We start from the raw sequence: 55,366 nt of genomic DNA on the forward strand, positions 1-55,366 counted from the left end.
ACGAAGTTCGTCAATGGTTTTCAATTTCGAATCTAAGGACATTGGTGACAAAGGTCACAAAAAGTTGAATTAAGAAATACTCGTCGTCAGGTCATCTGGCATCGTTGGCAATCGATCGTCTTTTTTCATACGTCAGGCATATTGATTATTGGGATGGATTATTTTGGTCTCGTTGAAATAACTGGAGACTATTAATTCATCACGGTGACGGAGTTAGTCAGTATCATTTTTAATAGATGGTTTACTTCACTTGAACGCGAATTTCGTCTAACCATTGCCATATTTCGTTGTATACGAGTTGTTTTTGGGGACTTTTTCATGGGCGGGCACACATTAAAATTTGCTTTTTGCCTTTTCCCTAATCATATCTCATCGTGAGAAAAATTCTGAAATTGATTGTTTTCCTCGTTGTCCGAATTACAATTAATCTCTTTTCAAAGGTACCCATTTAACTCTCCACCGCGATTGTTTTCATGTGTTCCCACGCAGGAGGAGATGCGAAATGGACCGCATTGTTAGAGTTCGGAGTGACAATTTGAAGTTCACATATATGAAATGTACCATGACGCGAGGGTTTTCGAAGGACGGGAAGATTTCTTTTTTGTTCTGCACAGTTTATTAGTCGTTTTTTGGTTTCTGTTTCGTTTATTCACATTTTCTTGAACTTTTTGAACAAAAAATCGAAAAAAACATTATTTACAATGGGTCGTGACGAGCTATGTCTACTATAAATGGCAGCTTTTTTTTTATATTTTAGTCGGAAATAGAATTAAAATATTTACAGAATTCTAACTTCTTCAGTACCGTCGCTGAAAACCGAAACCTCCGAAGCTGTTACTATCGGCTGCCGGGAGATAAGTGTTTGGAGGACCACAGATAGTCTTTGTGACGCCAGGCAGTGTCACAGTGGAGTAGATGGTCTGGGCGTCATGTTGAATTCCAGGGATGTTGTTTGTCACCGTTTGAGTGATGTATTGAACGTCACGGACGGTGGATGTGATGACGTTGTTGATCGTTTGGGCATGGCCTGGAACAGTCACAGTGGAATAAATCGTTTGATACTGTCCCGGTAAGGTCTGGGTGTTGGTGACTGTGATTGTTCTGTACACAGGAGTTGGGGTGGCGACTACGGCTGTAGAAACTACGGTTATTGGGGGCTGCGAGACGGTTGTGTAGATGGTATTGGCCGGTAAAGTCACAGGTGGGATGGTAACTGTATCATGTACAGTTTTTTCAACTGGTCTCGTGGTTATGTAGGTGGAGGTAGTGGTGATGTACTGAGGTGGCAGTTGAACCGTTGAATAGACAACCTGAGGTGGCAGGGTTACGGGTGGTGCGGTTATAGTAACAACATCGCGAAGAGTTTGCACAACGGGAACAGTTTGAACAATGGTTGAGACTCTGGTTACCGGAGGTAACGAGACCGTATTGTAGATTGTCTGGGGTGGAAGTACTTGTGGGGGAAGAGTTACTGTACTGATGTCACGAATCGTTGTATAGACGGGAGATGGTCGGACCACCGTTGAGTAAGACGTCGAAACAATCGGTGGCAGAGTAATAGTGTTGTAGTAAGTTTGAGGAGGTGCAACGGGTCCAGGAACAGTTCTGGTGTCTGTAACCGTTTGATAAACTGGTACAGGTTGCGCCACTGTCGATGTGATATATACTGATGAGTATTTGGTAACCGTTTGTTCAATCTGCGGATAATCGTTCTGTCTGGTTTCCGTGTGTACTTGATATTGCGTAGTGGTATGCGTCAGGTACACAGTTTGGGCATCATTATACGGACAGCTTGGTTTTGGGTAATGATAGCCATCGAATTGTTGCGCTCGAGCGATGGCAGCCAATGCCACAGTAATCAGCACCGCAAATTTCTGTAAGCAAATGCGAAATGATAAAGTCAATATTAGCCTAAATCGAACTCGAACTATAAGAGACAGTAAACAACGTTCCCAATATTGTTAGCTCTTTTAAGAGCCATTACTATTTACGCACGCCAAATTGTAGGTCATTTCAATTGATTGAGACTGCGGACACATGCTATGAGAGAAGCAGATTGTGTAAGATTTCCGAAAAAGCATCTTTCAAAACCCACTGTTCACACCTTTTTGCTACTACTGCTATCAATATGCTAATTTTGTGGATGCTACGGAACTAGTTTTGATGAATAAGCAAGAGTGTTTTTTTTGGCTTAGTTCAGTTGATGAACTTGATCATCTCGTTTTGGCATTTTCATTCAAACGCGATACGCGTTTCCCCGGACTGAGCCTCCGGAATTTTTCTAAAATCAAGGACAATTTATTAGGGGTCACATTTGTTTGACAGTTACAATTTTCATGTGTTTGACAGTTACAATTGGAAGCCTCGTATGCCGTTAGAAGCCAATAGGTATTTAATATTAGAAATCGATATTACGAAGGTGATTGATTCTCGGTTGTACAACGTCGTCGCACAACTTGTAGACAGTAAAGGTATACAATTCAGCAAAATCTATATATATACAGGGTCTTTCCGATTAAACGCTTATGTAACAAATTTTAATAACTTCTACAAAAGTGAACCGATTTTTATTTAAGATAAACAAAAATAAAGCTTATTTTAGTACATTTTCGATGTGACCACCCCTTTTTCGATAACGCGTTTTAAACGGTGAACAAAATTCTTCATGCACAACTCTAACATTACGACTTCGATGCTGTTGAAAATCCGAGTTATTTCTTCTTTAAGTTTTTCCAAATTTTGTGGCTAATCAACATAGCAACGGTCCTTAACGTACCCCCAGAGAAAGTAATCGACAAAGAGAAATGTTGGAATTCTTACCATAAGAGGACAATGTTTCATTAAGGATTCGGTTGCTCGAGTAAAACGATTTTGCTAAAAATACACGTTCTTGTAAATTGTACATCTTGACACTAAAAACCATCCGATCAGACTGAACGAGTAGCCGAATTCTATCGTTCCGAAGTGAGAAATGCAGTGTTACCATCGGCGGAGCGAAAACAAATTTTTATAAGGAGCTATTCGATTTTTTTTTGCGTTTGTGTTTAATCTGAAAGACCCTGTATAAAAATGAATTTATGTCTGTCTGTCTGTCGTTCTGATACTCATGGGCTCGGAAATGACTCAACTGATCGACATGAAAATTAGTATGAAGGGGCACCTTTTCTTATGATAGTTTCAGACCCCTCCCCCTCTGTAAAGGGGGTCTGCCATACAAATGAAACATAAAATTCTACATTACTCGAGAATTAATCAATCAAATGAAACCAAATTTGGCAAGTGGAGGTTTTAGAGTGCAATTAATGCGAAGGATGGCTGTCGTACAAATGAAACACAAATTTCTGCATAACTCAATAACTAATCAAGCAAACGGAGCCAGAAACGGAGGATTTGGCATATGGATGTTTTAGGAGGCAAGAAACGTTTCTGTGGTGGTTCAATACTCCTACCACCTCTCTAAGGGGGTGCTGCCATACAAATGAAACGCAAATTTTTGCATAACTTGAGAACTAATCAAGCAAATGGAAACAAATCTGGCATATGGAGGTTTTAAGGGGCAATAAATGTTTATATGGTGGTTTAATCCTCTCCCCCTTTCTATTGGGGGGAGGGGGGAGGTTTGGTTTCTCGAATAACTCGAAAACTAATCAAGACATTTAGAGGTTTTAGGGATCGATAAACGATTCTATGGTGGTTTGACGCTTATTCTCCCTTTCTAAGGGAGGCCATATAAATGAAACACAAATTTCTGCATAATTCGAGAACTAATCAAACAAATAAATCAAATCCTGCATATGGAGGTACCCCCTCTAAAGAGGCGTTATTAGTCCATTTGATTTTAGCGCTAACGAAATTGATCTTTGTTTGAAAGTCGAAATGGATTTTAATGCGATAAAACGCACTCCTATATCTTCTTCTACCTATATAAATAAAAATGCATCGCCGAATGTGTTAATGAGAACAAAATTCGTGAAAGGAATTGTCCGATTTAGGGCTGTCTTTATTCTATCATATTTTCTGTATTAAACATTCATGCCACGTAACAGAAAACATGTTATTTGCAAGTGGTTGGAAAATCTTGAACGAGAATTGTGTCTGAAAATAATCTGATATTATAATGACGAGTTTTGGTAAAAGTTCTAGGAATTTTATAGTAAAAGGTAATTTTAAAGGATAGATTAGAAGATCAATCAATGAACAGTTCCGCGATTGAGTTCATGAATGTGCGCTCAGTAAGAAAACGTGAATGTGATAACCAAAAAACATTTTTGGGCGGGCCGAAAATTGCCGGGTTTGCTAGTAAACTATAAAGCAAGGGCTGAAGCCAAAAGTAGAAGTATTGTTCTTTATCGCAACATATTGGACCCGTTTTTTTTGTATTTTCATTAGGGTGCCCATTTCCATTTTAAAGTGGTTCGAAAAATCTTTTTTTTTTATCTTTTTCCCAAAAATGACTTTTCTAAAAATTCATAATTTTTGAACCACTGAACCGATTTAAATAAGCGACATATCAAATTGAAACCAATTATTTAAAAAAAGGCTAGCTAAAGAAATGGGTTTTATTTTCGTAATGATTGATGTAGTCGTTTTTTATTGTCTTCATGGCTCTGGGCTGGAGGTATATTTTTTATATTTTTGTTTGAAAGCTTAGATTTTTATACATAACATGTCTCGATATCAGAGGTGCTATTTTTTTTCGTTTTTGAGATATGAATTTCAAAGTTAACCGAGGGTTCGCAAAAAACAATTTTTCCACAAACTCATAACTTTTGAACCGATTCAGATAATGGACATAAATGAAATAAGTAAAAAAAACATTTTATGTTAAACGGTTTCTTTGTGATAAAACATAATAATAATAGAGATAATGTACTAAAAGCTAGAAAATAATTAGGCAAGTAGCAGTTGGTAGTTATCATACCCCTTCCTTCATTAATCAAGGACATTGAGAAGACTAAAATAAAATCGCGGGACATATAATGAAACCATTAAATGTGGATAATAGAAATTCAACGTGCCCCACGATTTTATTTTAGTCTCATTAATGTCCTTGATTTAAGAAGGAAGGGGTATGATAATTACTAACTGCTACGTGCCTAATTATTTTCTAGCTTTTAGTACATTATCTCTATTACTATTATGTTAAATCACAAAGAACCCGTTTAACTTAAAAAGTTTTTTTTACTTATTTTATTTTCTAGTTTTTAGTACATTATACATATATATCTATATATAGCGCCGTTTTATGGTGGCAGCCATTTTGGATTTGCATTTTCTATAAATAAATGTGATCTACTAATTAAACCCTTTTATTCGATACCCATAATGATGGGGTACTGAGAAAATATATAATTCGCCATTTTGTAGAGGTCGTCATTTTGTATTTCTCACAAATAACTGTATTCTACTAGTCAAGCCCTCTTATTTGATACCAATATTGATGAGGTTTTCAGAAAATATGTAATCCGACATTTTGTAGCAGCCGCCATCTTGGATTTTCAATATCATGGAATACGCAGTTTTATAATGACTGCGGAGATAAAGCTGGGTTCCAAATTTCAGATCAATTGGTCAACAGGAAGGGGGTCAAATTTCTATTAATGTGGGACAGCGCTACAGACAAAGTGCATACAAACAGGTGAAGTTAAATAAAACCGTTTAATAAAAATTGAAATGAATATTACACTTGTGAAGAAATTGAATTCTAGTTGCATAGATCTAGTTTAATTGCATAGGAATATTGAACGAAGACTGAAAACAAGTTAAATTTGAACAAAAAAACGTAACTCAAAAGCGCAAAAAAATACATCTTTGATTGTTGGATATGTTATGTAAAAAACCTCTCCATCGATACTATTTTTTACGTGGACGTAGTTATTCTGTAATAACACAAAGATGGTCAATCGAGGGCCCTGAGTTTTGAACTCATAGTCGATCGCTTATAAAGCGAACGCGCAACCAATGTGACTACAAAGACTCTCGCCCTAGATCTTTAACCGAGAAAACTATGAAAAACTTACCTAATCAATAATAACTACCCAAATATATGTTTTCCTTAAAGCTATCGATCTTCGTATGTGATTGTCTCTATATCTATATACCCTCCTATTCTTCCTTTGCGAGTAATTGGTCCCCTTGCTATAAACAGTAGAATAAGTTGAAATGTAAATACACTATAGATATACGAATAGATTTAATACGTTGAGCCCCGAATTATTCATGTTCGCATCAACAGCGTTTGCACAATATCAGTGTCGGTCCTAGCTCCCAAAGATACTTATTGTATGAATAGAAAATAGAAAAAACAACAATGTAGTCAAATTTTGTAAAACATTCGCAAACAAACCGTATATATTTTTATTTTATTATTTTGTTACTGTCAGTCCCAGTCTGTCAGCGGTTTTCTACCAAAAAGCTCAACGTCGGTCCCTAGGGACCGACGCTGGACTCAACGTGTTAAGAATTGAGTTTGATTATCAAATGTTTTATAATCACCTTATGTCCCATCCTTGTCCTGAAGAAAAAATGTCTCGACTCGACTCAACCCCGAGTAATCGGTTTTCTACATTACTAACCATAGAATTACGAAATTGTTTATATATAGTTATAAAATATAGTTAAGATTTCGGCTCCTTAAAACTTATGTAACTGAGCCTGTAAAAATAAACTAATTAATAAAAAAAAAAATAATAACTAAAGGAGGAGAAGATTGCAGCTTGGAAGCAGAAGGCAGTGCATGGTGCCCACCCCCATCAACTGGACCGGCCACACGTCGACAAGGCCGCATCTAATCTGTGGCTAACGCGTGGTGAACTCTCTTCAGTAGTAGAAGCTGACATGATAGCCATCCAGGACAGGATAATGCCGACGAGAAACTGCAGGCGGTACGTCTGGCATCAAGACGTTGATGACATTTGCCGGATGTGTCATCAACTAGGTGAGAACATAGAGCACATCATGGGAGGCTGTCCCGTTTTGGCCAACGCAGCCTACACCGAGCGCCACAACAACGTGGCCCGTATTGTTCATCGACAACTGGCGCTCCAATGTGCTCTACTGGAAGACAACGTACCAAACTACCGGTACATGCCTGCACCTGTCCTGGAAAATTACCGTTTCAAGCTGTACTGGGATCGCACTGTTCTGACCGACCTCTCGATCCACCACAACCGCCCAGATATAATGGTTTACGACAAGAGCGACCGCAAAGTCACCATCATCGATGTCGCTATTCCACTGAACCAGAATCTGGAGGAGACCCACGGTCGCAAAATCTGCAAGTACCGACCATTGGCCGTGGAGCTCAAGGAACTGTGGGGGCTAAGGGAGGTCCCAAGAATTGTTCCAGTCGTTCTCTCTGGAACTGGAAGTGTCCCGAAGACACTTCTGGAAGCGCTAAAGGTGTTGAACATGGAGAAGGAATTGGCCGGCATCCAAAAGTCGGTCATCCTTAGCACCTGCGCGATTGTCCGACGATTCCTCGGTCAGGACTAAAACAGCACGGGCATGCAGATACGTGCATTCCGCAGAGCCTAGTCCCCCTTTGGCATTCAGAAGCCCGGGGGCAGGTGAAAATTCTGGCTAGGTTCGCCTAGTTAAGAAGTGAGATAAGTCTGCCAAATAAAAAATCCATTTCTTCGCAAATTTAATCTTCATATATCGATCATCTGAATCGGTCTAGTAGTTCAAAAGTTATGACTTTTTGCAAAGGAGTCTTTTTTGGAAAAGGAGGGAAAAATTGGTGGTTTTTTTAACCATTGGTTAACTTTGAAAATTCGTAAATCAAAAACGAAAAAAATCTCATCTGTTGGATATGATATGGATATGTTATGAAAAAAATCCTTAGCTTTCAAGAAAAAATATGAAAAAATATAGCGCCCTCTTGTCCAAAGCCTAAAAAAAAAATAAAAAATTACGAAAACAACATTCAAATTATTGGCAAGCGAAATATTTTCCCAAAAATTACTAACTGTCTTTAATTTGATAAGTTGATCATCTGAATCGGTAGAGTACTTCAAAAGCTATGAATTTTCAGAAATAAAAAACATTTTTGAGAAAAAGGTAAAAAAAGGATTTTTCGGACCACCCTAGAATGGAAATGGGCACCCAAATGAAAAAAAAAAATATTAAAAAATACGGATCTAATATATTGGGTTGGGGAAAAAGAAATGTCGTATATTGTCAATATATGGCAACACTTAAACATATCTTGTGTTGTACTTATCGCATCGGGTCATACTATACGGCTATTGAAAGACGACAATCTGTGCTACAAGTGTCGTTTTGACAGTGTTGTGATTGTCCTATTCAGTCTCAAGTTATAGCGCGTCAAAGATGGAATCCACTAAGCAAGAAATTCGTCATATTTTACGTTTTTACTACCTGTGAGGTAAAATTGCAACGAAGGCGGCCGGAAAAATTCGTGTAGTTTATTGACCCGATACTGTAACGATTCGCACAGCACAGCGTTGGTTTGATCGATTTCGTTCTGGTGTAGTGGCTGTCGAAGATACACCCCGTACTGGTAGGCCAATCGTCGTGGAAACCGATAAAATCGTTGAAATCATCCAAGTAGAACAGCAAGTGAGCACTCGCTCGATTGGCCAGGAACTGGGTATGGACCATAAAACCGTTTGGAACCATTTGCAGAAGATTGGATTCCAAGAAAAGCTGGATGTATGGGTGCCACACGAGTTGACGCAAAAAAAATCTTTTAGACCGAATCAACGCCTGCGAAGCGCGGTGAGCCGGCCCGAACCATCGCCAAGCCTGGATTGACAGCCAGGAAGGTTTTGCTGTGTGTTTGGTTGGATTGGCAGGGAATCATCCACTATGATCTGCTCAACTATGGCCAGACTCTCAACTCGGTTCTCTACTGGGAGTGGTAGTGGTAGTTTTGTTCTTTATCGCAGAGTATTAGACCCGTATTTTTCATGAAAGAAAAATATTATTTTCTCAGTGTATAATTATCCTACGTTCAAACATCGATTCTCTACAATTATTTCTAAGACACCATTTCGTTACGACGGATAGGTTTTGATAAGGAATCGATCAAAGTTTCTCTTACTCAAAAAAATGTTGCTCTTGATCAAATCGGCCATTTCCGAATATTTTTTATAACAATTTAAAGTATAATTTGTCATTTTTTTTAATATCAAACGAGTAATGTTTTTAAAATGAAATTATTCAAAACCAAGTACAATTCACTCATCTATATGTATTAGTCCCCTTGATGCATCGAGTGAAATATACAAAATTTTGAGGCTACAAGCCTCTAGTTTTAAATATAAATGTGCATAAATTTTTAATCTAAAATGTGCATGCAATGTACAAAACAAAACAAAATTTTAATTGAAAATAATCAAATTTCAAAATATACTCTTAACTGTGTTCATAACAAATCAAATCTATCTTATTGATAAGCTTTCACCTGATTCCCAGAACATCCCATGAGAACCATCCCTTCCGTATTTCATCGTGAATATTTCATGAAATAATGATCGCACAGAAAATCGATTGAATATTTGGAAAGTTCAATGCAAGGCCCCTTTATTGCTTTGTGAAAAGCATGTTTATTCAAATTTTCTACAACGATTTTGATAAAAAAAAAACATAAGTCGGTTTTCAATAGTTAACAAAATAGAACAAACTTACGGTCGGTTCAAGGCCGCTGCAGTGTTTAGTTTAATGTAGTTCTATGGTTGATGGCGATACTTCGGTTGAAAAAAAAAACACTAAAATTATTTTCGAAAAATTTTCGATCAGTGACTATTATCTTTGCTATCTCTCAATTATTAGCTGATGCTAGTAGCTACCATAATAATTTCCACTATCTTTATTTATGGCCCACTAATGATGTTTCTAAGCCGAGGTGTTGTCTTCGTGTAAGTACTGAAGACGACATGTGCATGCTTGCATCATATCTTGCATTATGATTTCGCACGTATTAGGTGACACGTAACGAACATGGCTAGCGCTTGTTCCTTTGCAAGTGTAAATTGATTACTATTTAACACTTTTCCAACCATCGGTTACCTATGTCCTCAGGGCTTCTTCAAGTGTCTACTTTATTGAAGATCGATATATGCATTTGGATATTTCAAGAGAATCTGTTTCTTCGATGCTTGTTAGAATTGATGGGTGAAATATTCTAATCAGGATAGCTAAAACTATTTGTTCTCAAGGCTAATTTTATTTCTGATTTTTTTTTGTAATTAGTGTGCGCAGCAGGAATATACAGGAAGTACGATTAATCAATAATATTCGCTTGAATGTGATCGAAGGCGGATCATGTGTTTTTTTTATAACTCCACATACTTACGACTGTTTTGGTTTTGAGGACCATTACAAAAATGGCAATGTGAAACGAGCTCAATTCGTTGGATAGTGCTTTGGTAATGTGCATCTCATCGAAATGCGGAAGAGTTCTTCAATGTCAAGTGCACTCGTGAGTAGTATACATACAGTATATACATACTTTGAAACACTGAATAAATTTGAATACCTGGTTGTACAAGAAAATCATTAGAATTGTAGGATCATTGCGTTTATCGATCTGTCGTCGTCAGTCGAAAACGCGATGAAAATTTTGAAAAATTTCGAAGCACGGAAAGAATATATGTTTTAAAAGTTTCCAAGCGATGAAAAATATGTCAGAATACTACGATTATCAGAATCACAGATGCTATTTGTTAGCCGTTCAAAACTGTGCGAACTGGTTTATCTAAACCGGATCGATGGAGAACTGCTTGCTGGTTTGATATATTAGGGTCATCTGTATTTCTCTAATCGCATTAGTCCGTGCACATGCTCATCAGTGTGGGAATCAATCAGCAGAAAACTTCCTACGGAATATCCGTGCTGATTGAAATGTAACTGTCCGGGGAGATATATTCAGAGCTTAGCTACACGTTCCTATGTAATTATTATATTTCACCTCTAGAAGAGGTTCTGGTTATGGAAGTGTTCGCCTCATATTCATTTATCATTGGATCTTTGAAGCATAACCCTGAGATTTTCTTGACACTTCGAATCAACAAAACTGCTTATACTTAGCTAGAGGAACTTTTTATTATTTCAATTGAAAAGTGAACAGCGGAAAAGTGAAGCGGTCAAGGTAGTTCTGTTTTGACTGATAGTAATTAAATATTCTGTCATCCTGAAAATTCGAAGTCGTTTTGGGAAAAAATCAGGAAATGGATCAATTTAGACAGTATTGCATCTTTCAAGAATGAACATGATCATTAAACACGGTTTTGGGCGTATCGAGAACATGCTTGAATATTCTGCCAAGTCAAAGACATTGGTACTAAAAGACTCCAATCATGATCCTTGGTCTGATTTTTACGAGTTTTTTTTTTCTATTTCTATTAGATATGCTTTCAAAATATATTTTCATTCGCCGCTAAATTGCACCAGTTAAATAAACTTACGTCAAACTATTCTTATAGTTTTTTATACGAATAGCACAGTGTATAAATTATGTTCCGGGACTCAAATTATATCAAAATATTATCTGTAATGAGTTTGTTCCATCGGGCCAAACGATTTGTTTTGATGTATTTGATGGACAGAATCTGGGAAATACCAACTAGAATACAACAATTTAGACACTTGTATACTAAGTCACTGATCGTGCGTCAATTCTTGTTTATAAGTCCCGTCAGTATCCTGATTTATCCGTCGTATCCATCAGATTTCTTTTCTCAAATATTAAGGAAAAATTAAAAGGATACTTTTGACGACATTAGGACTATTTGAACGGCTCCAACCAAACAGTTGAACACCGTTTCTCAAAATAAGTTAGAGCACGCATTCGAATCGCTATTAAATCAATGAAAAAAATGTATTGAAGCTGTAGGTAACTACATTGAATGATAACATTAAAAAAAACTGTAAAAAGCTTGTTCGAAAATTCGTTTTTAATATCAGTCTTGAAACTAAATTATCACTCTGTTACAGATATGAGCGGAACAGACTATAGAACTAGAAAACAAAATTGATTCACACTGAGTTTCTTCTCTATATTCATATGCAATATACTTGCATTCATATCAGAAATGAAAAATCCTAAAATTCAATGTTTTACTAGAGCGTTTAGGATCACTTTACGATGAAAAAAGCACTCGATAAAACATTTTTATGATATTCCTCTCAGTTACACATCCACCGAAAAGGGGGAACACCTGTTTCCTGGGCATTTCCTCGCATCACTCACCATCGCGTTACACTTTTAGCGCTTCCGCCGCGGTCTTCAATTTCACTTTCAAGGTTCACTCTGTGGGTCCAGCCAAGGCCAACAAAAAAAAAATGTTGCGCAATCGTCACTTATCACTTTCAGTTCGTCAATTCGCGCAGCGGCGAGCAGTGAGTTCGATTCGAACCCGATACGAAGAGATCACCTTCCTCCACTCAGCAGCCAGCCAATTTGCATCCGTGGTTGGGATGCTGATTTATGTGATGCTGCGATGATGCGTATGCTGCTTAACCACACGAATGGCCCCCTACTAAAGCTCACACCGGTTCTGCCCAAAAGTCGCTCGGATACTGAACTTGAGTTATGACAGTGGTCTTATTTATATAAAATCGGTCAAGAAGCTTCTCCTGCGACGGCGGTAGCAGCAGCAGTAGCGGAGGAAGCAGAGGCTCCGGTGGTCATCTCCATTGTTGATTCAGCGCTTAGATTAATAAATTCACCGTGGAGTGCCGCACGGCGGAGGTTAATTAGCAGAACGGTAAGACTGATCGAAATGGTTGATATGAGCCTTTTGTTTGGAGACAAATTGAACGCGTGATATAGCATAGAACTGTCCACATGCTCTCTCATAGTTCATTAATTATTGATTTCGAGCGAATTTCAACATATTCCGGATATTAATTACGAGAAGTTGATTATTTTGCAAATCGTCGCTAATAATCCCCATTATTCCGCTCGGCGAATGACGTTAGATAGCAAAGTTTCTCGCTTAATTGTGGAAGCCACCTTACTTTTCAGCTCCTGTTCGATATCCGAGTCGATATCAAATGAGGACACGACTTCAAATCTCACTTAAGTGAAAAACTATAGCCATGCCATTCGCCTGCGGAAACACTGGGACTTGAGCCATCTCACGTCGTTCGCCGCGCGAAATAAAGGGTTATTTTATACTAAGCTAAAAAAGGTTGCGGTTGAAACTAGGATGCACAGAACAGTCGCTGGCTGGAAGTCTCGCAATTCTATTTTGATATCAGTCGAAATTAGTAATGATAGCAACCCCGATTATTTAGAATAGGGTTGTTGGTATAATCTAGAGAAATTGCACTAAAGCACTTTTCTCTCTTCGATTTTGTTGAAACTTGGTACACATGATGGAAGCTACCCAAAATCACAAATTTGTATGAATTATAAATATTTGTTAACCCCTCTAAGACCTACATTTTTTATTTGTCTAAAAAACCCATTCAACTTTTATCTCGAATTTCCGACTTTCAACATAAAATACTCCTAGCAGTAAGCTGCCAGCATAAAACTAATGTATATGTGTGATAGATGAAAATATTCCAAAGACGTTCTAGTGGGGGTGAACATTGAAAATAATGTCTGAATAACTTGAAAAGAAAATCCGTGAAGCCCGTCTAAAGGAATGGCTGCATTTAGAAGGAGATTGATAAAGAGCTTTTTTTTATTTTAAATCACATCAGGATTCATAATTTGTGGCTAAAAATGATTGTTAACATACAAAAATTGGAAGTTTCCAAAGTTCATAAAAATTCGATGTTCCACAAAGTTCATCAAAAATAGTTTTACCGTTTTGTACCCATTTTTTGAATTTTCTACATGAAAAAATATATTTTTAAATATTGCAAATTAAAGTTTTGTTTTGTAAATTAAAAAAATATAGAAGGTTGTGTCCAAGACACGACCACATTGTTGACGTAGAACTACGCTGTAGTTCAATTCAATTCTATTTTATATTATTTTATAATACTACGAAAATTTTAAAATAACCATTTACCAGTTTGGTTGCATTCTTGTGGTCTAAATAAACGAAATAATCTCTATCTGTTAATCTCAACAACCTAGAAAAGAGTAGCACTGCTTCATTATAATCAAGATTAGCGCAAATGCAATCCTAGTTGAAAGCAGTTTTGCGACTGGCACGCGAGCCCAAATAAATTAATAACTTAATATAATTTAATGAATAATTTGGTATTCCCTAAATAATTTGTTGGTGCACAACCTCAACACCTGCTTCACCATAGCGTCAGCTGGAAAAAAGGCTGAATAATTGCCTCAGCAGAGATTCATTACCAATACCCTAGGGTAAATATTTCCTTCCGCTATCTCACCCATCCCCCCCATGTTTATATTTATCATTACGACTGCATAATTTGCAACACCAAACAATCGTAAATCATAGCATAAAAAATTAGGCGATTGTTGCATCGTTACAGGGCCAATGCACATGGAAGCAGATATAATTGGGGTTTCAGCGTAGCGAAGATGCATCATTTTTACGTACGGGTTATGAAGCACGCACGTATGCATACAAATATCCATATATCGATGGCTTGAAGCAACTAAATATACACACACTTATCTCCGTTTTGCGCTCTTCTCAACAGAAGCCTTTTCTGTTAATATTGCCAGTCTAGATTGGCTTAGCTGTCATCCTTTGTGGAGAGAGTTTTCCTACCGTCATGCGAAACCAAATCACTGACAAAATTCCAGAACATTTATTTTCTTGGTGAGCTGATGATAGCCTAGCTTGATGATTCCTTACACAATTGTGTAGCTCAGAACCTTAATGCAATGGCGTCAGTTTGATGCAATGATTGTAATGCCAGAGACATCGAAAGATACTGAAAGTTTGCCTTCCTTCCTTGCTTGAGACTCCAAACATCTTCAGTTCATTCGTCTCTAATCTTCGAAGAGGCCCTTGGAAAACTTTACTTTATCCATAATATTACTCCTCCACCGCATTGCCTTGAGAAAGGAATTCGAGCCCTCGCCGTCCAGCTCGCCCAGCAACGATTATGTTCAGTCGGTTTCCTCCCAAAGCATGAAAGTTTGCCTCAGCGAGATCCACTGTTTTTACTCTAGACAAATATTCCCCTTTGTTCTTCTTCTTTTCCTTTGTTCACGGAGACGTTACATCTTATGATTTCCCCTTCGTTGCTCGTCGATAAGTTGCTCGTTATTAAATGGACAGAACAAATGTATGAGGAAATGGAAATGCTTCCAATTTTCATAAATTTAAACCATATACCGACTATGGGATTGTAATGTATAGCATATCTTAGTGAATTTCCGATTCGCTTGGTATGTAAATCGTCAAAATCTGTTCGCGGCAAAAATAGTTATTAAGTTTAACTTTATTTCATTAAAACGTGACCTGTTTTCTGATTTGGCACCCTTAATGAAAGACGCAGTTCTACGTCAAAAGTACTATTTTTTTCTCGGTGTATTTTTTCACGTTTGGACATCAATATTCTATAACTTTTTCTAAGACACTATTTCGGTAAGGACTCATAGTTTTTGAGATATAAATCATAAAAATTTCTCTTACTAAAATCGATACGCCCTTTTCAAACGTTACACTTGAGTCAAAAAATTCCCAAATGCTGTGGAAAACCCATATTTCCTCCAACCCAAACGGAACACATACTTTCATTCGAATCAAAAATCCTCATGTTTTGTCATTTGTCGATTTAATTTGGAATTGCTCTATAGCATTTCAGCGATCGTACGGAAAGTTCTACCAAGACACTTAACAACAATTTATCGCATGAGTTACAGCTTTATAATTTGTAATTTGTAATTTGTAATTTGTAATTTGTAATTTGTAATTTGTAATTTGTAATTTGTAATTTGTAATTTGTAATTTGTAATTTGTAATTTGTAATTTGTAATTTGTAATTTGTAATTTGTAATTTGTAATTTGTAATTTGTAATTTGTAATTTGTAATTTGTAATTTGTAATTTGTAATTTGTAATTTGTAATTTGTAATTTGTAATTTGTAATTTGTAATTTGTAATTTGTAATTTGTAATTTGTAATTTGTAATTTGTAATTTGTAATTTGTAATTTGTAATTTGTAATTTGTAATTTGTAATTTGTAATTTGTAATTTGTAATTTGTAATTTGTAATTTGTAATTTGTAATTTGTAATTTGTAATTTGTAATTTGTAATTTGTAATTTGTAATTTGTAATTTGTAATTTGTAATTTGTAATTTGTAATTTGTAATTTGTAATTTGTAATTTGTAATTTGTAATTTGTAATTTGTAATTTGTAATTTGTAATTTGTAATTTGTAATTTGTAATTTGTAATTTGTAATTTGTAATTTGTAATTTGTAATTTGTAATTTGTAATTTGTAATTTGTAATTTGTAATTTGTAATTTGTAATTTGTAATTTGTAATTTGTAATTTGTAATTTGTAATTTGTAATTTGTAATTTGTAATTTGTAATTTGTAATTTGTAATTTGTAATTTGTAATTTGTAATTTGTAATTTGTAATTTGTAATTTGTAATTTGTAATTTGTAATTTGTAATTTGTAATTTGTAATTTGTAATTTGTAATTTGTAATTTGTAATTTGTAATTTGTAATTTGTAATTTGTAATTTGTAATTTGTAATTTGTAATTTGTAATTTGTAATTTGTAATTTGTAATTTGTAATTTGTAATTTGTAATTTGTAATTTGTAATTTGTAATTTGTAATTTGTAATTTGTAATTTGTAATTTGTAATTTGTAATTTGTAATTTGTAATTTTAAGTGTGATTTTAGTTGTTTAGTTTTATTGTTTTAATTTAAGTTGTAAATTTAGCCTAAGTAAAATAAACAAACGGGACTCAGGATAAGTAGTAATTGTTAAGTTTTATAGTACAACCATGGTGATTAGTTGTGTCCATTTGGAGACAATAAGTTCTTTATTCTTTATTCTTTATTATTATTGATTCATCTGACAGAAATAGTCTTAATGAATAATCTATCACGTTTTAAAATACATGCAGTCTTCTAATACTATTAACAAATTGTGACGTGGACATTCCAAATTCAAACACTGATTCAACGGACGAAAACATGCGGATCATTGCACAAACAGGTTGGTTGTATCCATACAAAGTACGATGAAATCCCGGCTGCATTAGGGATCGGTATCTCAGCATCCTACCCGAGGCTCGAAAGTCCAAAAGCGATAGGAGATACGAGCAGTCGACATCGCCATTGAGTAGTTTAACTACAAACGTCGCTTGTTGAATCTTTCGTCTCCGATCAAGTGTTTCAAGTCCAAGCAAGCGACACCTGTCAGCATATGCTGGTAGGTTCAATGGGTCACGCCACGGTAAATTTCTGAGCGCAAGCCGTACAAACCTCTTTTGCACTCGTTCAATCCTTAGGTTCCACGTGACATCATTAGGAGCCCAAACAGCAGATGCATTCTCCAGGATCGGGCGAACAAGAGAGCAATACAATGCTTTTAGGCAATGCGGGTCCTTGAAATCTTTGGCAATCTTGAATAGAAAACCAAGTTGTCGGTTTGCCCTAGATATGGTCCAGGTATAATGAGAATGGAAGGAAAGTTTAGGATCCAGCACTACGCCAAGATCTACCACTTCATCTACTCTCTCAAGAACATTTTCAACGATGTGATAGTCAAAAATGATTGGGTCCTTGGATCGATGAAAGGTCATTACATGGCATTTACCGATGCTAATAACAAGTTTGTTCTTGCGGCACCAGTGAACAAACTCATCGAGTAGCCTTTGAAGACGTAGACAATCCCCGATGCAACGTACCACGACATAGATCTTCAAATCATCAGCATACATAAGTTTGTTCTTGAAGCCTAACGAAGATGCAGCGTCATTGAAATATAACACGAACAATAAAGGTCCCAAATTGCTTCCTTGTGGGACACCAGATACGCTCACAAACGATGATGATACGCTAGAGCCATGCTTGACACGAAGCTTCCTATCAGTAAGGTACGACGACAACCACGACACCAATCTGTTCGATGCGCCCATCCGTGATAGTTTACACAGTAGCACTTTGTGGTCGATCTTATCAAAGGCTGCCTTTAGGTCTGTGTAGATCACGTCTACCTGTGCCTTTTGTTCTAAAGCTTCGAAACAAGTACTGGTGAAATCCAACAGATTGGTACTTACGGATCTACCGGGAATGAAACCGTGCTGATCGGACGAAATGTGGGACTTAGTAGCATGTAGAATTTGATCACTGACGATAATCTCAAAAATTTTCGATGCAGCGGGGAGGCTGGTTATTCCACGATAGTTCTTCACATTACGTCGATCCCCACTTTTGTGTACAGGTAACATATATGATTCTTTCCAGCACATGGGAAACACTCCTCTTTCAAACGAGTGTCTGAAAATGAAGGCAAGCGGCTCTGCAACTGCAATTATGCAGCGACAGAAGACAGATGCAGGGATACCATCCGGTCCAGGAGAAAATGAATTCTTCAATTTCTTGGAGGCGTGGATGATCATTGCAGGTAATATTTCAAACGTATCCAAATCTACTGCATCCGCAACGATGTTAGACGCAGCCAGTTCAGCATCGGAATCGCTAGATGGCTCGGGTTGAAAGACGGAAGCAAAATGTCTCGCGAAGAAGTTGCACGCTTCGGCTTCATCACTGGATTCCTTGTCTTCATACACTAAATTGGACGAAACTATTGGGTTTTTGCGTTTGCTATTGACAAAGCTCCAGAAGGATTTTGGATCACGACGTAGACCAAACTGCACCCTTAATACATGTGATTTGTAGAGTGCAGCATTTAGATGCCTGTAGTCATCGCTTGCATGTTTGAAATTGACTTTTGTAAAGTTGGATCGATGAGTTCGCATACGTCGCTGCCATTGATTGCGTACACGCTTCGCCCTCCGGAGGAGAGGCGTACTCCAAGGAGGTGAAATTGGGCACCGTTTCAAAGGAACGTTCGCAATCAGCCATTGGCGAATGATGTCGCAAAATTTGAAAATCAATTTTGCGGTAATTTATTTTCCTTTCTTCTACATTTCCCACTGGAAGCGAAGTCACTGATTTAGCTGGTGCGTTGAGTCCAAAACGATGGTTTCTCTTTTGGCTCTGCTCTAATTCTTCACTGGTGTAAACCAATTACAGTAAACCCCGTTTTTGTGCGATTTTTTTGTGCGGTGTATGAAAAGAAGCATATTTGACGAAGTTATCGTCCATTTAGTTTTTTTCGATGGTTTTTATGCATTTCAGTGCGAAAAAGCATATTTGCGTCACAATTATCCACTTCTGAAATCATTCCCCTCCTCTCATCAAATGCTCTAAGTTTTTCTAAGTTATTGCATGACATGATTTCTAACAGCAACACGTTTCGACATGCAACTAAAAGCACAAAACAGACAAAGTGTCCCATCGCAAAGTTTTTTTTTCAAAATGTGTACCGAAAACGATTTTTTAAAGCTGCTGGTGAAGTTTTGCACGATTTTTTTATGCGACTTTTCCCGACGGTCCCTATCCCCCGCACAAAAACAGGTTTGTCTGTAGTTTTCCAGTGCAATCTTCCGTGAGCGAAGCTCACTGAATCCACAGAAACATTTCCAGTGGACACAATAGTCACAATCAGGGTTGCCAACTTTGATTTTAAAAAATCAGGGGAAGTGAAAATAAAAATCAGGATAAATCAGGATCGCTCATATTGGGTTGTCCGAAAAGTAAATGCCGATTTTTGGAAAAACAAAAAAATCATTTTCAATCAAAGCATTATGATTTAATTTTATATCCATAGTTCTGTTTCACAATCTTTCACCATCTTTCACACAGCTTAAATATTCTATCCTTCCAGAACATGTTTGCTTCCGCATCGAAAACTGCTGCGAGCCTGCCATTTGAGAAACATGTTCCTTGGTAGTAACTCATAATACAGAATCCATTCCAATTATCATCAGAAACGGAGTATATCTTCCTTCGGGCGAAGACCGGATATGTAAAAAAATTTATAAGCATGGTATAAATCCTCGCATAAGCGGAAATGCATAAGTAAAAAATATACACTTTTTGATCGTTTATTTTTTTTTTCGAAAAACCTACAGCATCACTACAGATTGCAGAGAATTGCAGAGAAATCAATATTCAAATTTTCACTGAATTCATCATCCATGCTTTGGAATGAATCTTTACTCAACAAATGATGAAAGCATATCAGCGGTGGAAGACTTCTTCAATTTTTCCTAATTTTTATTATATTTAGTACGGTTATAAACATATTTACCATAATCTCTTCATTAAAGTTGATTCTACTTTGAATCAGACGAACAAAGTATATATAAAATCTTTTTATATTGACTGTGTATTAAAATTTTTTCTCTTGAGTAATTTTACACTCTGAAAAGTATTCCTACATCAATAAATATTCACTTTTGAACCACAGAGAGCTCTAATCAATTTTTATTTTGCATGCATTCGCTCTCAACTTCAGTATGGTATAATAGTTTGGGGTCATGCATGCAAAACAACACTTAACACTCCTATACTCGCGCATTGGTCTGTCAGACCGAGAAATCAATAATTCGTTCATTTCTCAGAAAATATCAACACTACGACTTTGCGATTCTCTCTAGCTTCGTTATTCGTCGTTCGTCATCGTTTAGCGTATCGCATGTGTTGGTACAAAGGGGACGTGTGTCACTTTTTTAACACTCTCGGTCTGACACACCGACGCGAGTATAGGAGTAACTTTTTTGGACAAGTGCCTTTTTTCATGTTTTAGAATGTTGTTGAATGAAATGTATAAATTAATGTTAGTGACGAGGAATATTTATTGAATATAATGCATAAGATCATTACCGGACTATTCTTATTTGATTTCAGTCCCTTTTTTAACTGGATTGAACGGATCCATATATTAACTATTCGTCGATATATTCGTCGTTAGATTCACACGTTCAAAAACATAATATTAATGTTTGACTTTCGCATAGTTATTCGCTAAATATAATGGTCATACATTACACACTTGTGAGAGAATTTCACTTGTGGAAGAATTGTAAACAGTAAACTATAAACTAATGGGTATGTTAATTTTCAACAGCTACAGTTTCGGGGATATTTTTTTTATAATGGACAATATCGACCAGAAAACAAGAAAAAAAGGAAGTTCCTAGAAATTCTTTTATATCATTTTTTATATCATATTTTTATGTCCCATCTGAAAAAATGCATTAATTCTTAGTTTACTAAGAAAACAGAGACACAGAAAATTAGAAATATGCAAACTTTATGTTCCAGAACCTTTATCATCTGGTAATTAACTAGAAGGTCGTTATACACTCTTCTCTTCGATAAAAGACCACAAAAACACGCAAAATCTGCATGAAATGTAAAAAATATGTTTGTTTCGAGCATGCAGTTATGCTAGGTTCTTGTTCTTACTCCAATAAAACAAAAATCGATTAATACGTTTTTATGTTATTTTATAGCTCTTTATACTTCCATGAATTGGATTCAGTTGCTTACTTTTAATTAATAACAGCGAAAAACTCGAATTTCGTTATTTGTGTTGGAGTATCAAAAGTTACTCTATTTTGAGGAGGCTGAATTAGATGACTATTAAAACATAATAAAGACGAAGAAAACGTATTTTCTGGAGTTTTTTCATTCAATCATACCTTCTTATTCAAATAAATGCCAATAAAGCCTGAAAAATACACAATGGCAACATTTCAGAGAAGTTCAATTTTCGGTCTGTGACACCGTGCGCGAGTATACGTGTTATGATTTTGCACGCGAGTACAGGAGGGTTAAGAAGCTTCAATTATTCCAGAATAGATGCTTGAAAATAATATATAGGCTACCGACTCTACATCCTACTTTGGAATTATATTATTGCAATTATTAATTGTATACTGCCACTTGTAAACTTGTACATAGTGTTATTAATGACAATTAATCTCACCACTACCTAGAAATCCCTACAGCAAACCACCGACACAGCTCACGACAAGCCCAGAATTTAGTACGAAGTCGAGCAACGACAAGTAAAGGCCAGCATCGCATTCTATTCTATGGACCGTCTTGTTTCAATGTATTACCGTCTGAAGTCCGACATATCACACGCTCTGATCTCTTCAAAAAGAAATTAAAGAAACATCTAAAATCGACAATAAACGCTTTCATAATTTGAACAACGAACAAGCGTAACAATTCCTGTAATAACTCTTCATGTTCACAACATCTTTCTCTAAGTACGAGTGCCAGTTCTATTCATTGTTAATGTTTTCCTAATTATTAATATTATGTTGTGTTGTAATAATATTGGGATCCCTTAAAAGAATTTTGTTTTTCACTGGGATCCAAACATCTTCCCTTTTATGTTTTCCCGTTCACGCTTTAACGTCCCTTTCCTTGTGTGTGTTTTGTCTTTGCAATTTAATAAATGGTGTCCAACTCCAGGAAGCTGATAACATAGTTTCTTCGAGATGGGGGTGAGCGGAGGGAAAAAAAGAAAAAAAACTCTGGGGATACATCTACACACACACATCACCCTCAATGCAACAATGTTGTTCCTCAAACTTAATCTCGTTGTAATTTCATAAATTCCTCAGACAATCTGGTTTCATGAAATTTTCTAGCACTGTTTTGGAAAGCCACGGAACAATTGAGGATAGAGATAACAAATGTTAAGTACAGCTTTGCGTCTAGAGAATTTAACCTAATGTAATATATATACAAGTGTGAACCGGAGAACTCCCATGACAGAAAACTTTGGCATGGAAACCAGTATATTGATGTAAGGAGTACAAAAATCAGGAAAAATCAGGATCATTTCAGAAAAATCAGGATATATTGAGTGTTCGTCAGGATATCAGGGAGTGTGCTAAAAAGTCTGGGAATTCCTGAAAAATCAGGAAGGTTGGCATCTCTGGTCACAATAGTCACAGTCACAGTTTTCAGCAAGTGTTTCAATACAGTAGATCAAAGCCATCATACCAATGACGGTCGTCATTGGACACTGCCGTTCGGTTATCAACTGCAAGCTGGCACGTCTGGTTCATATGTAGGGGCTCCAGCCAAAAGTCCTGGGTCAGTGGTCTTTCGACGGTCGTCCATCGGGTTCCATCGGGAAATTCTTCGCCTATTAAAGGGAGTAGACATTCGTCGTGTATCTAAGGGATCTTAGTAAGGTAAACCTTACTTGAATTTATCTGTCATATTATATCATATGCACACATATTCCGTTCTATATTAGGTTGGGGGAAAAGTAATTGTTTTTGGGTGAAATTCAAAATCTTTTTTAATATGCTTCGGATTGCCCGATTTGGTTCAAATATGCACCGTTTTGTTGGTATCAATCATTCAACTTTCACGTGCTCGAGCATTGTTTCTGGGTCAAAAGTGGTTTCGAAATTAGCATGTTTTAACAAAAACCTATGAGTGAGAAAGGTCTTTGAAAGGGAATCATCGTCGATGCACTACGCGGACACAGCAGGGCATTGAACATGAATGTAAATAATTTGACAAAATCTCTAACTGTATTTTGTGACGCTACCATGTTGAGATTTGGAGCTGAAGAACAAACGGTGCCCATCTTATTGGTGGGACGGAACAATCAGTAGCATCTGTGCTAGTATCTATACAAAGTACGTTGTAAAGACTTCAAGCCAAAATAAATAAATAAAACGTGTAAAAATGTTACTTTCTGTTGTTAGGTACTAGTGAGTCCCACGCTGTTATATGTGTTTAGACAGCACAAAAACACAACAGAAAAGGCAAGTTTTGAAAACTTTCTATCTCTTGCTGAAAACTGTTCATCATCTTATAATAAATATGTATGTTAGAATATACGGAATATATATGTTACAAAACAGGATAATGTCAATAAAAAAACAAAAGCTACAAATTTTACGTGCAGTGCCTGAATGAAACTAATACTTTTCCCTCGAAGTCAAAACATAACGAAGAAAATCTCATCAAACCTCAGCGTAAGGTCCGTTACCCACGATGGTGACTCGTGTGTGACTTTATTATGCTGTGCGAATGTTTGTTGATGACGCCCACCCCATCGAGCGCTATGAGCTGTCAACGCCGGGGACCTACAGGTTTTTTCTCATGGTTTCAAAGGCTTCAGCCGAACCACTCTTTCGGCTCATCACTGTCCACCACCAATGCCACTGATAAGTCGCACAGAGATGCTCGTGATGTTTGGCTGATCCTTTCTTAATGTGCTGTGGAATCGTCACCCGGCATCCACACTCTACCTGCAAAATATAATAATTCTCAATCGATCGTGACGCGCGGCGTAGACGAAATTTTGGAATAGTTGTTGCGCTCGTGGTGCTAATTTACAGCCCTTGAGACGGATGGCCGTTCGGTGCTAAGTCCGGTCAGTCTGTAGTTTTGGCCGGTTCACAGTTCCGTGGCTGATAATTGGAAGCCGTCTTGCTGCTATGATTGTTATCAGGTATGCTTTAATTGATGGCTATGTTTTGTCCTTGTTCGTTCTGATGAAAGTTCTGATTATATATTGAATAATCACATTATAAGCCATTGCGATGGCATTAAGTTCAGATTAACGCATAATGTCGGTAAGAGGAACGCCCGTGATAGCACTCGTGTCACTCGTCACCTACATTGTGCTTTGAAGTTCAAACCTGCCAACGTTTCGAACCCACATTCGGATGTCATAATGTTTTATTTTGATTGGTGGAATAAATTTTATGGTTTACAACATGTATGACGTGATTGAAGTTGTGATACGGATGTGTGTTTTGTAAAGCTAAAAATATGGTTCTAAAAATTAATACGAAGCTGCCTGGTAGAGATGGCAAGGACAGATTTAGTTTTCGTCAGACGAGTGAGAATTATCGCCTAATGAACAATTTGCGTAGATCAATTTATAGCAATAATGCAAAATACCGGCGAATGGCAAAAAAAATGGCTCGATATAATTGAATAATCGATCGCGATGGGAGTCGAGACAAAGGTATATTGAGTTTATTTTAAGCTCATAGTGCTATTAATAGATTGCCAATTCGCTTACCAAATATCTATAAAAAGATGGTAAATACTGGTAAAGTATTTGTCCATTATAGCTAATGCATTTTCGCAATCTTGATAGTTACCAGTTCAAATATCAATAAAGATAAAAAAAATCTGTCTGAGAGCTTAGTCTCAGAGTAAATAATCCAAAAAATAAAATAAAACTAAGGAATTTGAATCTAGAATCGATTGAAGTAATCTTTATAAATCACCATCATTGTCGAGGAAAATTTGGCTACGACGTCTCCGAGCGTTGATTTAAGCCGCTGGTGGAAGAATTGATCATTCGAGTGTAGCTAGTCAGGCAGGTTGAGAACAGTTTGCGAAGAAAATGAGCTAAGAAATATGTTTTGTAGAATCCGTGTTACAACACGTTGCTTATTGTTAGACCTAAGAATAAAACAAATATACGGGTACCGCATTTAAATCGCATTCCGGAAATATTGGACTAGAACACAATTTTGTTGTTTTGCAAGGTTTTACACAAAAATATTTTTTCACTGGTGTAACCGATGTCTATCACTTTAGAACGCTGCTCTACTCATTGATTCGAAGCACATATGCTTCACTCGTTTCCATGTAGGGGTAGTGGGGGGGAAAGTGGTCACGTTGGGTAATGTGGTCACCTGCTTGTTTTCTAGTATAACTATTGACTATTGACACCGTATTGATAGTCATCTTATGTTTCAATTTCATGACTTTTAAGTCACCGTGTACTTCAGTGGAGCTTTCGCATGTCGAAATATAAATAAAAACAAAAATCTCTCTCTCTCTCTGTAGCCATTCGGCCGTAGTTTTGTGCGTTTCGAATTTAAGGAATTTCTAGTGAAATTTAGTTTATTTGACCTAATATTTTCGACAGATCAACAGCGACTGCTCACATATTCTAAGAACGGTGAACACATGTTTTGTTCAATTTCAGCGATTATTTCGCATATTTCGCATTTCGTTGTTTGGGGGGCAAAGTGGAGGTGGAGGAGGATTAGTTATGTTCAGTTTCCAAAAGCTGATATACCTTATACCCTTCTGCTCCTAAAGAGGTCCCTTTTGTGGTTTTGACCCAGGAAAAATATGCCACCCCAACCAAAACCAAGCCTCATTATGAAAAACATTATGTGTTCCTAATATATTTTTGTACGAGTGAGAAAATTTAAATTACGACTCTAGGTGAATAGGCCTAGCTCATTTCATACATGTACCTACTATTTTAATAATGATTTAAACAAAATTGGCCAAGAAAACACGCATAAATCTATCCCTTCTGGCGTGATATGTGCGAGTGACCACTTTGCCCCCCACAGGTGATCGCTTTACCTCCGCACTATAAAAATGATCGATTTTGACGTAGGACTACGTCTTTCAATTCTGTATCGGGGTGTAAATACACAAGTTTAGAAAACGAAAGAGTGACGCATGACTGCAAGGTTTTGAACGTTAATAACTCTTTACCGGCTGAATGGAGTGGTATAATAATCACTTCATCCGAAGATAAAATGTCAACGAATTATATGATTGTCACTTATTGGTCCAAAAAATCGTTTCAATAGCTTAAAAATTGCTTTGAAAGCGAGCTATTGAAATCATAACAATCTAGCTCATTGATGATGATTGGTGATCGCAATGTGTTTCCGAACACGGATACAAAATATAGGCACCTTGAGACCCCGCCATAGCGAATACATGCAAGCTGTAATAATAAAATTAGGGATATTGAGGTTTTAGGGTGCAATAAATGTTTCTATGGTGGTTAGACTTTCCACCCCCCTTGCTAAGGAAGGGGGGATGGGCTGCCATACAAATGAAACACAAATTTCTGTATACTCGAGAATTACTCAAGAAAATGAAACCAAATTTGGCATGTGAAGGTTTTAGGGTGCAATTAATGTTTTTACTGTGGTTAGATACACCAGGTGTTTTTTTTCCACATCGAATCAGACTGTGTTTTTTTTCATCGGTTGCGCTTGCGAGTAGAGCGAAGCTCAAAGTGGTGCGCGACCGAGACGCAGAGGATACAATTCAGACAGATTCATCACACACGCCACACAGCAGCGGCAAATATAAGTTTATTTTTCTTTTATCCTCCTATCATTCCTTCTACCATCTGTGCTCGATTTACACCATTGTTCATCTGTGTGTTTACCAAATCGGCAAACGTTGGCATTAGGGGTGTCTATTTTTTCTTGGTTACATTACCGTTGAAATTTTATTGGAACTTTTTTTCATTTTAGAATTTTATATAAATAGAATAAATTAATATAAATATTATCCGCAGCATAACCTTATAATATATTTTATTACTTATTCATTTTGATAATCATTATATTCTGTTCATATCGAACAGTTGGCCGATTTTTCTGATATGGCTGAGGGCGGAAAGGACCCCCCGTTGACACAATTGAATATTTCTGATACCGAACCTCCTCCTGAAGAGCAGGAGGATGAAGCAGAAATTGAGGTAGAAAATTCTGTTTACGAAGTTGATAGTTCCGAAGATGAGGAAATCGACGAGAAACAGGATTTTCGTCCTAAAGAATACCCTGAAGGCTCCAAAGGCCAATTCATTGTGTACTTTAGACGAGAATCCAAACCTCTCTATGTCATTCGCATCTCGAAGGAACTAACTCAACATTTTTCTGACGTTACCGAAATTACACGGATGGGGCCAGACAAACTACGAGTTGTCGTCTCAAGCAGGACCCAAGCGAACAAAATAACGCACTGCGACCTCTTTGCGATTGAGTATCGTGTATACGTACCCTGTTGCAACGTCGAAATAGACGGCGTAATAACCGAAAAGGGTTTGACCCGAAAAGAGATAATCGATGGTGTCGGTCGCTTCAAGAACTCCACACTAAAAACTGTGAAGATTCTTGCATGCGATCGACTGAAATCTGTGTCTCATAAAAATCACAAAAGAATTCTCAATCGAACAAACTCTTTTCGTGTGACTTTTGAGGGTTCCGCCCTTCCAAATTACGTTGCAATAGGAGCACTTCGTTTACCTGTTCGGTTGTTTGTACCCCGGGTAATGAAATGCAACAAATGTATGCAACTCGGTCACACGGCCGCCTATTGTTGCAATAAATAACGTTGCACAGATTGTGGAGAGAGCCATGATGAGAATCCTTGCGCGAAAGAGCACAAGTGTCTTCATTGCGGCGGGACTCCTCATGATTTTACTCAATGCCCGGTGTACATACAACGAGGGGAAAAACTCAAGCGTTCCTTAAAGGAACGTTCCAAGCGGACTTTTGCAGAAATGTTTAAGAGTTCCGTGCCAACGACACAGGACAATCCCTACTCCATTCTGCAGAACGACGAGCCTGTTGCTGACGCTCCCAATGCCGGATGTTCCGGTACATCGCAGGGTTCCATCAGGAAAAGAAAAATTACTTCTTTTCCATCACTCCCCAGAAAGAATACCGAAACTTCCCGAGTTGGAATGAAGCCTCGAACTGAACGTGCTGAGAATAGGCCGAAGCAAGTACCTCCCGGTTTACGTGGTCATGCTACCAACCAGGGGTCCTCAGCACTTCCCGGAACAACAACGAACACGTCTGTTCCATTTTCGCGGTCGAAGCAAAAGCCACTACCTGGCCTGCTTGCGCTTTCAGACCTTGTGGATAACATTTTAAATGCTTTAAATATAAATGATCCTCTTAAAAGCATAGTATTATGTTTGCTTCCGGTTGTGAGAACATTTTTGAAAGAAAAATGTGGCTTTTTAGCAGCGTTCATTTCCCTCGATGCCTAATTCAGCGCAAGAGGTCAAGGATTTGACCACTGTCATACAGTGGAATTGCAGAAGCATCATCCCTAAACTAGACCAATTTAAATTTTTAGTTCACAGTTCTAACTGTGATGTATTTTCTCTCTGTGAAACATGGCTTTGTTCAGCCGACGAGCTGAATTTTCACGATTTCAACATTATTCGCCTCGATCGTAACGACTCGTTTGGTGGCGTACTATTGGGGATCAAAAAACGTCACTCCTTCTATAGAGTCGCTATCCCATCGATTTCAGGCATTGAAGTTGTAGCTTGCCAGATACAAATCAATGGCAAAGAACTCTGCATTGCTTCGATATATATTCCTCCCAGGACTACGGTAGGGCGCCATCAGTTCTTTGATATTATCGAGGCATTGCCGGAGCCGCGGTTAATCTTAGGTGACTTCAACTCCCATGGAACAGCATGGGGGTCACTCTACGATGACAACCGTGCCACGTTGATTTATGATCTGTGCGACAACTTCAACATGACAGTTTTAAATACTGGGGAAGCAACTAGGATAGCCAACCCTCCTGCACGGGCAAGCATGCTAGACATATCTCTCTGCTCTTCTTCATTATCCCTGGATTGCACATGGAAGGTAATCCCAGATCCCCACGGTAGTGATCACCTACCAATAATTTTATCGATCGCCAATGAATCAAAATCTAGTGAGTCAGTCGATATTGCGTATGACCTCACGAAGAATATTGACTGGAGAAAATTTGCGAAATTAATATCTGAAGCAATCATTTCGATGCATGAACTTCTTCCTTGAAGAGTATAACTTTATATCAAGTTTGAATTACGATAGCGCACTTCAAGCTCAAAAGAAACGTGTACCGGCTACCACTTTCCGACGTCGTCCTCGATCACTTTGGTGGGACAGGGAGTGTTCAAAGGTCTACCTTGAAAAATCATCCGCTTTAAAAAAATTCAGGAAAACTGGATTAGTGGAATGGTTTCGAAAGTACCAAGCTCTAGAAGCCAAACTAAAAGGTTTGATTAAAGCAAAAAAGCGTGGATATTGGCGGAAATTCGTCAATGGTTTGTCAAGGGAGACCGCTATGAGTACTCTTTGGAATACGGCTAGGAGAATGCGTGGCTGGAACCATACCAATGAAAGTGAGGAATACTCTGACCGTTGGATTTTCAAATTTGCAAGGAAGGTTTGTCCCGATTTTGTTCCTGCACAAAGCGTCGTAAGCGATATTCCGCTCCAATGCGATTATGAGAATTTTTCGATGGTAGAATTCTCAATTGCCCTTCTCTCATGTAACAATTCAGCTCCGGGGTCGGACAAGATTAAATTCAACTTATTGAAGAAGCTTCCCGACTTGGCAAAACAGCGTTTGCTGAACTTGTTCAACAAGTTTCTGGAGCTGAATATTGTCCCGCATGACTGGAGACAAGTGAGAGTGATAGCCATACGGAAACCCAACAAGCCGGCTTGCAATCACAACTCGTATATGCCGATTGCAATGTTATCCTGTATTCGTAAATTGTTAGAGAAAATGATTCTATTTCGTTTGGACAAGTGGGTCGAAACGAACAATTTGCTGTCAAATACGCAGTTTGGCTTCCGCCGAGGTAAAGGGACAAATGATTGTCTCGCGCTGCTATCTTCTGAAATCCAAATCGCATTTGCTCGCAAAGAACAATTGGCTTCCGTTTTCCTCGATATCAAAGGGGCATTTGATTCAGTTTCCATGGAAATTCTCTCAGAGAAGCTTCATAATCGTGGACTTTCACCAATTCTGAATAATTTCCTGTACAATTTACTGTCAGAAAAGCACATGAATTTCTCTCATGGCAACTCAAAATCTTCTCGTTGCAGTTTTATGGGCCTACCGCAAGGCTCCCGCCTAAGCCCCCTCTTGTACAGTTTTTAGGTCAATGATATGGATGATTGTCTAACTAGAGACTGCATGCTGAGACAACTTGCAGACGATGGAGTTATTTCCATCACGGGTACTAATCCCGTCGCTCTGCAAAAGTCGTTGCAAGATACCATGAACAATCTGTTCACGTGGGCCCTCAAGCTGGGTATCGAATTCTCTACGGAGAAAACTGAAATGGTCGTTTTTTCTAGGAAGCACGAACCCGCCCAATTCCAGCTTTACCTATCCGGCAAAACGATCCAACACCATATGTTTTTCAAATACCTGGGTGTATATTTTGATTCTAAATGTACCTGGGGGAGACACATTGCGTATTTGAAACAGAAATGCCAGCAAAGAATCAATTTTCTCCAAACAATAACCGGAACATGGTGGGGTGCCCATCCAGGAGACCTCATTCAGTTGTACAAAACAACGATATTGTCAGTGTTAGAATATGGCAGTTTTTGCTTCCGATCAGCTGCCAGGATTCATATTCTCAAGCTGGAGAGAATACAATATCGTTGCTTGCGTATAGCCATGGGGTGTTTGCATTCGACACATACGATGAGTCTCGAAGTTTTGGCAGGAGGACCCCCGCTTACTCTTCGGTTCACAGAACTATCCTACAGATTTCTCATCCGTTGCAAGATCATGAATCCATTGGTGATTGATAAATTCGAAAATCTATTCCAACTGACTCCTCAGTCAAGTTTTATGTCTTTATACCATGAGTACCGTAACCCACGACGTGCACCCTTCACCAGGCATCTCCAACCAAGTTTGCTTCCCATACTTCTGCAATTCCTCTGTCATTTTTGATCTGTCCATGCGACAAAAAATCCATGGAATACCAGATCACCTACGCTCCAATGTTATTCCGTCGATATTTTCGGAAAAATATGGGAAAGTTGGATCTGATAAAATGTTCTTTACTGACGGTTCATACATAAACGGGTCCATTGGCTTCGGCATCTTCAATGAAAATTCCAGTGCCTCTTTCAAACTCAAAGATCCTTGTTCCGTGTATGTCGCTGAAATGGGTGCGATATACTATGCTCTAGGGATCATTGAAACACTGCCCATCGACCATTATTTAATTTTTTCAGACAGTCTCAGCTCAATAGAGGCAATCCGCTCAATGAAAGTTGATAAACGCTCATCTTATTTCCTAACAAGAATAAGACATCTATTGAGTGTTTTGGTCGAAAAATTATTCAAGATTACCTTAGCATGGGTTCCCTCTCATTGCTCGATTCCGGGGAATGAGAAAGCGGACTCGCTAGCTAAGGTGGGCGCTTCAGAAGGCACACTTTTTGAAAGGCAAATTGCCTATAATGAATTTTTTCACATTCCTCGTCAGGACACACTCGTTAGTTGGCAGCAGTTAGTCCCTAAGGTTTCGACGAGTGCTTGGTTTAAGGGATTGAATGTAGGTCGTGATTTCATTCGCGTGATATCTCGGCTCATGTCCAATCACTACAACCTAAACGTGCATCTCTATCGCATTGGGCTCGCAGCAAACAATCTTTGTGATTGTGGCGATGGCTACCACGACATCGAGCATGTTGTCTGGTCGTGTATCCGGTTCCATGCTGCTCGCTCTCGCTCTCGCTCTAGTTGCCATACAAATGAAACACAATTTTCTGCATTACACGAAAATTAATCAAGTAAATGAAACCAAACTTGGCATGTGAAGGTTTTAGGGTGAAACCAAATTAGGCACATGGAAGTTTTGGGGTGCAATACATGTTTTTACGGTGATTAGATACTCCACCCCCCCTCTCAAGGACACAAACGAATCACAGATTTCTGCATTACTCGAGAATTAATCAAGTAAATGAAACCAAACTTGGCATGTGAAGGTTTCAGGGTGTAATAATGTTTCTATGGTGGTTAGACTCTCCACTCGAGAACTAATCGAGCAAATGATGCCAAATTAGGCATATGGAGGTTTTAGAGTGCAATAAATGTTTTTACGGTGGTTAGATACTCCTTCCTATCTCTTAGAGGGGGCTGCCATACACTCGTGGAAGAAATTGTCCGATTTAGGGCTGTCTTCATTCTATCATATTTTCTGTATTCCATGCAGCGGAGAAACATGTTATTTGCAAGTGGTTGAAAAATCTTGAACGAGAATTGTGTCTGAAAATAATCTGATATTATAATGATGAGTTTTGTTAGAAATACTAAGAATTTTATAGTAAAAGGTAAATTCAACGGGGTCGATTAGACGATCAATCAATGAACAGTTCTGCGATTGGACCCATGAACTTGCTCATAGTAAGAAAACGGGAATGTTTGAAGGTATAGATAACAAAACACAAATTTTGGGCGGGGCGAAGTTTGCCGGGTCAGCTAGTGTTACTATATTGATCGTAAAAAAGATCTCTCAGTTTACATTTTACTCAGATAGCAAATATATTTCGATATGATCACTTTATAGTTGTTACATTCGTTAAAATTAGCAACCCCGAGTCGCTTTTTTTAATGATTTTGTTTCGCCATAACAACGGCATCTTCTTCTTAGATAGCACTTAAGTTCCTAGAGGTCACTCAGATTTGCAACCCAGTATTACTTACGTCTTTTTAGTTGGTATTAGCAGACCTGGCAGAATTCGTGCCGTTCAAAATTGGTTCTTAGGACCTCCTCCCGAAATGGTTTTTTTCATCGTACATTTCCGAACATATTGAATTGACACACTTTTTGAATTCAATTACTTTCAATATTTACTTTGTAAATGAAAAGTTTGAGCGAATCACACATTAGATCGATTTGTGGTTTATCACGTTCTTCGTTGTTAGTAGAGGAAATGGGGGGAATTTGGACCCCCTAAGCAAATCACCTGTTTCCTAACTAATAAGGTCTAAATAAAAAATGTCACATTGTACACTGAGCTATACTTGTTTTCTCTTAATCATTAATGTTAAATCATTATGTCATGCTTCAAACTACCAAATATATAATAAAATAAGAGAGATGATTTTTTGACATTAAAATTTAATGCGGGGTGATTTGGTCCAGTGTGTGTTTCATCGATAAAAGATACTTATGTTTATGTAAAGGGATACAAGATATCATTACAATCAGTAAAAATGTTCTGGGATCGATACCATGTGTCTTGGTCAGATTCCTGAGCAGAGAAATTGCACTGAGACAATTTCGAATTCTGCGTGGATCTTTTCACTGTTGTTCGAGCTTTTTCTAATACTTTCGATGCTTGGTCAAAGAAAACCCATCCTTGATGGCCTGCGTTGCTTTTTCAAGCTTTCAAGGGGGTGTATACTGATTCCACGTGGACAGAAAAAATAAATATTTTTTAAATTCAATCGCCTATACATCCAAAATTAAATAAAATTCTGTTACATCAATCGGATTGCCTATTTTTTATATATTTTTTCTCATATCATTGAACTTCTTCAGTGAAATTATTTAAATTATTATTTAAACTATTTCCTATGATCGAACATATATAGTTACGGGCAGGGTTGCTAACTATAATTTTAAAAATCAGGGAGAATGAAAATAAAAAAACAGGATAAATCAGGATAGCTCATATTGGGTTTTCCGAAAAGTTAATGTCGATTTTTGGGAAAACAAAAACATCATTTTCAATAAAAAATCATAATTTAATTCCATATCCATAGTTCTGTTTCACAATCTCTTGCTATCTTTCACACAGCTTAAATATTGTATCCTCCCAGAACATGTTTGCTTCCTCGTCGAAGACTGCTGCGAGTCATACATACGAGAAACAGGTTGCTTGGTAGTAGCTCATAAGACAGAATCAATTCCAAATCTCACTAGAAACAGAGTATATCTTCCTTCGGGCGAAGACCGGATATGTAAAAGAATTTATAAGCATGGTATAAATCCTGCATAAGCGGAAATGCTAGTGTTGCACCTGACTTTTTGATCGCTTATATTTTTTCCGAAAATCCTACAGCATCACTACAGTCATTTGCAGAGAAATCAATATTCAAATTTTCACTGAATTCATCATCCATGCTTTGGAATGAATCTTTACTCGACAAATGAGGAAAGCATATCAGCAGTGGAAGACTTGTTGAATTTTTCCTAATTTTTATGATATCTAGTACTGTTATAGATATGTTTAGATATGTAGAGAATTTAAATTAATGTATGATATATCCAAGTGCGAACCGTAGAACTATCATGACAGAAAACTTTGGCATGGAAACCATTATATTTATTACAAATAATGTAAGGAATACAAAAATCAGGAAAAATCAGGATCATTTCAGAAAAATCAGGATAATTTGAGTGTTCGTCAGGATATCAGGGAGCGTGCTAAAAAGTCTGGGAAATCCTGAAAAATCAGGAAGATTGGCATCTCTGGTTACGGGGTATGCATATACGCTCATAGGCCAGAACTATAAAATTTAAACGATTCCGTAATGGTAGAGATTTCATGATATGCGTAATGGTTTTTATCAAATACAATTTTCTATACATTTTGTTATATCTCGAGAACAGTTAGTCTTTGGATAATAATGTCTGTACAGTTTTTCATACAGAATTGCGAGTAAAATCAATTATTCAAAGTATTTTAATTTCGTCAATTGCTTGGAATTAATATTGGGTTGGGGAAAAAGAAATGTCGTATATTGTCAATATATGGCACTTAAACATATATTGTGTTGCACTTATCGCAGCGGGTCATACTATATGGCTATTGGAAGACGACAATCTGTGCTACATGGGTCGTTTTGGCAGTGTTGTGATTGTCTTATTCAGTCTCAAGTTATAGCGCGTCAAAGATGGAATCCACCAAGCAAGAAATTCACCATATTTTACGTTTTTACTACCTGCAAGGTAAAACTGCAACGAAGGCGGCCGAAAAAATTCGTGTAGTTTATGGACCCGATACTGTAACGATTCGCACAGCACAGAGTTGGTTTGATCGATTTCGTTCTGGTGTAGTGGCTGTCGAAGATACACCCCGTACTGGTAGGCCGTGAAAACCGATAAAATCGTTGAAATCTTCCACGTAGACCGGCATGTGAGCACTCGCTCGATTGGCCAGGAACTGGGTATAGACCATAAAACCGTTTGGGACCATTTGCAGAAGATTGGATTTCAAAAAAACTGAATGTATGGGTGCCACACTAGTTCACACAAGAAAATCTTTCAGACCGAATCAACACCTGCGATGCACTGCTGAAACGGAACGAACTCGACCCATTTTTGAAGAAGATGGTGACTGGTGATGAATCATCGGTGGATAACGTACGGCAACCTAAAGCGAAAAAAGTGGTGGTCGAAGCTCGGTGAGCCGGCCCAAACCATCGCCAAGCCCGGATTGACGGCCAGGAAGGTTTTGCTGTGTGTTTGGTGGGATTGGAAGGGACTCATCTACTATGAGCTGCTCAACTATGGCCAGACCCTCAACTCGGTTCTCTACTGTGAGCAGCTTGACCATTTGAAGCAGGCGATTGACCAGAAGCGGCCAGAAATGATCAATAGGAATGGTGTTGTTTTCCACCAGGACAACGCTCGGCCTCACACATCTTTGATGACCCGCCAGAAGCTACGGGAGCTCGGATGAGATGTCCTATTGCACCCACCGTATAGTCCGGACCTGGCTTTATAAAGGGGTGATAATGAAGTTGCCTTCTAAATGGCAACAAGTTTGCGAACAAAACGGCGCATATTTGACTTAAATTGGATAATTTTAAGTATGTTTAATAAAGCGTCAAACTTCGATCAGAAATACGACATTTCTTTCTCCCCAACCCTATATTTACATTTGTAAGAGATTGTCCATACACCACTAGTCCTCTAGGTAGCTAATTCGGAATATTTCAGGAAATTATTGAGGATCATATTTTATGAAAAACATTCTTCTACGCATATGGTCAATTCACAGCTAGGACAGAGTTGTTGAGATTTTTTTAGGTCCAATTCTATGCCTTGAACTGATTCTAATTTAGAAAGTACGCTACTTAAAATGATCATGCTGTTCATTTGAATGATACGTAGTTTTGAAACACTTAAATTCAAAAAGATCACCGCCACAAAATGGTCGATCTTGTATTTATTGTAATACCCTCATTATCGGTATCAAATGAAATGATTCGAGTAAAAAAATACAGTACATCATGAGAACAAATCAGACGAAAAGTATTGTTTTTAAATGTTGAATGGTTTTGTTGTAAAGTTAAAATTAAGGTAGTAGCCCGGTGTGACGACCGAAATTTCGACGATTTTTAATAATTTTTTTTAACAAGAGAATAAAATGCGATCGTTTTCAAATTTTTACATGTTTTTATTAGTGTTTTAAAATATAAATAAACAATTTTTAATTTATTTTACATAAATTTGTTTTCAATATTTTACGTCAGAGTGGAGTCCTCGATGAGAAGATGAGCTGGTTTGGGTGAAGCAAACAGCCTTCCGAAGTCATCTGAAATAAAAAATTCAAAAAGATTATTATTCTGCAGACTTTGTTTTAATGAACTAACCTATAATATACACAAAAAAAAGTAATACAAAATGGCGGACTCGTGATAAAAGTTCTCAAAATTATTTTTTTTCTTGATAAATTGTTCAAATAAAATAGTTTATTATTAAAAAATTAAATGTTTTAAAGGTTTCGTATTTAGATATGTGTGTCTAGAATAACGGGTAAAATTTTTAGCCAAACCGGTTGAATAGTTTTGAATCAGTGCTTCCCCGAAATTTCGGAAACATGGTTTTGAGAAAAACGCGTTTAAAGTTTTATCACATGCTTTCATACACACTACGGCACCCTCTCTAATATTAGCTATAACTTTAAAAATATTTAAAATTTCGGACTGAAATTTTCGGAGTATATTTTTTCAAGATCCGAAAAATGTAAAAAATATCGATTTTTTGAACCCGTCACACCGGGCTACTACCTTAAACATAATAACAAAACAGATAATGTACTAAGAGCTTTTAAAAATAAGCAAGTAGCAGGTAGCAGTTAACATACCCCTTCTTTTATTAACCTAGGGCATTGATGAGACTAAAATAGAATCGTGGGGCATGTTGAATTACCATTATCCACAGTTAGTGATTTCATCATATACCTCACGAATTTATTTTAGTCTCATCAATGCCCTAGATTGAATGGTGTGTGATAACTGCTAACTACTTCATGCCTTATTGTTTTTTAGCTTTTATTACATTATCTGTATTGTTATTATGTTGATTCACAAAGAAACTGTTTAGCTTAAAAAGTTTATTTTGCTTATGTCAATACAGAACTGGAGTCATTAGTCAGATAATGTGAAAGCCATGACCAAAACAAAAGAGAAAATTCTTACCACTTATTGACGAATTCCAGGTAGGCCTTTAGAACTCGATCTGTGAATAACGAATCTCTGTTGTAGCATGTCCGAAAAAGAACCAGAAACTATTAAGAACTAGAGCAGAGGGTCCAATGCCCCTGAGAAGGATGGTTGTAATAGCTGTTATCCATAGTAATTATACAAAGAAATAAATGGATAAACTCCTAATCACATCGCTGATCACAGTGAATCCTGATCTTTCTTACCCATTTCCACTAACAATTTTTCCTTCCATGATAATCGCAAGGGAGCCACGCTATAGAGGCGACCCTTCTGGCTGCGTATATTTTCCTAACATTCCTCAAGCTCTCAATTTCGTTCAAGCCTCAAGCTTAATTCCGTGAGGGGCTTCAGAATTACTATCATCCGATCGCGCATAATCTAAAGGGTGTGTCACATCAAATTGCATCACGGAAAAAACGCTGTAGAAATTCGCCCAGTAGACCGATCCTTTTGAAAATTTTAGACAGTAAAATAAAAACTATTAAACAACTTTTGGCATTTTCTTTTTATTCATACTTCGAGCCCAAGCCCGTATGCTCGCACCTTCCTATTTACCCCGTCCATAAGGTTCTGTACAACGTCAGGTTGTAGTTTTTTTTGAACAGAAATCCATTTTCTCTTGAAGTCCGCCTCCGATTTGACAACTTTTGGGTTCTTCCGGAGGGCCTGCTTCATAATCGCCCAATATTTCTCTATTGGGCGAAGCTCCGGCGCGTTGGGCGGGTTCATTTCCTTTGGCACGAAGGTGACCCCGTTGGCTTAGTACCACTCCAACACGTCCTTTGAATAGTGGCACGAAGCGAGATCCGGCCAGAAGATGGTCGGGCCCTCGTGCTGCTTCAATAGTGGTAGTAAGCGCTTCTGTAGGCACTCCTTAAGGTAAATCTGCCCGTTTACCGTGCCGGTCATCACGAAGGGGGCGCTCCGCTTTCCGCAAGAGAAGATCGCTTGCTACACCATGTACTTTTTGGCAAACTTGGATAGTTTTTGCTTGCGAATCTCCTCCGGAACGCTGAATTTGTCCTCTGGGGAGAAGAACAACAGGCCCGGCAGCTGACGAAAGTCCGCTTTGACGTAGGTTTCGTCGTCCATTACCAGGCAATGCGGCTTCGTCAGCATTTCGGTGTACAGCTTCCGGGCTCGCGTCTTCCCCACCATGTTTTGCCTTTCGTCGCGGTTAGGAGCCTTCTGAACCTTGTATGTACGCAGGCCCTCCCGCTGCTTGGTCCGCTGGACGAATGAATTTGACAAATTTAGTTTATTGGCGACATCCCGGACCGAACTTCTCGGATCACGTCTAAACTGCTTAACTACGCGCTTGTGATTTTTTTCACTGACGGAGCATCCATTTTTGCCGTTCTTCACCTTCCGGTCGACGGTTAGGTTCTCGAAGTATCGTTTTAGTACTCTGCTGACCGTGGATTGGACGATTCCCAGCATCTTACCGATGTCCCGATGTGACAACTCCGGATTCTCGAAATGAGTGCGCAGGATTAATTCACGACGCTCTTTTTCGTTCGACGACATTTTTTACGAAAAATTGACAGTGAAGCATGGCCAACGTGATCTATACACTCTTATCTGATTATAAGCGAAAGCTGAAGATATAATTCCTAAAAATTAAATTTCTACAGCGTTTTTTCCGTGATGCAATTTGATGTGACACACCCTTTAGGTTCTACTGTATATCTTGGCGGAGGAGGTGAATGTAGCTGAAATCCTGTTAGTAGCAACTTTTTTTACTAAAAGTATTTGAGAACAATATTTTTTTCCGGGTGTTTATAATTTTTGTTGCTCGCACTGTGAATTGTGAATTGATTCGATGGCAAACAAACCCCATATTAGCGGTAGAAGATGTTGGACGCGATGAAAGTGAAAACGAAAAAATATATTTGGCGAAAAAGCTTGGAGCAATGTTTTAGCGCAAGAATATCTTTGATTGAATATCTCATTAGCATGGCTCCGATGTTTCCGGGCATTTATCATTTCTGTTTAATCGCGCAGTCACGCATTTTGGAAACGCCCGTAACAAGTGCACCCGGCGTGAAATAGTTTTGTTCTATGCCAAATTTGATTGTGCAATATTCGCGAGTCAGCATTGACAGCATCCCGAAGGTGGTAAAATGTGTTGAATGTCGAAAGTTGAACAAATAAACGGCTTCCTCATAACGTCATCGATTCTATGTCTGTATTTTTATTGCTTCTGACGGGCGAATCTATTCTGAATTTGCACTTATTGGTTATTGGCTTATTGGCTCGATAATTATAAAGCAAACATGCTTCCGCAGGATAAACCGAAGCTAAAAACCGGGATAAAAATCCCCGATCAGATCACACATCGAAGGTCAGCCTGAAACCTTTCCCCATGTGGCTAAAAATACATTTTTGGTTTTATTTCGAATTCACGAGACTCCGATGGATGCAAGAAAAGATCTACCCTTCCGGAAATCAGAGCGATGCAGTGATAATCAGCTTAGCGTTCATTAGGCAAGCATTTCCGTGAAATAAAAGTTACAAACAGTATCGGTACCATAAATGAATTATCGTTAACGTTGACATTGGTGAAAGTTCCAAAACTGGATCGATCATACCTTGCAGTTAATCTAAATAACTATTTTGAAGTGCTATTTATATATATTCCCACGTTTTCAGTCAAATTGACAGATTGGCTTTCAATGAGGCTTTTTTGCCAAGATAATAATGTAGATGAACACTTATTCTTTCACTGCAGCGCATTGCCCAAAGGTGACATGGATAGGAAACAAGAAAATTATAGAGTAATAAAAATGTTTACTGATTCCTTGAGTAGAACTAATTCCATGGAAAGCACATTGTATAACGAAGAACAATGAATGTTATTTCTCAATTTAGTTCCATTTTGGCAATGTTATGGCGTATACGTATCCGTTTGTAGCTGTGGTGCATAGCGTGATAGACAGACGAAATGAAAATTGTGACTTACAGAACCTGCGTTTGAAGTTGCTCCTCATTAAGAAGTTCACATCGTTCAGTGGTCATACAATGTGAACAGTATGAATCTTGGGAATAAAGTTTCCAAACGACAATCAGACTGAGATTATTTGTATACAGCGAAAGTACACTCTGTAAAAGTGGTACTTTCAAGATCAATCCAAACCAAAATTTATATCGATTAAATGCTAATCGAATACAAATAAATTTCATAAACATCAGCCTTCAAAAATCCATATTTTCGAAGATGCGTTGTGGTCAATGGCATCCTAACATAATTCGACATCTCAAATATTCCATGCGCAGTGCGTGAAACAACCACTTTACAAGCCTAACATACTCACGCTTCACGCTACTGCCATGCAACCGTTTTGCTCATCATCCTACGCTCGGTGATAAGTGCTACTAACTCTGAACCGAGAAAAATTCCTCGCAAAACAAATGTGTCGGACCGCAAACCATAGCAAATAGGCTCAACTATTACTCAACGAGTCATATTTGTGCAGACTACTCCACCATCTATTACATCGTTCAGAAATGCAAAATGGAACCGACTGAAGCAATGCCGCTGGACAGCCAGTGCTAGGGATATTTTTTTCCACCGAGTTCCGCAATTCTTCGTACGACAAATATTTGGGAATCATTTTTCGCTGACTAGCGGCGTAACGACCCGAGCTTTATGCGTATATGACCTTGTCGTGGTAGTTGACCAGAGGGATATCCAATCGTGTTCATAAAATTTGAACAATAGTCAGAGAAAAAAAAAGAATCCCCAAATTTGTAAGTCGATGTTCGGCAACGCATTTCGCCGTACAATTATGATTACTCTGCAAACACACAGATCAAACACATTCGATGGAAGCCATGCTCGATTCGAGAGCCCATCGGTGGGATATTGTTTCGGCTCCTTGGCACCGAAATGTTGAATTGCGGCCACATTCAAATGTCAACTAGAATAGCAGCCATGGTAGTAAGTCATTTTTTGTCGTCGTTCAATTATCGTGCGCCATTATCTGCGCAGAAGTGCGGAAGCTCGAGGAAGGTCAGGAAGCTGATTTGAATCTATCGATCGGTTAGGGGATGGTCAGTTGAAATCAGCGTGACGTCTGTCCGCCAAAAATCATCGACGAAGGTACATCGTGTGTACATCACAATTAACACCTTTGAATGAGCGGAATAGCTGCTGTTATTTTATTAATAGTAACACATTTGATTTTTCGTTGATATCGGGGTGAAAAAAATACAATGAGAACAAAACAGCAATAATGAACGTATTCTATATCAACTTCTCAAAATCGTTACAATGCAAACATTACTTCTTTCTTCAAGAAGGAAGCAAATTTTAATGAAAATCGGTGCCAAGTACTTGAGTTGGAAGGTGTTTTCGCAACGTTCAAAACGGGTTTCATAACATCAATTGAACATTTTCGAACAGCGAACTAAAAGTCCCCGAAATATAATAGCTATAATATAATGGTCTGTTCAAAAAAGTATCGCGACTTTTGAATTTCCACGAGTTACGTATATTTGATTTTAATTTTTTTTTGTGACGCTATGTTGGAACTCATGTCTCTCACTTATGCAGACTAGTTCAAGCTTTTCGAATGTTCAGTTTATTTCTGAAAGTCACTTCGTTTGCACGTATTTTGGCTCGTCTTCGATTTTCGCGTATTCCAATTCAGCACCTGCAGTTGGAATGATTGAGCTTTGGTTTCACGCCATTAACCCACGACGGCACCAGTTATGACCCTCTGGAGCGAATTTGGATCGTCGTGGACAGAGTCAAACAGCTCATTAGCAATGTTCACGCGATGCTGTTCTTGGTCGAAATAGAGTAATTTTGGGATGAATTTCGCGGCGACCCGTCTCATGCCCTAATCATTGATAAAAATCGAATGGCACGAGCCAATCGATATGTCTAGGTCCTCAGCAACTTCTCTAACGGTGATTCGACGATTGGTCAATATCATTTTCTTTACATCATCAATTTTTTCGTCTGTTGTGCTCGGGCGTCCGGCACGCTCTTCGTCGTTCACATCTTCTCGGCTTTCTGAGAACATTTTGTACCACCGATAAACGTTGCTTCGGTCCAAGGTAGCTTACTTACTGTGTACATCTAGCTGGTCTTCAGACAAAATCTTTATATATAACAGAAGGATTCTCTCACGTACGTGTAAAATACCGTCACGGGAGAATGGCTGACCAGATTTGCGTCATCCGTATGGAAAACAGTTGAGATGATTAGAAAAATTCGAAAAAATTGACTATGCATATCTTCTCTATATATATAAAAAAAATGTTGAGCTCAAAGTTGCTCAAAGTTGTACACAATATACAATCCACTTCAAGGAGTGTTGTTACGACATAAAAAATTGGAAAATTTGAAGAAAAATGATTTTATATCTGACCAAAGTGCGTTTCTGAAATTGAGCTTCTAATGAAAATCGACTATTCAGTAATGAATATGTGTTCCATGTGATGAAAACATCTTTTTTCCACATGTTTGACAAAATCGTGAACTGAAATTGTGTTTCGAAGTGATTTAAAATTTATCGATTTCCCTCATCTATCTCTATCTCTATATATATATAAAAATGTTCTGTTCGTTTGTATACGCGTCAAAAACTCGAAAAGTAAGGAACCGATTGAGCTCAAAGTTGTACACAATATACAATCCACTTCAAGGAGTGTTGTTACGGCATAAAAAATTGGAAAATTGGAAGAAAAATGGTTTTATATATGACCAGAGTGCGTTTCTGAAATTGAGCTTCTAATGAAAATCGACTGTTCAGTAATGAATATGTGTCCTATGTGATAGAAACATCTTTTGACGTGGAACTACGTCTAACCGGAGTATATGGGGGGTAAAATGAAAACCTAAACACAGAGCATGCCGGAAAAAAATGAAAAATTCCGAATGCTTATAACTCGAACATTTCTTACTGGATCGGGAAGATGTTTGCATCAATTGATATGGAATATTTCTTCGCATCTATCGCGATTAATAAAATGTTATTTTTCATTAGATAAACAATTTAATTACTGTAAAATGTTAAGCGTTATTAAAACGCCCTAACTGCCACGTTTTGATTAGCCCAATTTACGGTTTCCCCGACACAGCCATCAAAACCAAGCAGCCTTGGGGAAAACGGCATTGCAAATACATGAAATTCGGGGGTAGTTTTGTTCCGACTGAAATGTGGTTCTCTAACACAGACTTCAAATCGATGGATCGTGAGAAAAATTGGTATTGCAAATACATGCAAGACGGGAGTATTTTTGTTCCGACTTAAATTCAGAACCAAGGTGTCTGGCGAAATTGGCATTGCAAATTAATGCAAGTCGTCGGCATTTTTGTTCCGACTGAAATGTGTTTCCCTAACACAGACTTCAAATCCATGAATCGTGAGAAAATTGGCATTGCAAATACATGCAAATCGTCGGCATTTTTGTTCCGACTGAAATGTGTTTCCCTAACACAGACTTCTAATCCATGGAGCGTGGGGAAATTGACATTGCAAATACATGCAAGTCGGGGGCATTTTTGTTCCGGCGGAAATGTGTTTCCCCAACCCAGACTTCAGAACCAAGCTGTCTGAGGAAATTGGCATTGCAAATTCATGCAGATCGGGATTATTTTCGTTCCGACTGAAATGTGTTTGCCTTCAAAACCAAGGTGTCTGGGGAAATCGGCTTTGCAAATAAATGCAAACTGCGAGTACTTTTGCACTCGCTTGCCTTTGTGCAGACTAGAAGATGTTTCCTTAACACGGTCTTCTAAAGCTTAGGAATCTGGGAAAATCGTGCAGACATTAGAGGCGAATGAACTTTCAAGTTTAAAGCCTATATAGTATAAAAAGCAGAAGTTGAAGTTGTTCATTCATGCAAGCCGGGGGTATTTCTGCCCCGCATGTTTTTGTTTTGCACTCCGAAAAGTGTTTTCCTAACACGGATTACAAAAGCGTTGACTCGGTTATTCAAGATTGCATTGAAGGATATGCCTTCATATCCTCTGCTCACTGAATTTCTACGCATACTATTTGATGATTAGGCAAAATGTTGATAACCATTTGCTGCGATAACGCCTATTGATTAAACAATATGCGTTCGACGTACATGTCGAAATCGAAACTGAGTACCTGAAGTTCATCAATTCAAGCAAATTCGCGGTTCGAGAAGTACGTACACTTGAGAGATGCAAACTTCAGAGGGAAATGTGAAATAAAATAATCGTATAATAATTCTTCCGTTCACATATTTTGTCCTAGGCATCATACTAAACGTAAAAGGATTGATCTTACATGGCATTTATTCAATCATTTTACTCACAAAGCAAATATATTGAATTCAATTAAATTCGGAAATTGTTTCATTCAATCAATACAAACAAATGGTTGCTAAGACAATTTATCTCACGTCAACCTTGCGGTTATATCATAGATATAACCCAATCATTTTTTCCACATGTTTGACAAAATCATGAACTGAAATTGTGTTTTGAAGTGATTTGAAATTTATCGATTTCCCTCATCAATCTCTATATATATATAAATGTTCTGTTCGTTTGTGTACGCGTCAAAAACTCGAAAAGTACGGAACCAATGAGACTCAAAGTTGTACACAATCTACAATCCACTTCAAGGAGTGTTGTTACGGCATAAAAAATTGGAAAATTGGAAGAAAAATGATTTTATATATGACCAGAGTGCGTTTCTGAAATTGAGCTTCTAATGAAAATCGACTGTTCAGTAATGAATATGTGTCCTATGTGATGGAAATATCGTTTTTCCACGTGTTTGACAAAATCATGAACTGAAATTGTGTTTCGAAGTGATTCAAAATTTATCGATTTCCCTCATCAATCTCTATATATAGGGTTGGGGAAAAACAAATGTCGTATTTCTGATCGAAATTTGACGCTTTATTTAACATACTTAAAATTATCCAATTTAAGTCAAATATGCGCCGTTTTGTTCGCAAACTTGTTTCCATTTAGAAGGCAACTTCATTAGTATCAGTATCATTTAGAGCGTTTTGCATGGACCGGAAGAGATGATAATCAATTGAAGCCAGGTCCGGACTATACGATGGGTGCAATAGGACATCTCATCCGAGCTCCCGCAGCTTATGGCGGGTCATCAAAGATGTGTGAGGCCGAGCGTTGTCCTGGTGGAAAAGAACACTACTCCTTTTGATCATTTCTGGCCGCTTATGGTCAATCGCCTGCTTCAAACGATCAAGCTGTTCACAGTAGAGAACCGAGTTGAGGGTCTGGCCATAGTTGAGCAGTTCATAGTGGATGATTCCCTTCCAATCTCACCAAACACACAGCAAAACCTTCCTGGCCGTCAATCCGGGCTTGGCGATGGTTTGGGCCGGCTCACCGCGCTTCGACCACGACTTTTTTCGCTTTAGGTTGTCGTACGTGATCCACTTTTCATCACCAGTCTTCTTCAAAAATGGGTCGAGTTCGTTCCGTTTCAGCAGTGCATCGCAGGCGTTGATTCGGTATAAAAGATTTTTTTGCGTCAACTCGTGTGGCACCCATACATCCAGCTTTTTTTGGAATCCAATATTCTGCAAATGGTTCCAAACGGTTATATGGTCTATACCCAGTTCCTGGCCAATCGAGCGAGTGCTCACATGCCGGTCTACGTGGAAGATTTCAACGATTTTATCAGTTTCCACGGCCTACCAATACGGGGTGTATCTTCGACAGCCACTACACCAGAACGAAATCGATCAAACCAATGCTGTGCTGTGCGAATCATTACAGTATCGGGTCCATAAACTACACGAATTTTTTCGGCCGCCTTCGTTGCAGTTTTACCTCGCAGGTAGCAAAAACGTAAAATATGGCGCATTTCTTGCTTGGTGGACTCCATCTTTGACACGTTATAACTTGAGACTGAAAAGGACAATCACAACACAGTCAAAACGACACTTGTAGTATAGTATGACCCGATTCGATAAGTACAACACAAGATATGTTTAAGTATTGCTATATATTGACAAATATACGACATTTCTTTTCCCCAACCCAATATATAAAAATGTTCTGTTCGTTTGTGTACGCATCCAAAACTAGAAAAGTACGGAACCAATTAGACTCAAAATTGTACACAATATAAAATCCACTTCAATACAAAATCATGAACTGAAATTGTGTTTTGAAGTGATTTAAAATTTATCGATTTCCCTAATCTATCTCTATATATATAGATTCTGATAGAACAATGAATTATTTGTATTGTGATGCTAAAACAAGTTTTGTACCTTTAATCAATCCCGAAATACAGCTGGTTTTGTGTATTATATGTGTATTATATCCTTCCAATAAAATGCGGGAAAACATTGGGATCGATTCGTGGATACAAAATATGAATGAAGACAGTGGAGAAGACTGAAGAATGTTTTCAGATGTGGAAGGTAGGAATATTTTGATTGACCGTACACTAACAAAAACTGCGAAAAAACAGACAATATCGAAGAGGAATCAGATAAGACCGAAAGAAAACGATTTAAAATAAAATGCTGTCATTTGTGAGTGACATGAAATATCGAGAATAAAAAAAAAAGACTGAAAAGAGACAATCTTCATATCTTGGGAGATTGAAAAGATCGTTCCAAGGCAATCGTCTAAGAGCAAAGCGGATAAACTTGCGTTGAATTGCCTCTACTTGTTGTATGCCGTTTTGGTAATTTGGTGCGCATACAACTGCTGCATACTCCAGTGAGGATCGAAACAACAAGCAATAAAGAACCTTCAGGCAGTGGACATTAGTGAAATGTTATGCAGCCCGAAAGATGAAGCCAAGACATCTTGAGGCTTTAGTAGTTATATAACCTACGTGATCTTTGAAGGCAAGGCTGGAATCTAGGAGAAACCCATATCCTTAACCCTTTAACTACGGCAGTGTGCTTTGTCGGAGTGCTATCGCTGAACGGAGCACTGCGCCGAAAAGTATGCATGTCGCGTTGGAGTGATCGATGTGCAGTATCACCCTGAAGTTGTCCGTAGCGAAAGGGTTAACGGTGGCTTCTCGTTTGAGAGACGTATTGACGATGATATAATTGAAGTAGAGTAGAGCGGGGCAAAGGTGCGCACCTAACTGGTGTCGCCCAAGAACTCTTGAAATAAAGCAAATAAAATTCAGTTTGCTTACCAAATTGTAACTATATATATTACCTTCGAAACGTAGTACAAGAATTTCTCGAGTTTTGTTTGTAGATGGACAAATATCTATTTTAATACAAAATTCCAAACGCACTTATTGGATTGAACTTCTGAAAAAACTTGTAACAAGAATTAATGCTTTATCATTTTCACCGGGAGAAGCATCATTACTAGAGTGTGTAGGCACCATTCAATTGGGAGGAGAGGGGTGTTATATAATGTTTTATATGTCGAGAAAGGTGGGTGTCATGGTCGAATATGATTTTGTTATGTGCTGATTGATCCTTGGTACCTAGAAATATGATAGCGGGCCACATGGGCATTTTTGGAAGGGAGGAGACTGATAATATGAATTATCTGAAAATGTCCAACATTTTAAACAGAATTCTTTTGACGTAGGACTACGTCTAACCGGAAGATATAGGGGGTGAAATGGAAATCTAGGCACTGAACAAGTAGGAAAAAATGCAAGATTTGGAACGCTTATAACTCGAGCATTTCTCAATAGATCGCAAAGGTTTTGGCATCAATTGATAGAAAATATATCCACGCATCTATCATAACGAATAACATTTCATTTTTCTTGAGATAAATAATTGAATAATTTTGAAATATCAAGCATTGTCAAAATGCACTATGTGCCCATTTTTGATTGGTCCATTTTGTGCTCCTCAAATCGTACCGACCAAAACGGGCAACCAGAGCAGCAGCGAAATAGAATGAAGCACGATTGGGAAGGAAAAAGAAAAAAAAATGAACGAAACATTGGTCGCTGTCTCACTCATGCGTAATTCTCGAGCCAGCCAGTCAGCTTAAAAATCCCCGCTCCGCTGCCGTAACGATCATTCTCATTCAAACCGTACACCACATCAGTTCGCATCACATCACATCAACAAACCAACCCAAGCAGCCAAGTCTGGACATGGCAAAGGAGGAAAAGTGAAGGAAAAAGCAAAATCCCGCTCGAACCGTGTTGATCTGGAGTTCCCCGCAAGGGTAGCTAGGCCGAGCGCGTTAGTACCAGTGCACCAGTCCACCTAGTCGGCGTTATATAGTTTCGGCCGCCGAAGTGATCGAGTTAGCTGGCAAAGCTGCTCACGACGATAAGAAAACCCGTATTCGGAACAGAACACATTCGGTTCGGTGGACATCAAGACAACAGGCAGTTGCAGCGAGTGGCGAGTGGCAAACGCAATCGCAAAACAGCAGCAGGTAGCAGAAGAAAAATGTTTGTTCGTTATACAAACTGCTTTGGTGGCAAATCCAGAATAAGGCGGCATCGAGGGCGTTCGAAATGGTTTTTGACGTAGGACTACGTCTTTCATTTCTATACCGGGGTGTAAAATCAAAGTTTCGAAAACGAAAGCGTTACGCCGGAGACCGAGTTTTTGAGCGTTAATAGCTCCTAAACAACTGAACGAAATGGTATGATAAACTCTTCATTCGAAAGATAAAATGTCTACGCGTTATATACTTGTTACTTTTTGATCCAAAAACTTGTTTCAATAGTCTTAAAATTGCTTTCAAAACAGGCTATTGAAATCACCAATCGGTATATAAGCGAGCGGCGCTCGGAAATCCACTCAGTTCTAATTGAACAGCGATTGGAGCATGTTGTCGCTGTTGTGGTGAAGCTCTTCATTTATCATGAAAGCGCGGATGAACGGTGTCACCAAGAGCATGTTTGTGCTCCCTAGGCCAGAAGGGAATCTATCAGGAGGAGAGTGATGCCACAAACGGTTCCCTGGGAAGACATCGCTACACACACATACACGCGCGGCTATTAACAGGTGGTTATCGAGTTGGCATTAACCACTGGTGGGCTTCCAGTATCGAGGAAAATGTGGAAATATCTAATCGTTACTGAACATAATCTGCCAGCTCCTCTGGGAATTTTCAAAATATATTCATGTGAAAGAGTTTAATTGAATGTTTTCTATCCATGTAACACTGTGACCAAATACATTTGGTTTTGTGGTTTTTCAATCAATCGCAATTAACAGGATAGCTTCAGAAGATTATTCTTCCCCATCAGTAGGATATTTCCGTATCCAATATTGTATGCGCCCGCAATCGATTATTGCTCAGTCGCCGAAAGTTCCGAGCTCAGAGAGTTCATTCCCCTCTAGTTTGCCTTCCAAATTGCCATCGTAAACCACACCTTCTCTCGATTCAATCACACACAAAAAGCATACTTAAGCGATATTCTGGTGGTGAGACATATTCATTTCGTGAGGACATCGACAAGACAACATCGTTGCCTAACGTGCTGGAGGAGGTGGACGGCGAAGGATCGACATATACACGCGCAGAACTCTTTCCGTTAGGATGCCATTCAGCATCGAGAAAGTTCCGGAAAGATCTAATCATTGCTGGAAAATAATCTGCCAGTTCCTTTGGGAATTTTCAAAATATATTCATGTGAAAGAGATTAATTGAATGTTTTCTATCCATGTTACACTGTGACCAAATATGTTTCAATCAAGTGCTATTAACAGGTGGTTATCGAGTTGGCATTAACCACTGGTGGGCTTCCAGTATCGAGGAAAATGTGGAAATATCTAATCGTTACTGAAAATAATCTGCCAGTTCCTTTGGGAATTTTCAAAATATATTCATGTGAAAGAGTTTAATTGAATGTTTTCTATCCATGTAACATTGTGACCAAATATATTTCAATCAAGTGCTATTAACAGATGGTTATCGAGTTGGCATTAACCACTGGTGGGCTTCCAGTATCGAGGAAAATGTGGAAATAACTAATCGTTACTGAAAATAATCTGCCAGTTCCTCTGGGAATTTTCAAAATATATTCATGTGAAATAGTTTAATTGAATGTTTTCTATCCATGTAACACTGCGACCAAATATGTTTCAATCAAGTGCTATTAACAGATGGTTATCGAGTTAGCATTAACCACTGGTGGGCTTCCAGTATCGAGGAAAATGTGGAAATATCTAATCGTTACTGAAAAAAGCTGCCAGTTCCTCTGGGAATTTAAAATTACATTCATGTGAAAGAGTTTATTTTAATGTTTTCTATCCATGAAACATTGTGACCAAATACATTTGGTTTTGTGATTTTTCAATCAATCGCAATTAACAGGATAGCTTCTGAAGATTATTCTTCCCCATCAGTAGGATATTTCCGTATCCAATATTAGATGCATAAAACCTTGTGCCTCCAACGTAACGCTCTCGTTTTCGAAGTTCTCCAAATATTCATTCATTCAGAATGAATTCAGATTCAACTTCAAACAAATGATCTCTAAATCAACGATAGTCCTACGTCACCCTTGCGGTTATACCATAGATATAACCCACTTCCTGTTTTTGCTTTTTTTTTACAAACTTTCTCAATTTTTTCTCACTATCTCATAGTTGATTCTTGATTTTTTTCTGAAGGCTTTGTACTTATTAAATGTTCAACGCCGGGCATCTTTTGGCGTATGCACATATCGTACAATCAAAATGATGGCTGTGATAGGGAATGCATAGGTGGTTATCAGCTCATTCACTATCATATATTTCACTATTGAGCACATTACCGTACCTTAAACTGTGGTTTCGGAGACGAATGAATTGTAAGATTTGTATCTCCGCAAACAAAGTAAATAGAAATGAAAAAGAACTGAGGTTTTGGAGACGAACTCTACGATCTGTCGAGAATTAAACGAGCTATAAGCGTTCTGAAAAACCAACAGTAAATTAACACAGGATTAAAGTCCTTTAAAATAAGAACAGAGCAGCAGGAAATACATAGCTCATCATGTTGCTCCTTAGTTATGTTTCTATACAATGCAGATGTAACGTCAGTCAATTTTCAACATCAGTTATCAACCAAAGAAAGCAGTTCTTACTACCGAGAAAATCGTGAGTGCCATCCTGCATACAATGTGTTGTAATTTGAAGCCACTTTTAATTCGGAAACCATGCATGGGTTTGTGAAAACTGAATGATCAATTTAAAAAACCCCAAACCAATAAGTTTAAGAACAAGCATAAACAAAATAAAACAGTTTATATTATATGTCATATTATGTCACTTTAGAATGCATTGGTATTGTGAAAAACTTTTAATAACTCTTCTTTGAAAGGTTTAATGGCCCTGAAAAGCGCCGTGTTTTACGGTGGCTAGTTTTGCCACCAAAGCAGTCTGTATAAACAAACTTTTTACTTCTTCTACCTGCTGCCGTTTTGCGATTGCGTTTGCCACTCGCTGAAACTAGTTGTTGCCATAGAACCGAATATGCTCTGTTCTGTAGGCTGGTTTTCTTATTGTCGTGAGCAGCTTTGCAAGCCAACTCGAGCACTCCGGCGGCCGAAATTCTATAACCGCTATTAGGTATACTTGTGCTCCGGAACCAATCCGTTGATGCGATGTGATGTGAAACGATGCCATACAACCACACTAATTTACGGTTTGAAAGAGAATGAGATATTTTTCAGCGGATCCGCGCATTTTGTACTTTAGCGGTACACGGTCACAGGATAGAGACAAATCGGCAGACTCAGCCAAAGGGGCGAGTCCAACGAGACGAACGAAAGAGCGTTATAAGGCAGCGATGGCAGAAAAATACATTCATTACGATTTGTTCGCTCGTTGGATTCACATGCAGGCTAAAAAGGGTCCTTTTCAGGATCACAAAATTATCTTTAATTTAAAGAGTTTATTGTTTTGTTATCACTCGATATCCCCATCTTGTTCGACTAAACCTTCCTGTTTAACGATTGCGTTTACCACTCGCCACAGCTTTCACAGTTGGAAAATTTCTTCCCATTCTGCTTGTGACATGTTGTACAGTAAATTACATTTAACGCGACGTGCCGAAGCACCACTCAGTGTCGCATTAGAGGCGATTTTAACCTGTAATTGAACATTTGCGATGACAGTGGTACAGTGTCGACTTTCAATGTGGGGTCATAATTTGGATCTCTATGTTTACAAAAATGTCCAACTAAATAAGTGGCATTACATGTCGTTCCAATTAGCTAAATTTCGAACTAATTGTAAATTACTGTACTTTCAATCTGGAAACAATTTAAGAATTGGTGAAAATTGAATAATCAGTCCCCAACTATCAATAAGCTCAGAACAACTGCCAAATTCACATACTCATCAGATCCTGGCAAACAAATTATGAAAAAATCAATGTGTTTTATTATTATTTTGGATATTATTTTAGAAAGCATTGAATTGTATTTCCTAAACTCTTTTTTTGGATGGTTTAATGGCCCTGGAAAGCGCCTTGTTTTATGGAATGGTTCCAATTTAGAAAACTTAGTACTCGTGGTTTTGAAAAAACAGGAAGTGGGTTATATCTATGGTATAACCGCAAGGGTGACGTAGGACTATCGTTGATTTAGAGATCATTTGTTTGAAGTTGAATCTGAATTCATTCTGAATGAATGAATATTTGGAGAACTTCGAAAACGAGAGCGTTACGTTGGAGGCACAAGGTTTTATGCATCTAATATTGGATACGGAAATATCCTACTGATGGGGAAGAATAATCTTCAGAAGCTATCCTGTTAATTGCGATTGATTGAAAAATCACAAAACCAAATGTATTTGGTCACAGTGTTTCATGGATAGAAAACATTAAAATAAACTCTTTCACATGAATGTAATTTTAAATTCCCAGAGGAACTGGCAGCTTTTTTCAGTAACGATTAGATATTTCCACATTTTCCTCGATACTGGAAGCCCACCAGTGGTTAATGCTAACTCGATAACCATCTGTTAATAGCACTTGATTGAAACATATTTGGTCGCAGTGTTACATGGATAGAAAACATTCAATTAAACTCTTTCACATGAATATATTTTGAAAATTCCCAGAGGAACTGGCAGATTATTTTCAGTAACGATTAGTTATTTCCACATTTTCCTCGATACTGGAAGCCCACCAGTGGTTAATGCCAACTCGATAACCATCTGTTAATAGCACTTGATTGAAATATATTTGGTCACAATGTTACATGGATAGAAAACATTCAATTAAACTCTTTCACATGAATATATTTTGAAAATTCCCAAAGGAACTGGCAGATTATTTTCAGTAACGATTAGATATTTCCACATTTTCCTCGATACTGGAAGCCCACCAGTGGTTAATGCCAACTCGATAACCACCTGTTAATAGCACTTGATTGAAACATATTTGGTCACAGTGTTACATGGATAGAAAACATTCAATTAAACTCTTTCACATGAATATATTTTGAAAATTCCCAGAGGAGCTGGCAGATTATTTTCAGTAACGATTAGATATTTCCACATTTTCCTCGATACTGGAAGCCCACCAGTGGTTAATGCCAACTCGATAACCACCTGTTAATAGCCGCGCGTGTATGTGTGTGTAGCGATGTCTTCCCAGGGAACCGTTTGTGGCATCACTCTCCTCCTGATAGATTCCCTTCTGGCCTAGGGTGCACAAACATGCTCTTGGTGAACGGTGTGAACCGCGCTTTCATGATAAATAAAGAGCTTCACCGCAACAGCGACAACATGCTCCAATCGCTGTTCAATTAGAACTGAGTGGATTTCCGAGCGCCGCTCGCTTATATACCGATTGGTGATTTCAATAGCCTGTTTTGAAAGCAATTTTAAGACTATTGAAACAAGTTTTTGGATCAAAAAGTAACAAGTATATAACGCGTAGACATTTTATCTTTCGAATGAAGAGTTTATCATACCATTTCGTTCAGTTGTTTAGGAGCTATTAACGCTCAAAAACTCGGTCTCCGGCGTAACGCTTTCGTTTTCGAAACTTTGATTTTACACCCCGGTATAGAAATGAAAGACGTAGTCCTACGTCAAAACACAACACAAAAGGTTCTTTTCAGAACCCCCAACATGTTCAAAAAGAGTAAACACTAATCCATTTTCAGGTAGATAGGTGGGTATTCACGTAGGAGAAGAAAATAAAACAATATATTTAAAAATAAATTTATTTAGCAAAAGCTGTCCCCTTTGTATAGTCCTACGTCACTCCGGTTATGTCCCCGACATTACCCACCCGTCTTTTTTTATTAACTTTTTTTTAACGTTATTGCTGCGAACGGATTTTAACGATTTGCATACCAATCGAATCGGTTGAAATTGATGAAAATTGTTACTACTTTTAGTTGCCATTCGTATTTGCTCTCGTGCGCATTGGCTCTGCTCTGATGCAACAAGCTCCTAGCTTTGTAGATGGTTTTGACCG

At 38.0% G+C, this 55,366-nt stretch overlaps 1 protein-coding gene across 1 annotated transcript; it reads right to left on the reverse strand.

Moving 5' to 3' along the window:
• Positions 1-639: 639 nt before the first annotated feature.
• On the reverse strand, positions 640-12,536 carry LOC129768895 (mucin-2). The gene is made up of 2 exons (XM_055770835.1): positions 12,218-12,536; positions 640-1,874 (listed from the first exon to the last, which is right to left on the reverse strand). Exons 1-2 carry the CDS (start codon positions 12,218-12,220, stop codon positions 798-800), a joined length of 1,080 nt encoding a protein of 359 aa, XP_055626810.1. The 5' UTR covers positions 12,221-12,536; the 3' UTR covers positions 640-797.
• Positions 12,537-55,366: the final 42,830 nt, after the last annotated feature.

Source organism: Toxorhynchites rutilus, chromosome 2 (assembly GCF_029784135.1).
Source record: "Toxorhynchites rutilus septentrionalis strain SRP chromosome 2, ASM2978413v1, whole genome shotgun sequence".
Lineage (NCBI taxonomy): Eukaryota > Metazoa > Arthropoda > Insecta > Diptera > Culicidae > Toxorhynchites > Toxorhynchites rutilus.